Below are 72089 nucleotides of genomic sequence, written 5' to 3'. Positions count from 1 at the left end.
TGCGGAGTGGCGCGGCGCGGACACAATCCCGGAGAAAGTGACGGGCACTTTGAGAAGCACGGACTTGGTCGAAAGGGAATACGGGGAGCTCAACCTCAAGGAGAGGCTCGGTCATGTACGTTCTCTTTCTCGGTCATGCGGATACGTCCAGTTTTCAGCTTTATCTCGTTCTTCTTTGCATTGTGTTTTTCTCGAATGAGGGAAAGGCCCTGACGGTTTCCGTGAGTGAGCCTCTGAGAAAGCATAATCTGTTTCTCTCGTGGCTGGGTTCTCAGTGGATCTTCCTTTCCACTTGAGCTTCTACTTGATTTCGATTCCGCCATCCCATTCTTCTAACTTTTCCGTATTCTCGCGAAGGATAACTTGGTTTTTGATTTCTCATCTTATGTCACGAATATCCTTGAAGCTTATTCGCGTCCCCCTTTGTATCCGCAGTTGGGTCATGTCCGCATCCGGCAACATGTGAACCCCCTCAGCTCAACTTTCTCCGTAATCATCTCTACCCCCCTCCTTAATTCTCTTTATCTTATTTTGTTGGAATTTCGTTTGCTTGAGCTTCCACCTTAGACGCAGGTTTGACGAAATCAGTTTTTCAGAGTTGGCTTTTAACACGCAGGCCCCTGCACCTGTGCCCGATTGGAAGGAAGTTTTCAGAGACCCAACGCTGCCACTGATGATCGACATTGGGTGCGGTGAGCAATCAACTCTCTAGTGTAATTATTGGTTCCTCTAACATATCTAGGATTCGTTCTTGACTCCGCCTTGCGCATGAGAATAAGAGGAAAGATCATAACTCTGGTGGGATTTTCAGGGAGTGGCAGATTCTTAATCTGGCTCGCGAAAAAATGTCCCCAGGAGAAGAACTATCTTGGATTGGAAATACGTCATAAAGTACAAAGCTGTTGCCCTCCTCCTCAAATTAATCTTGCTGATATAATTCGTCAAAATTTTCCTCGTGATTGTAACCAAAAGAATCACAGCCTTCTCATTTCTTTATGTCCTGTGTCGTTTTATGGTTTCAGTTGGTTGAACGAGCTCAATTCTGGGTGAAGGATTTGGACCTCAGCAACATGTTTGGCCTCATCTACCTTCTCAAATATTGAACTTTGCAGTTATTTAATAAGATTCTTATGGTCCTGCTCTTGCTTGTTCTAGCTACTTCCTGTTTGCAAATGCCACCGTCTCCTTTGACCAACTAGTGTCCACTTATCCAGGACCCTTGGTGCTGGTTTCTATCCTGGTAAGTTTTAGCTTTTTTTTACATGTTCTAGCTTCACTCCAGAAGATTAGTCTGCTTAACTTGGATTTCATCACTGCCACATCTCAGTGCCCAGACCCTCACTTCAAGAGACGTCATTGGAAACGAAGGGTGGTTGATAAGAATCTAGTGGATTCCATCTCGCGGAATTTAGTTACCGGTGGACAGGTAGGTAGATGAGGTTAACTTGTTCAAGGACAAATTGTTCGATTTGTGTGGTTAACTTGACATCCTCCTCTGTATGTTGAGATAAATCTTGAATAAAAAAGTTATATAAATGTTCACTTTTCTGCCTAATTAAATTTAAAGTTGTGTTGTTTTCTTGTCCGCAGGTTTTCATTCAATCTGATGTGCTTGATGTGGCCCGGGACATGAGAGCCCAATTCGATTCCCTATCTGATATTTTTGACCCAGTTGACCTTTCAGACCAGAATGTTCCTTGCGATGCCGACGGATGGCTTTTGAACAACCCATTGGGCATAAGAACCGAGAGAGAGATACACGCAGAATTTGAAGGGGGCAGGGTGTTTAGAAGGATGTTTAGAAAAAAGGAAATCTCCAGTTCTATGTAGCCGACATTTTTTTTGTGAAGCAGAGAAACAAAAAAAAGTGAAGCCTTATTCTTCTCGCGCACAGAGAAGCAAAAGCTCTCTAACGACATGGGCCATCGGATTTGCAAGAAATTGAGTCCACATTTCGTTTACATCAGTTGGCTTCCAGCTATTTACTGAGAAAATGAAGCGTTAGCAATGTACCCCATCTTTTTTCAGCATAGTAATTTTTGTCTTCTCTTTCAACGAGAATCACAACAGCATTCGCTCTTCTTAAAAAGATGAGGCTTGTAGTTGATACTGACGATTGAATCCAAATAACTGAAAATCACATAAAATAGAAGAGCTAAAGAGTCCAATTAAACCCTTTCCGGTTGTAGCTGCATTAAAAATTATAGAGAACTTTTGTTATGCTACCTTTTTACTTTCGCTACGAATTGTGTACCAGCAATCATTAATAAAATAAAATGTTCACTGATATGTGATTCATACATCATGCTGTCATACTTTAGTGCCCTGATTTATGTTAACATGCTATCGAATCACAAGTCATCTATATTAATTCATGTTTTAGGAATTTTAAGTTGAATGCATTAATTATACGTATATACACATTTCAACATATTATGGATTTCAAAAATTGAGCAGCATTTTCTTTGAGTTTTGAAATGAAATTTGGAAACTTTTCCTATATTTCAATAAGTGGCTTTCAGAGCCATCAGAGGTTTTTTTTTTTTTTTGGAAAAAGAGGCAAATGATTGTTTTTTTAATTTTTTGATCTAATCAAGCTGAGACGTAGAATGCCTAACCAATTGGGCCATTAAAATGTCAGACTCTAGATGTATCCATGCAGTAATCACCACTTCGAATATCTTCATATGCTTCTCGAGCAGCGCCACACAAGATCCATGAAGATCTTCTCACCATAACATCCACAAGATGACTGAGGAGACCACTCTAGAAGAGAAGGATGGGCATTCAAAGACTACTTGCATGATTGAGATTTGTTTCGTGCTTTCTCCTATTAATACTTAAGGAGAATTTTCATTAAAAGCCTTAAAACTTTTGTATTTGACCCTCTTGGCCCAATAACTTTTAATTTTCATTAAAATCATTAATTGAGTATATCAATCAAATAGATAAATTAATCATGAATTAATTAAGCCCAGTTGTTAGGTAAAATTTTCAAGCTCATGGGTTTCTAAGCTCTACCTCGTACTCTAAAGAATAAAAGAAGTATACCAACTTTTCCATGAAACCTTCATTTTTTTCAGGTACCATATATGTATAATCTTTTGTCCTAATGAAACTTCCAAAAAGATGTAGTGTATGGTCAGTTGATTATGCTAATTGGTCATTCTAGTTTGTATTGATGCATGAATAAATTGTGGAAGTATCAGATATTTGTACTATTTTGGCCAAGGATTTGAGTGCATCGACTTTTATGAGTCAATATCATCTTATGTTCAAGGTATATGGTCCCGTCTTTACCATAAAATCATCTTGTTTTGTCCAACGTAAGAATTTTTTTATCTTCTGAATGGAACTCGTATGTCATAGTCAAAATACAAGTGTCCATTCATAATATGTCATTGCTATTCAAGCCTAAGTACTACTTAGGCAATCATGAAATGAATAAACATAACTAATATTTTGGTATAATACCATTTATAGATTCATACATATCAATTCAGTGAAATATTTCCCTAAAGATCACCCACCATCCATTCTTAAAGTGTCTACACTTACAGAAATTCGATCAGCTATATTTATCATCGGAATAGGAATATTAAGAACACATGTTTAAATACCAGTGATGATTTTTTATTATAATCTCATCATAATTCCCTTAGTCATTACATGTATGCAATGACCTCATAATTATTATCACACGAGAATAATCATGAATAAGTATTTGTTTCAACAAACATGAATGGGAGATAGGAGTGTGCTTCGCTTTTAGGACAAATAAATCCATGTTCAGACTTATTTGAAATGTGATTCAAGTTTTTTCAACATAAGTAACAGAAAAATCAATACAGGTATTCAGAGAAAACCTCAAAATTATGAATATTGATGATATTATATGGAGTATGGAATTGGAGGAGCTACCTTTCATTTATTTGATTGAGACACTTAAAGACTATCAGGTGAAAGTCTATAAAATTATCCACATGATCCTTGGAATTTGAATCACATTCTCTTCTTCTCAAACACCAGTGCCATTTTTCCTTTATATCGTATCATCATTCCTCCTCTCTATTTGAAGGGGCCCAAGAAAATGGGGATAAAGAACAATAAGTGACATCCAAGGATAGAGCTTCATAGTTCCCTACACGTCGGAGTTATTTTCATACTATACTTTAGCAATGATACTTCCCACTATCATGTGAAGTATATACTTAGCTGGTATTCCCAAGATAGTATTTTATTTATTTGATGTGAAATTAAAAGGAATATCATAATTTTGTGCGGTTCCAAGGTTTAATCAACTTTTTTGCGCACGAAATAATTTAAGACTCAAGATAGAAAAAGGTATCATGTTGGAAAGTTATTTAATGTCAGGATATGTTTTGAAAATCGGCAGACATCTTACAATGAAGTCTTCAAATTTTTATTATTTTTAAAACATAATATTGTGTGCATCATTCAGGGCATGTATGTGTATAAGGGAAGAATTTGATTTTTCCCATTATGGATATGTTGACTTCATTTTCCATGGTGTTATTACTTTATGACCATCTCATCTTGCCACATGAAATAATTCTAATAAACAAAAAGCAACGCGAAAAAAAGATCTAGCTAAATAAACCCTACAAAGTTTTCATATTCCTTTTCCAGACTTACCACATCATCATATTACAATTTTCACTCAACCTGTTTTTTCATTGAAGTCATAAAATAGGAATGTCCAGACCTAATCTTAATAATACTTCTCAATTTTAGGGATCATAATTATTCTGATCTTTTATCAGCGTGTAATGTTTTTTAGGCTCACAAATCTTCTCCATTTGTTATGATAATGTTTTCGTTATATCTTTTCCCCACTTTCTATCCCACTTAAAGAATACAATATGAATTTATGTTATGATTATATCATGATGTTTTATTTTTTGGGATTTCAGAACTATGCTACTATTATAAGGGAGGTTAATTTTGAAAATTCCTTAATTCTTATTATCCAGGTATGCATTATTTTTTTGAAAAATAGTCGTCTAAAGGATCTAGGGACGTAGTTTGACTTATATATTGATCTGGAGTAATCATTATTCCTCATCAAAGTATTTCCTAGCCTTTGATAAATGTGGCTGATGATGATTTTTGGGCTTATCTGATATCATTGAGAGAATCCATGTCTATAAATAAATACCAATGAGGATACTGTAAATTTTAACCTAATGAAATTAATACTACAATACCCCCATTAATTATTAACAAATTATCATAAACATGAAGTTAAAATAAATTACATTAAACTAAAATGATTAAACTAAGCACATATGGATTTAAGCAAAATTTTAATATGAGATCTTAAGTAGAATAGGGTATTGAGAAAGCATTTGCTAATATCACATGTAATCAATGTGACTCTCGGATATTTAAGTTTTAAATTCATTTCAATTTGGATAAATGCACAAGCTTGGGGATAACTTTCAATGGGGATGGCTTAGGAGTAAAAGTAAATATTTTAATACTTTGGAGTAGGAGGGGGTGAATGTTTCAGCATTGTAAAATTGGAATTCTAGTCTAAACTTATTTTTAAGCTTTTTGAAACTTTTTTTCCGGAAGGTCTTTTTTTAAGCCTAATTTGAGCTTCAAAACCATGCCAATCCCTATTTTTTTATTTTTTGAGTGTCTTCTCCCAAACTATCCTTTATTTTTTCCTATTTTTTCATCAAGTTCAAAATTAGATATTATTATTTTTTGGATCATAGGGCTATAAGAGGTAATACTCTTAATATCTTTGTTATTTTGTTTCTTGATATCTATATTATGGCTCTTAGAAATTTTTTCCTAGGTATTAATCAGGGATAAATTCTCCTTTACCAAGGTATTCACATATAAAATATGTTAATTATAAGGGTCGCGTGATTATGCAAATTGGAAGAAATCATATGATTGTGACCTATGATTGTTCTTGGATTGGTCAGGAATTAGCCTGATATCCTCTTATATAAGAGTGAGTTTGAGTTTTTATCTATTTGAAACTATTAGTTTTTATTCTGATTCTCCAGTTATTTTTTAAGATACATTTGTTTCTGGGGATTTCCTCTGGACAGTATAGCTGATGCTGCATCATCTAAGCCATCAGTTGGTATATCACAACAAAGTAAGAGAAGAATCACTCTGGCAAAGCAGGTTAGACATTAAGAATCTGGATACTAAATTTATTTTCAGGAAATTTAAAAGAGGTCAATTTAGTGGATTAGAAACTTATCATTCTTATAAGGATTTTGTAAAAAATTCCAATAAAAATTAACACGATTAATGATTAAGGCTATAAGATGTGTTTATTTGTGTCACCAAGATTATGAACACCATAAATATAATGTCCTTGTTCTTTGGGAAAACCTGAAAATTTTTGCAGATTTTTACTCTCATCATATGTGGGGGATATAGGATTGGAGGAGGTATGACTAATCATCATCAGTTCCTCCCAATATATCACCCGTCATCCTCCACATTAGTGGACAGGTGACTGGAGGAAGATATTTTCATCAGCAGTCATCAGTCATCCATCAATGATGTTGGATGACTGATGACAGAAAATAACATAAGAAAATGATAAAAATGATGGACAGATGACGGAAAGTTAAAGCGAGAGAGGATCGGGAGAGGGAGAGAGTGAGGGGGAAAGGGAGCAAGAGAATCAGGATAGGGGATAGGGAGTGAGAAAGAGGAAAAGGGAAGGAGGGTGAGGTGAATGGGGAGAGAGAGAGAGGGAGAGAGAGGAAGGTGATAAGGCTCATGAATTGTATAAATATATAAATGATAAGGCTCTAGTTATTTGATTAATCTCATGAATTGGGTAAATGTATTTACCTTAAAATTATTGTACATGAGTTATCATACTTTAAAAGTATTTACCTTAAAAATGTATTTATCTTATAATGTATTTATTTTTTTAAAATTAATCCTCTTGAATGATACTTTGATTTTATGAAAATTTTGATATTTTTATTGAATATGTTAATATTTTTATGTCAGAATATTTTTATTCTTTGGAATTTGTTGACATAAATTCATAGACATATGAATTGAAGTTTGAATACATTTCTCAGAATTAATTTTTTTGTTTTCAATTGTGGTTTGCCACTAGTCACTATCTGATTTATTTAGATAGTAACTAATCATTCAGATTTGCAAATTATTTGTTATGCTAATCATGGCAAAAAGGTGCCATAAGGGCATGGCAAAATGTGATGCCATTATGTACAAATAATGAGGTAACATTAATTGTTTTAAAATGCATTGGGGACATGACAGCAGGATAAAAAAAGATGATTTCAGAATTAATGTGATGGATCATGTGAACTTTAGTTAGCACGAAGAAAAACATTGATTAAAAGTGCATTAAATGCAGTAGTAAAAGCCAAAAAAGCAAGGGCGTGAGGCAAAACACAAGATACCAATAACAAAATGAGGGAATTCTTTGATGATTCTTAGAATGAATCAAATCAGCATTTAAATGATAAAAAACATGGTGGAATATTTAGCAAATCTAAGGAATTTTTTTAACATGTTATCTATCTGACAAGTGGATTGATGAAGAGAGAGAAAAATCAAACAGTTCAGAATGATCCAACTTCAAAACATAAATCTGAGGAACTAGGAAATTTGGGCTGAAGTTTGAAGGAAACTTCATCTCTCCCTATCTATAAATTCGTAGCTTTGGATCTATAAATAGACCCCCCCTTATTCAAGTAAATAATATATTGGAATTGCTCATACATTTGTAGGCCAAGAGAAAGAAATTAATTTTGAGATCCATCAAGTTTTCTTGGTGTAAATTAAAGTTGGAAGGTAAAAAAGAAGTGGAGGGCTCTCCTACTGCTGCGATCGCTTTAATCTCATTGAAATATAATGATCTTTGGTGCATTCCTTACACTTCTATTGCCCTCTCCTTCTCAACACCCATCCATCTGCATCCTTCCAGCCACACTCGTCCATTAATCTAATTCAGAATACCTGTCATCATTATCCACCGTGTCCCCTTATTCCATTTTTATTACATATGTATATCTTTATTATCTTCTCATCTCAATATATTACCATTTTAAAAGTCATTGATTCACGAACCATCATTTACTATGGAGAAGACCCTCACTCATCACTAGATAATCATATTCTTTACAGAGTCAAGGTTTCATATGTTTATTGATTGACTCAATCGTTATTGACAAGTTAACACCCCAGACTTGAGTTCATCAAGAGGGAAAGAGAGAGAGATCAGGAGAGGAAGAGGGTAGATGGATTCAGAGAATGGGAGAAAAGTGAGAGGGAAAGAGAGCCAAGAGGTCAGGATACATGAGACTGCGGCAGGGACATCGGTAGGCTGAATGACTGAACGGGAGTGAGAGGGAGAGCTTGAGAGAGAGGGAGGGAAGACTCGTATATAAAGTGGGGAAGGTGAAAAAATGAGGGCTTCTTAGGAATCAGAATTTGGCGTGTTTTGTTTTACAACACCCCCGCCCCCTTCTCTCTCTCTCCGTATCAAGAGATTCTAAAAAGAATCCTTCATTTCCATCCTGACCATCGAAAATATTTTCCAAGACGTTTATAACGTACTACTGAAATCGTAGAGGATAACAATGAGCAGAATTTAAGAGATGAACTGGAAAAGTATCGAGTTTTTGCGGGGACGAAATCATCTGGGGAATCGTCGAACAAAAAGCGACGTAGCTTATAAACTTTTCCTGCAGGAAACGAACAAATAGTGTGAATTTTGGTTACGAATATTTCAGGAGTTCGGGAGGCAAAGATGGTGAAAATTTCATCGCATTCAAAATCGACGGAGCTTCGAAGGACTCTCTTCCGTCTAAGAACGCCAACTAGGGACTCAGACCTTAGAGGCGGGTCCATCTTCTTCAATCGTTAGAATCTGAAACCTGGCATCAAACTTTCTAAAAATGCCAACTATTGAAAATCGAATGATCTTGGCGTACAAGCGCCAAAAGCGGGAGAAGAGAGCGAACCATGGAGAGCGACCAAAGGTCGCTTGATGGTTGGGCGGCTTTCATTTTCCATTGGCTGCTCTCCTTCTCCCTTCCCACTCGAATCCGTGAGAGCAAAACCGTAGCGGCCCGCCGCCGTCATCTCAGTCGGCGCGACCGAGTCGTATCCGGGCCGGCTGCGGCCTGGCGATGAGTCCGTCGGCGGCCCAGCCGAGCCGCCGGCTGTCCGTCTGGACGTGCCCGAACTCCCTCTGCGCGTACTCGAGAGATATCCGCAGCCTGCCGCCGCGCCCGCAGTCGGCCTCGATGCCCCCCGGCTCCGAGCCCAGGTTCCTCTCCAGCCAATAGAGATAGCTCACATGGAACAAGGACTTGAGCATGTCGGCCGGCGTCGACTCCTCTTTCAGCACCACCTGGCCAAACCCGAGAACCAGCGCCAGAGAAGCAACTTCAGCGAGCAGAAGAAGAGAAAAAAATCCAATCTTTGCGCTCCCCACTTACGTGGAACGTCCCTCCGGCCTCCACCAGCAGGTAGGACTCGTTCTTGAAGAGGTCGAAGAGGGCGCGCGCGTCCTCCCTGCGGTCCACGAGCTCGCTGAGGCAGGCGCCGAGCCGCAGCCGCCGCACGATCTGCCGCGCGGCGTCCTCGGCCTCCGGCGACAGCACCTTGGGCAGCCGCCGGCTGTTGCTCGCCGGCCGGACGTCGATGAGGAACTCGGGGAACAGCGGCTCCTCGTCGTTGACCTCGCTGATTCCGGGGACTTGGCCGCTCAGCAGATACTCGCCGAAGACCAGACCTGCTCGGGTTCAGAAACAGGGCTTAGCGGGAAGAGGAAGGGAAGCTCAAGCTCAAGCTCAAGCTCGAGGCGACGCCGGGGGAGGAGGGGGAAGCTCACTCGCGCGATAAGGGTTCAGCGTCCGCAGCTGGATGGACTGGTAGGACTTGAGGTTGCAGTACATGTGGACGGCGGTGACGGCGGCGAAGGCGGCGAGGGCCAGCGGCGTGGAGGAGCCGATGGCATTCGCCAACGCAATGCCCAGGCTGATGCCCATGAACTTGCTCACCATCCCCTGCGCCTCCCCTTTGGCGATCACCTGCCAAGCCAGGAACCCAGACCGGAATTAACCCCCCTCCTCCAGCGAGAAGACTACAAGCGGCGCCGCCGCCGTCGCTTACCTCCGCGAAGTTCCTCTCGGCGGCGAACCCCGCGTAGAAGCAGCTCCTCGTCGCCGCCTGATGTCGAAAAGAAAAAGGGTCAGAGGGAATCAATCAGGCGGAAGGAAAGAGAAGGCGTGCCTGGATCAAGGAAGAGGCCGAGCGGCCGGCGCCCGCGACGGCCCCGATGAAGACGAAGAGATGAGGGAAGGCGGGGGTGAGAATCTCCAACCCGTAGGCGGCGTTCTCCAAGAGATCGGCGAACAGCCTCCAGCCCTTGGGACTGACGTCGAAGTGGCGCCCGAACTTGGACAGCAGGATCTTGCTCAGGTACCCGATTCCATCCTTGAGCACCCAGCTGACGGCGGCCGCCGTCGGAATCGCGCCTTTGCCCAGCCCGACGGCGTAGAGCAGAGCCTGCGAACGCGAAAGAGTTAGCTCCGTCTCGTCCGCTCCAATAGAACCAGGAAGACGACGACGACAAAGACGAGACCTGGGTGGAGAGAACGCCGCTGACTTGACTCGCGATGCCCTGGACGCCCCTCCACAGGGAGTACTCGAGGTAGTCGGAGGTGACGCTCGCCGGGTATCCGTCCGGAAGCATCAACCGCACTAAGCTTTCCTTGGCCTGTCGCAGGAGCCATTCCCAGCGGAGAACCAGCCGCTCTACGCCACCGTCCCCGTCCTTGGCCCGGCCATCGTCGAAAGCGATGAAGTCCTCCCCGGAAGGGCCCGGCACCAGCATCCTCCGCTTCCCCCCTCTAATCTCCCACACGGCGAGGCAGCTTTCGCCGCCGCCGGCTTCGCTTCCGGCGAGGGCGACGAGGGGAAAGAGCTCGCGTATCCCCAGCAGGGACAGGCAAAGAAGCGGCAGGACAGAAGCGAGAGACCCGAGTTTGGAATTCAAAGCTTCTTTCCTGGCCTCGGCGTCCCACCACGGCAGCAGGGCCAACCATCCGCCGTCGTTAAACCACCCGTCCCGATCTCCACCGCCGCCGTCTCCGCCGCCGCAGCCCCCGTCTCTTCCTCCGTCGCCAGCGTCGGCGGTTTCGCTGTTTTCTCGTCCTCCGCCCACGGCAGCCCGGGAGAGGCCATCGGCTCTTCTGCTCCCGTGAGATAGCGAGTCACCGGGGAGTATTGGAAGGCGTGAGATGTGGGTTTGTGCTCGTAGAGGACGGGCGTTTGAATTGCAGGGACAGCGAATCAGGGCAGGAAGGAGACGTCGCTGCGAAGGAAAAGGGTGGTCGTAGGCGACGGTATCAGGGCGTATGGCCGCCGCCGCTGCCGAGCCGCCGTGGCGAAGCGAGAACGGCGGCGCCGACATGGCGCCACCGGCGGAAAGGATGAAACGGGGGAGAAGGAGATGAGAGGTTTCAGAATTCTTATCGACGGCTGCGATTACAATAGTAGCCCATTTGCAACAAGCAGCCGAGAACTCGCAATTCACAACTTGGTCACAGGCTCTCTCTCTCAAACCCAGAAAGTAGTAAAACAGGTCACCTTCTCTGCAAGTGTGATGTGCAATTTATTTTCTAAAACATAATGTCTTTAGGGTTTTATTTTAAGCTCCCTGGCCCATATTATTTCTCTCATGGTTCTAGCAGTTTGTCTTACAAGAATTGCAATGTAACCAGGCTGGGGTTGGTGTCGCCATCAGGTTCAATTTATTGGTTGAAAACTATTTATTGGTTAATACTAATATTTATATCCTTAAAAGTACTTCCATTCATGTATACATTTATGTTATAGACCAAAATATCATTATACACGCCAAAATATATTCATATCATTTTATATCATATATTTATTATATATGTACTTATTAATGCGTCGTGAGTCTTATCACTTTTACTTCAAAAGTATTTATACTTCAGTTATTTCTTCTGCCGTTTATTAAATGATTAAGTTTTTAATGTATCATGCACACATAGACACAAAATGTGGCATATAAACATACATATTTTAAGGTCATTTTGGAATCAGTTCATGTGTATTATCTTCAATTTCACAAGAATTCTGCATTTGATGCACTAAATAGAGCAAGTGATAAAAAATGCATTTTAATGTCATTTTTATGCATGATCTACATACTCAAGGATTTCTTAGTAAAAATATATTTAAGACACTTTTAATTTTCAAATGTTCTATTTAGTATATGCTCCATGTTCTTGTAGGGGAAAAATTGAAGAAATAAATAAAATAAAGAAGTATTCGTGAAGAATGAAATAAAAAAAGAATATGCTAAAAAAATTGGTTTGTTGGGCCAGCTAGGAGCCGACCAGGCGCATCAGTACCCAAGACAGCCAAAGGCAGGCGAGCGCGGAGCCCTCAAGCCTGCCCACAGCCGACAAGGGGCAGCGCCTAGCAAGGAAAACAAGCCCGGCCGCCCTGCAGAGAGAACAACCTAAAGAGGCCCATAGGGGATCGAGCGCTTCAAAGAGGAGCTATGGCTTTTATTTCATTAAATCATCCAAGCCAAAAATTTTATAGAGCAGCATTTTTCTATAACTTCCAATATGGTATTTGAATCCCATTAGATATTTTCGTATTGCAGTGGGCCAGCCCATAGAGCAAGAATGTGATCACGGGCCAACTGCCCATGATCTAAAGAAAATGAGAAGAAAGTGAGACCGGGCTTCAAGCCAACCAGGCCCGAAGCCGTGCCATTTTGGGCTTACTTTAAATAGTGGGATATGATCTCATCCGTCCAATCTTCTTAAAATAGATCGGACGGTGAGATCTATCCCACTTAATCTGATATCTTTTATTCTATTTTTCCAGGGCTGTGATTGGTTGTTGGGCACTGACGCGGATCGTGGGACCCACGGCGGGCAAATAAGAAGAAAGGGAATGCTGACGGGGCATGCTGACATGGCAGGCGGGGGTACACTATATTAATTCGGGTCCAAAGATGCGATTTAACTGCAGCCATCGGACCTAGATGAAGGGATTGAACTGCCAAAGGCAATTATGTCCACCCTCGGCCCTGGTCGTCGGCGACGCCAACCAGACAGTGGTTGGTGGCTAGCGGGGGGGACCGCCAGGCCATCCACAGGCTTGGGATGACCCCCATGGCCCTCCCCCTCCATCGGACAGCCAAGGAGGTCCCTCCCAAACCATTAAAACGGATCCGAAGGCCCGAAGTTTAAGCATCTTTCAACCATTAGCCTTCACGATGGCGGGGTTCCCTTCAGGCGACGGCGAGAGCAGAAGGAGAGGCATGGCACCTCTCTGAATGTTCTTGGAGCTTCGGATGATGCCGAAGAAGAGTTTGAGCATCCTCGATTTGTGCCAGGATGGAGGAGACGAGCAAAGGAAACAACACACTAAAGTTAGGCGGCGGTGATCGGTGTCGCTGTCGTTTCTCATTGATCAGAGCCATTCAAGTGATCTTGTGATTTTCTTCGGCTCATTTTTATGTTTTATGACATTCTGAATGCATATTTTATTCACAAACCGAAAATGATCGAGTTTTCTTAGAATTTTTATCACCGTGATTTCTCTTGGACATTTCATCGCACATATCACATGTTCGATGAATATATCTTGATTTATATAAGTTTTACCCCTCTCAACCTTATAAAAATATAAAAATATAAATACATCCCTATTCCATCTTTTGTCGGGCATTATGTCGAACACCCGAGGGGTGTTCGACAGAACTGCCTCTTCTACCCCAATTTTCTTATATAAAACCTGTATAAAATAAAATCACGTATAACTAAATAAACTATATAACTCTCTTATTTTGAACCCTTGATAGGAATTTGGTCGAACACCACTAAGGTGTTCGACTAAGTCAATCTATTAATTTCCTAAATCGACTATAAAAATCTACATAAAATATAAAGAAAATATAAGATACACATTAATAACTAATTAAACATCTATAGAATTCCATAAAAATATATTCTCTCCATCTCTTTACTTACCTATCTATTTACTTAGTTATTTATATTTAGGTAATTAGTTAATTGTCTCCCTATCTATCTTCTTAATATACATATAAGTACTGCTCTAGCTTACCTATCTATACTTAATTAAATAATCTTTCCCTATCTATCTAGCTCCTTCTTCTTCTTGTTGGACTTTACTCTTATTAAACTAGTTACTCTTATTAAATACTTATCTTTTCACTAACTATATTACTTCCATTCTTAAATTTAATATCTAATATCTTAATTCTTTATTATTCTTAGTATCTATAACATGCATACATATAATATCAGATATTCTCTCTTCTCTAGTTATCTTATTAAACTAATATTCCCTCTATTTACTAATTACTTAATTCTTCTTAGATTAATTATCTTTAGTATTATTACTATCTCTTATTAAATAACAACTCAATTATTGAATTCATTCCTAAAGCCCAGTCCATGCGGAGACGGCCTTATTCACACTATATATTTGAGTAAGTTTATACATTTTATCAAATTTATTTGATTTTTGAGAAATTAAATTTACAATGACAAGTTAAAAAGTTTTTACACAATTTGCCTTCATCATACACCTCTTTTATACATCAACTTATCTTTAAATAAAATCGGCCCCATGACGTGAACCATGGTTACATTTGAGATGAAAATATCAAGGATATTTAAGCTTGATAAAAAGTAAAAAGGGAACCTTATAAATTTAATGATCAGGATGATGATGAAGATCACGACTCTGATGATTAGGACTTGTGTGAACAAGTATGTACTATGGCCAATTTCAAACCAAATATTGAAGAACCAGGAATTTCATTTCTTCAATCCTTGTTACATAATTAAATTTATCTAAAGTGAATACTAGTATCTTAAAGCTTTCAAATAGGTAATGATACAATGCTAATTAATACGCTAATGTCATGAAATTTTGTTTTTTTCTGCATTCAAGATAATTATATATACATAGTATCAAGCCTAAAAATATTAAATCTATTTTTAGAAGTGCTATTTTTATTTTTTGTGGATTTATTAGAATTTTAAAGAATTTTCTGACATTGTATTCTAAAAGAAATTGGTATTCTGATTAATACATATTTTATCAACTTTTTTACATTATATTCATGGAGACATTATTTTTCTAGTTCTGATTCTATATTTTTATGTTTTTAATGACTAATATATTAGTATATGGAATTTATGTTAAGGTTTTTGTGATCTTATATTTTGACATATCACATTTCACCATATGATTTGATTTCATGTCATCCGATTATCGTGATTCACAATGATTAACACAGTTAGTCATTGTGAAAAGATGTCATTAAAGCATTGTAAATCATGGTTCCATAATGGCCAATCATTGAATGACACATATTTAATTTTCCAATCAGTAGAGGGATGAATATCAATAGTAAAAATATGGGATTAAAATTGAGATAATCATGATAGCTGAGATTACAGGAATAAAGACATTATTCATGCATTGTGAAAAGTTAAAACTTTTGACACACCTATGTGCTGTCATTTCATTGACATAGAATATGAAATCATGTCTGTGTGATGATGAAAAATGCATTGCCCCATCACACAATTATTGCATGTGATTTCTTTTAATACCAAGAGTGACACATGTTCCCATGTCATTGGAAAAAATCACATAATGCATACATGTGGCTCATGCCGCCATGTCACACCACCCAATTATCGTTTATTCTTACATTTTTTCTTATTGCATGTAGGGACACATGACACTATCAGAACTGTAAAAAGAGGATGACACAAAAAATAAGTCCAATAATTAAAGAGCATAATTTGGAAATATTATCGGCGCAAAACCATAAATGAATAAGGCTGAAGTGACAATGACGCTGTCGATGAAAGATATAATATTTAATCAAATCAATTACCAAGATTTATCCAACTTTGAAGCTCAATATTTGATGATCTATTAAGTTAATTGAGCTGAAAATTTTCCACCATATCCTTGGATCTATAAACAAAGACTCCAATCCCCATAAAAATCATCCTTAAATTTGATTCCAAGATTTGTGGGCTGATTGATAGAGAGTGACTTTTAGAGATTCATCAAGTTTGATCTTGGTGTCGTATGTGTTTGAGGAGAGGCAGCTGAGAAGAGGAGAAACTTACCTTTACTCATAAATTATTTTGGTCTTCGCAAAATGTAAGGACCTAGGGTAAGTGTCCTTGCCTTAATTTTTTTTCTCATTGTCATCATTTTTGGTTTACCACTATAGTCCATATCATAACGTCATGTCCTTACAATTTTTGAATCATCACATACTTATCCATCTATTTATCTATATTTTATCTCAACATTCCTTCCTCATCCTCCTTTTGGCTCTTCCTCACCATCTTGATCACATCACTAAATCTTATCTACTATCCTTTCTATTAATCATATTAAATCTTATAAATATTAACTCGCACATTATTGACCCAAATTTTCCTCATCCATCTACCTTGTATTTATAAGTATATTTTCTCATGTTATCAATAAACATTTAAATAGTAAAAATAATTAATCACTTTTATTTTTTAAGACATTCCTTATCAAAAGTAACCATTTTTTCAAATAATAATAAAATGTATTGATTAAACTCAAAATTAATGATGACGAATTGAAACCTTAACTTTGAGTTTATCAAAAAAAATATCACCATTTCATTTGTTGATGCCATACAACATATACCTTGTGTCCACTACATAAAAAAAAAAGATGATTAAATTGAGTACAATAACTAGTTCCATTACTCTGAATTGAATGTGAAATGAGAAATGGAAACATGGGAGGTCATATGATTACTTGTGAGACTGAGGGATAACATTCATTAGGTCTATCCTAGTCATAAGAATTAAAATTAGAACCAATCTAAATGAATTGTATGATCTATTTAAAGGTGAATTACATGTCCAAATTATTGAGATCTAATTAGCTCACGGGTCAAATATGTCATCAGGCATCATGTCTGTTTAATAAGTGATAGTAAAAAATACCAATAAGGGGTTTGAGTTGATGTTTTGAAAATATCACCTCCTATCTTTTTCTAAGTTAAATTATAAAGTTATTTAATATTAAATGATGTAGAATAGTTGCAAAAAAGTCTGATTCAATTTCTCAAATATCTAAATCTCCGCAATACATTGTATTTGATACTGTACATAATTTTTCAGAGAATAAGATTAAGGAATCACAACTCTAGAGGTTTAAGAAAAAATTTAGATTCAACGATGAAGTGAATTGTAAAGAGATTTCAGATTTAAAACTTTTTACTATAGATAGTATTCAGTGAGACAGATCAAAGAATCACAGCAGTAAAAGTTTCAGAGAAATTTAATATTTAAAATTTATTACAGTATAAATATTGCGAGATAGATGGAAAATAATCACAGCAGTAAAATTTTCAGAGAATGCCAGATCCAAAAAAAATTTAATGTCTATAATATTCAGAGAGACATATTAAAGAATAATACAAGTAAACATTTCAGAAAATTAAGATTGAAAGATGAGCTGAATTGAAGAGAAATTTCAGATTTAAGATTTTGTATTCCGCTGTAGTAAAGTGAAGGGAGATAGATGAAATATTCTCCACTGTAAAATTTTATTACAACCTTGCATTCTAGGCAGTTGAAAGTTGCAGATATTAACATTTTAGTTCAGTAAAGAATACAGAGAAGTTAAATCCTTGAAATTTTAGATGACCCAAGTGAATCAATATTTTCAGATTATATAGTTTCATGTAAATCCTGAGTTATAAAATAAAAATTTTCAATGAATCTCCACAAAAAAGAATGTAAATTTTTTTTCCATACTGATGATTTTCGTAAAATGAAAATGCAAGGGATATATCATGATCAAACTAATGGAGGGATCTTTCAAACTGATTTCAGAACTTGAATGTGATTGTTTGGAGAGAGCACAAACCAGTATTTACATTCAGTACAAGTAATATTGATTGACCAGTGACCCTTAGATCGGTAACGTCTTGAAACAAAGAGAGAGAACTAGAGAACTAAATTGAGAGTAAGATAGGGATATGAAGAATCATAATATGAGAGAGTCAGAATGTAACATTGAAAATAAGTATTCCATTCAGAAAATAAAAGCCCTACAGAGGTCCGCTCGGACGTGAGAGCATCACGAGAGACAAGCTTGGTCCTTCAGGAAAGAAAATCCATTCTGAGATCAGCTTGGACATGAGAGTAGCAGAAAATATTAGCTTTATAGTACAAGAGTGACAGGAAAAACTAGTAGAGATCAGCTTGGACGTCAAAACATTATGAAAGATTAGCTCAGTTGTTCAGGAAGAATATCAGGGGAGATGAGTACCCGTTTAGACAGATTTCCAGATTTAAGAAAGAGCTATATCATTGGAGCAAGACCAAGAATAAATACAAAATGCCACACCATTGAGAGAGAGAGAATGCCGAAGAGTGAGAACACCATATATTTTTTAAAAAACTTATGTTTATATGTTATTATTTCTAAATGGGCCTTATCTCATGAAGAAAAATTCAGTAAAAATGGTTTCTCACTTTGTAAATAACCATTTGAATGATGAATTTAAATGGTTTAGCAACCCTAAAAACCTTTGTATTACCATTCTTAAAATATATCATTTGTGCATGAAGGTATTATCATTTTTAGAGGATTATAATTATGAAGACTGTGGCCAAAATGGATGGAAATAACTTTGGAACTCTATCTAAAAAAAATGGAGAACATAATATTCTTTATGTATGATAAAAACCATTGAAATAACTACCATCTTTACTAAGATATGACATCTTGCTTGCTGGGCCATAGAATTGCTGAATGACCCATCAATCAAATATATATAGTGAATTTTCTGAAGCTAGACATTAAAATTTCTAGTTTTATTTCATTTATATCTAAATTCATGACTATTATTAACTTATTTTAAATTTCAATTAAACACTTTTTTCAGTAATCCCAATTTTCCTTTCCAATGACCTTAGAGTGAGAAAATCGGGGAAAAGGAGGGGCATGGATAGATCCAAAATAATTGGATCTGTCAAAGCTTACGCTATAAGGAATAATTCCAGTCCAATTTTGCACTAGAGAATCATCCTGATATTATTGAATGAATAAAAATTACTTGGGAGCTGAATTATAACCCAAAGGTCTTCTTCTAATAGTCTGAAGCAAATGGATATTCAATATCTACTTCCGTTGTCGCCTACATGATCTTCAATAACCAGTCCTTTCCTCGGAGGCTTTTATACTAGTATCCAATGATTCTGATGTAAAAATATGTGCATGAGGACGGAAAATGTTTAGAAACAATTTATTTAGAGACTAGGGAAATGAGAAATTTTGATTGGAATATAGAATGCAAGTATTTAGAGTTTCTATTGAATGATGTAGGTGTTGTATGGTTCCTAGTCAAGAGAGGGATTATATGAGAGTATTAGAAGAAATAAGAAGGCAAGGCTCTCCCTAGCTTCGTATAGGCATTTAATAACCTCTGGTGCCACTTAAACATATATCTCTAATGTTTTAATGTTGTCACTCATGATGGAACCTAAGAATAATATGAAAAGGGGATTTTTTTATTAAGTAAGGTCCCAACCAACTGATGAGATCATGACACACACACACACACATATATATGTGTGTGTGTGTGTGTGTGTGTTTGTATCTGTGTATATTTCATCTCAGGGGGAAATTGGGTTGTTGCAGTTTACTAATCTACTAACTAACATGCCATAACCATGAAGAAGTAGCCCTCTCAATCTCCTACCTAATTAATGATCCATGATATGGTATCACCAATATTTATGGTCACTTGGTTAAATGACACATCAGGATTGGGCTGTTCAGCTCGTCTAGTGAGAGTAATGAGGTGGTATGGTTCCACCTTATGTTACCCAATTGAATATTCTAGTCATACATAACACCTAAATGTTTCAGAAATTAGATGTGTATAAAAAAAAATCATTGTGTCATTAATTGTCTTAATTATGGCCATAATAAAAAAATTAATCACATTTTAAAAATTAACCTGATTGAATTCTTATTCTTGTTTGAAAGTGTTATTAAAGTGAGAAGTTTTGGAGTTGACTTTGTACTAAATAAGAATTTATTTATTTTCAGAGCTATCAAAATTTTCCAAAACACGCTGTAAGACATATTTCTTCCTTTGCAGTAAATCCTAATAGGGAGAAAGAAAGTCTGTTGGAATAAAAAAATTCAATTAGCTAAGAAAATCTTACCGGGGCTCACACTTCTGGTTACTCATCAAGATGCACATATCCCATACCAAGGGCCTGCCTTGATGGTCTTGTGAACACACACCCACACCACACAATCAGAAGTGACCACTCTATCTCTAGAAAGGATTCTCAAGTCATGAAACACCATCACCAACCCAGATCCAAATTCTATTTGTTAGTAGGATTTTATTTCTGAATTTTTTGATATTATAAATTTAAAAATATTTACACTTGTTCGAGATGAGTTGGAGATTTTTGAAAGTGGATTTTTCTTTCTCAAGAATTTCCGTAGTTCCCGTAGTACCATCGCAAATGCCAAGAGGGGATTGTTCATACCCTTTCACACAGCCATGCCATTGCATGCTGCCTCACCGTTGCTCGAACTGTGGTGCTGCACTATCATACTATCCCATTCTGCCATGATCCTACACTGCCTGGTGTCCCTGCACCATCCTACATCTGGCCCCCGTACACCCGTACAGCCCTGCATCATCTCACTATGCCAGGCCACCTATAATATGATGCATACGGCCTCCGCTCTCGACGCACCACCTCTGCCCATCACCATCTCACTATGAACCGCCATGTTGTATCTGCTTCTAGCCTTGTCGAGGAGCACACCATTTGTTGCCCCCATTAGATGTCTCTCTGACTCTTCACATCACCCTATTGCACATTATTACATCTAATATTTCCTGTGTGTTTCATTGTCATCATGGGACTTTTTAGAACAGGTTGACCAAATAGGCTTGTGTCTTCTAGTAGGTATCACTCAAGATTTGGGTTGAAAGACAGTACTCCCACCTAAAATTAGGAAACCGGTTCCACCATCACTTTTTTGTCCATATTATAAAAGTTCAAGCACTTGTTTTGATTTGTGGGAGTTTTATCCAGCCTAGGTGGCCTTTAGTTATCCAGTCATGCATTAGTCCTAGTCATCCTGTATCATGGCCTCGTGGGTAGTTAACATGGGATTGACTGGGGTCAATTTTATATGGTTTTAGTCCACCTCTTGGTGCTTATTCACTTGCCTTGTAAACTTGGAGGTCAAAGGTCTAACTTAAGTTAATCAAAAAACAATTATTTCTTTATGGTGTTAAAATTGATTATATCCACTTAAAAATTCAAAAAAATTCATCAAAAGATATAATCTAATTTCTAGCCCCAAAACTGAAAGATTTATTAAGTAACTAAATGCATGGGAGTCTATATTTTAAACGGATAGCTTCTGGAAATTTTAATGAATATATATTTATATTTATTGAATTATTTAAAGTATAATAAGACTATAATTTTTAGCGGGATTAACGATGACAATTTTCTTTTTCATGAGCTGGAAATCAGATATTATCATCGAGCACATGAAATAATTATATCATCATATCTTTATCAAGTTCAGGAGAGATAACAATTTCATGTATGTTTGAATTTGTTAAGAGTCAATATTAGGTCTCTATTAAACATCAAAAGGATTGATATGTCCTTTTATGCTCATAATTTTTCTTTAGGGAAATTCAGAGAAGGTTAAAAAAAAAATTTGAAATGTAGAAATTATATATTCACGTGTTAGTGGATATCCAAAGGTACTAAATGGATGAAGTTATGAAACCTGATCATCACAATCCCCTTATCACATTTCCGCTATTTGTAAAGCTAAAGTTTTAGTGTATACATGGAAGTCCTTGGTAGTTATTAATATAAATAGTTTGACACGATTTATAATTTGATTCATAAAATTAAGATGATATGAAATAATAACTAAATAATGTGTATATAATATCAGGCACCACGGGCCAAAGCACCAGGCCCACCCATTGAAAGACGTGCATGAATGAATGGACTAGTTAGGAGTGGCCTAAATAGGGATAAAAATCTGATCCCAATAATAAATTAGTGAGCGGCCAAATATGGAGGAGGACTTTCCATGGGTTTCCTAAAGATTGGATGGCCGTGTGTGCAATTGGGCCTATGTATTTTTATTATTATTGATAATCTGAACATATGTTTTACTTTAAATTTTTGAATAGTTCTCTTCAATTGGACACAGATAAATTTATTTAAATCACATCGCAATAACATGGTATGTGGGAAAAGCCAATGATAAGAGCAATAAATGATGTGGAAGCGTGAACACTCTTTCATATTTAAATAGTTTTCCTCTTGATAAATGAGTGGTGTCAAAAGAGTCATCTGTACCATTGAAACCTGAATTCATTGGATAAAATTTGGTCCATTAACACTAAAACCTCCTCAAAAATGGCTTTGGACCATTCACCCATGATCAATAATTAAAATATTCACATCATTTGATGGAAGACAACATGTTCAAACACCTGATCAAGTAAGTCATTACATGTAATCTATCAATTCCATATTGCAACACTATAATTCACTAAAACTGTTGACAACCATGCACTTAAAAACTTAAAAAATAACATATTTCAACACTCAAGTTAATTCGACATATTGTTTAGTTTTGTTTCAAAAAACTTTTAAAGTATCATTTATAAACATTGAGTCAAGTAAATAAATTCAAAATAAGTTCAACTTTTAATTTAGTATCATGTGAAGCAAAATTAGTCCTTCAGCTTTATGTCCAACAAATATTTGAATAACTGTATAAATATGGAATAATCCATATCCGTGAGAGCTGACATTGGAATTTGACTTATCAAAAGATTAGTTATTTATCCTAAATGTCACCAATTAAATGGTATGTAATATATTTATTACATTATAATTTTAGGTCCACAGTTTTATGATCCAACCATTTGAGAGTTTAAAAGTCATTAGTTCTCATCATAAGAAACATGACATAATTGAATTTAATCCCTAAGTATCTAATTTATACATTAAAAATAACCTAACATAGTATGTACATGTTTACATTGTGCAAAATGATATTCTCTATTTCAAAAAAAAAAACATTATAATTGGTCAATTTAGGACATTGGGAAATGTAGAGTAGCTTTAATACTTATTTAAATTGATGGATCATTAAAAATACATTATTATTTTTTTATGCAGAAACATTACACGTTTTAATGAATGTAATAATTTATATTCATCCAGGTATCGGAACTTGATTATTTATGTTTCTGAATTTATGTCCATGTAAATTTATCTTACATTTCATTATGACATAATCATAAATATGTCAATTTGTGGGATTTGATATGTAAAAAGGAGTTGGTATTTGAAAATTTGAAAATAAGTCTATGAAGCTCTTTTGGAAAAATGGGCACCAGCGCGTACTCTCTATGGTCTTTGTGAACTTTTGGAAAACTAATTGTGGAAACCCTATAAAAATCAGATAATTGATATATATATATGCAATGGATATTGTAGTAATAAAGCTTCTGAGAATATCAGTTTTAAATACTGTACAATTATTCTATACTTCTACGCAAATACATAGGTACTAAGAGTAATCCCCATTTACGATATCCTTTTTTTAAGTGTGAGATGCAGAAATTTACCACAATTGAGAAAAGGATGACCTTTTTTCACAAATAAGAAGTTTCATCACATTTTAATCAGAATATATACTCGTGAGAATCCTTGTTGATAAGTAAAGGGTGAAGGGTTTATGTCACTGTTTAAAATTAGACTAAAACAATAATACATTAATAAAATGAGTATCACTAGGATGAATTTTAGAAGATTTTAAGGCTTTGGGGTATGGAATAGGAGGTGCAGAATCTTCTTGGATTAGGCTCTATTGGGGGAAGCTTTTCTAAAGATTCCTCAGGATCTGCCCTCAAGCTTTTATGTATGTAAATGACTTGTTGCCAAGGCAAATCAACTTACGCAATGATATTTGTCGGTTTCTTTAATCACTAATATAATCTAATATAGAGTGAACACGGAGCGGATAGGGATTAGATCTTAATTGGGGTTTTCTCAGAATGGTGAAAAGGTGAGAAGGTAAGTGGGTGATATTTGAGTAGGTATCTCCTCTTAAAGATTCAACCACAAAGGTTTACAGGAATGAGACGAATGTAGTGGGTATGATTTGACACCTTGCTCCTAATTAAAATGTGCTCTCACCTCTGTCATAGTGATGCCCTCTTCATGATGAAGTCTGTGTGAGCCGATAAATTTTTCCCGGACTTGGCGGCTTACTCTAAATATAAATAAAGATAGAGAAGAGAAGGGATTCACAAACCAATTGATGAAGACACACCCCTTGAAGCCCACATGCACTCTCTTTCACTCGGCTAGCTAATTGCTAGAAGTAAAATTGAATAATACAAGAAGTTGATGCTCCGAGTATACTCTTCTTTCACAGGGCTTTGGAACCTCTTTAGAGAGTTACCATGGTTCTAAGAGTTACCATGGACTTAGTCCCACATGGGATAAGGGAGCGATAAAATCACCTATGAAAGTGGAAAGAGTTTCTTTGATTCCAAAACATGCTATATGTGCACTCTCTACCTCCTTAACATGCACTGCACGTGCACATGCACACACGTGTATATGAGCGCTACTTGTGTGCAATGCATACTCCCCAGTACGCCCACAAGTGTGTGACTGACCAATCAGCCCAACACATCATCCCTGATGAATTTGGGACCTTTTTGCTCCATTTTAAACCTGAAATATCCTAAAACTATATTTTTTATTACAAAAAATTTCCATAAATTTAAATATTAACAACTTTTAACTTGATCATAATTTTAATATTAAAATTTTGATAAAATGTATCCTTAAAAATTCTATTTTACATTAAAAGTCAAATTATATCTGAATCAGTTCAAAAAAATGTTTTAATAGACATTCTTATTTTACCAAAATTTTATGAAACCTCATTATATGCAATATTTGTCACTAAATTTAAGCCTAAAATGTGTGAATTATCATGCATAAACATATGTAAAATTTATATTATTGATAACATGCATTTTTAGTGCATTATATTATTATATTTATGCGTCTTTATGCATTAAATTACTCATATTTGCATGTTATCAAGCTTAAAATGATTAAATCTATTTTTAGAACAAATTTCTGAACTTTCTATATTTTTAGGATTTTTCTAATAGTATATTCTAAAAGAATATAATTTTTTGAGAAAGAATATGATTTTTTCTGGAATTTTTGGATATTAAATTTGGAAAGATATGATTTTTCTGATTCAAAATATATATTTATACGTATTTTTTGGGCTTTTATTTGATTTAATATGAAATTTTAAGTATTTTGGTTTTTTTTATGGCATAGTGTGACGTGGCGTGTGGATGCGCCGCCACGTCAGCATCGAGAAAGATATTTTTTCTTTGTTTTTTGTCTTTTTGTCATGTACATGTGGCATGGAATGCGAAAAGCCATGGAATACGAAAGCCATGGAATGCGAAAAGCCACGGAATACAAAAAGCCATGGAATGTGAAAATCCACGAATACAAAAAGCCATGGAATATGAAAAGCCACAGAATACAAAAAGCCACGGAATATGAAAAGCCACAGAACACCAAGTGCTTTGACTTCAAAACACCAAGTGTTTTGATCTTCCCCTCCTCTTTCTATCCATACCCTCTCATCTATAAATAGAGGCCTGGATCATTGTAAAAATCATCTTGAACTTGCTTCCCACTTTTATGGGCTGATTGAAAGAGAGTGAGTTTTGAGATCCATCAAGAGTGTTCTTGGTGTCTTGGGTGTGTGGGAAGAGACAAAAGAGAAGAGGGGCAGCTTACCAGCACTCGCAAATCGCCGTGATCCTGGCGGAACGTAAGGATCTAAGGTAAGTGTCTTCGCCTTACGTTGCTTCTCACCGAACATCATCGTTATCATAGTTCTAGTTTTCATCATCACCGTTTCATTTATCGCTTCATACGTTCCCATTCTCTCATCTCTCCATCCTTGTCATCGTGCCATTCCATATCCAACCACTATCCTCATTCATACAATTGTTCATTATCGTGTCCGTCACAATCACTTACTCTTTTATTTTAGTTAACTTTACATATAAATTAAGTACTTAATCAATATTACTCGCTCATATCCTTGAATGGTGTTTTTGTCGATCGCTCATTGACCATCACTAGTTTAAGAAAGTAATTCCTTAATCATCGTTCCCTGTGGAGAGGATCCGTACTTGTCACTAACTAAGTATTTTTAAGTACGGTTAAATATATTTTATTGAATAATCTCAATCACCAACGACAAATTTTTACCCTAAAATTGAGATTATCAATTATCAGACCTAAAATCATCAATACATTGATTTCCTTTATGTCCTTTGAAAGCCTTGTATCAGATGGATCAGTAATTCCTTCCATCTTCTCAATTTGGAAATTCCACTCAGATGCACCTGTTTATAATCAGATCCGTTAGACTTAATATTTTAAGTTGATAACACATAATATGAATCATGAAAATTTTGATCAATCAATGAAAATTTTCTAAGATTAATGCTAGACTGGATTGGAAGTCGACCTAAGTCTTGGCTTGTGTTGTGAAAATCATCCATTTTACCTTTGTTCTTGTCACCTCTGAAGATTTCTTAAGATTTTTTTCTCCTTGCCCAGAGTTTTGTCTCTCTGATTTCTACGTTCTAATCTCCATTCTCCTCTAACTCCGTGAAAATCATTCTTGCTTCAGCATCCTCTGCTTGAGAATATCCATTATGGAATTAAATGAGAGATCTTGAGAATTGAAAACCAAATGGTCTTACTTATCTTGCCTATATGCCTTTCCACCTTATATGTTCCCATATCAGTTCCCTGTGCTAGAACCTGATGATGCTGAATCTTCCATTAGAGTTTTTTCCCTCCTTGCCCACATTTTTGCCTCTCTAATGGCATCATTCTAATCTATAGTCTCCTCTAACTCTCTAAGAATCATTCTTTCTTCGGCATCATCTGCTTGACAATATAAATGATTGAATTAGTGGAGAGATCTTGAGAATTAGAAACCAAAGTTCCTTACCTACCTTGCCAATATGCCTTTCCAGCATATCCTCCACATATCAGGTTATATTTTGCTAGTGGTTACACTTATGATCTGCATAGCTCTCTGAAAATTTCTCGATAATACTAGTGGTTTCATCAATTGTTGTATCTATAAATGTACCACCACTAGCACTGTCTACTCTACCTCTCTTGCGATCATTCAACCCATTGTAAAAATGCTTTATTTGCCAATGAGGAAGGCCATGATGAGGCATTTTTCCAGTAAGATATTTGAGCCTTTCCTGTGCTTCACTAAAAGAATATCCACATTTCCTTGGGTAGAATTTCTAATTGCCTTTCCATAAGTATTAGTCCTTTACCCTGTATAGATTTTTTGAAAAAAACATTTCTCCATCTTAGTCTAGACATGGAAGTTTTTACCCACTCGTCTGAAACAATCTTTGGCCTTATATTTCAGAGTAGGTTTAAACATACTCATTGAGGCCTCTGAAGTCACACCTGCAATATTGTAAGAGTCACTTTTCTCTGCAAATTAATAGAGGTACTCATAAGTATCATCATTCAATTTGCCGTGAAATGAAGGCAAACTTTGATGAAGATGAGGATCTATTTTAAAATTCACATTTCTGTCCATAGTCCAATGGACTCTTGGTTGGATCTTAATCTCATATGGCTCATAAAATTCTCTCAATATTATCACCCTATTAGGAATATTATCCACATGCTCAATCACTTCTCCAAGTATCTTTTCAAAATCTCCACCAAATTCCTTAAAAGTCTGAGATATTCCAACAGTTTCTAATGTCACTATGGATTCTGATAACTTCTACCCTACAGAAAATACTAGAATGAAAGAAGAGAGAAGAAACCAACTAAAGAGAAAATTACGGAGATCATCTAGTGCTTCTTGTCACTTGCAGCATCATAAATATTTATGCACTTAAGAATTCCATACAAGACATAGAAAACCAAATGATAAGTAATTCTAAATCACAGAAAAATAAAGCTCAGACATTGAAATTGAATCGATTTCCCGGCAACAATGCCATTTACTTATTCCGAATTGATGGGTTTATATCGTTGTTTTAATTTAGAATTAAAGAATCATATTTTATATAAAGAGGCTCTTTAACAATATATAAAACATATACGGTAAGGAAGGGATTGGTCCGCAAGGAGGCAAAACTTTAAATTTAAAGTTATCTAGAGGTTTAGAATAAAATAAATAAATTTACAGGTAAAATAAATTTTTTTTGGATTATTTTGGATGGCTAAAATGTTCTAAAAATTCTATGGTGAATTTTTAGGATAAATGCAAGGGAACTCACGAAAATTAGATTATTTTCCCTGAATTTATTTGGTATTATAAAAGGGTGAATAAGTTTTTATTGATTTTTCAGAATTCAATTCTCAGAACAAATAATGGTAAAATAAAAATTTATTGCACCTACTAAATTATATAGAATTATTATATTTAACAAATACTATTTTTTATAATTTTTTTTATTTTTAACATCTATAAAACTCCTTATTTTACCTTTTTCTGGTGATCAGCAGCCATGTCGAGGGTGGCAAGAGGCGGAAGATAGTGGTTTATGTAATACGATTTTGTGGATCAAAATGTCCACATTTGGTTGTTATCATGGGTTAAGCTGATTAATATAGCCTTTAGTGTGATTTATCATTTTAAAACAAGAATTGGTATTTTTGCATATTTGTTTGAGATTAAATTTTCTGAAAAATTGTATTTTCTGAGTCCTGATATATATTTTTGAATTAGTTGAGTTAGTAATTACTTTTCCCCTTTTGTTTTGAATTGTTTATTCTTTTATAATGAATAATGAACTGATAAATGAATTTTAAAATCCATTTTCAGATTTATTAGAGGCATTGATTTATAATTTCTATCCATGTTTAGTGTATGCTCGCAATGTTGCTCCTTCCTAGGGTGCATGGATCAGTGACACAAGGGGGTTACATTTCCTTCCTTTTGTATTTGTTTTTTATTCTTCTATTTTTTTTCTCTCTCTCCTTTCCATTAGGCCTCAGGACATCCGGCAGCCAATCATTGTTTGTTGGAGAAACAAGGAAATCATCATGAGTAAATTTAATTGTGGTTCCCGGTTCAACGTGGATGAGAGATAAAGAAAAAATTTAAATGGTGATATCTTGTTTTTTATTCTCTCTCTTTCACTCGTTTGCACTGGTTCACTCTCTCTTCCTCTTGTTCTCGCTCTCATTTGCACTCTTTCTCACTCTTTCTCTCTCTCTTTCGTTGGCTCTAGTTCTCTCTCTTTCTCTCTCTCTCTCTCTCTCTCTCGCACTCATTCTCTCTCTCTCTCTCTCTCTCTCTCTCTCTCTCTCGTTCACTCTCGTTCTCGCTCTATCTCTCTCTCTTCTCTCCCTCTCCCCCTCCCTCTCTCCCTCTCCCTATAGCTTTTCATGCCTCTCTCTCTAAAAATATGAGAAGCACATTAAAACCACATTTCTCTCTCCTAAATTTTTGGTCGGCTGGCATCTCACATTTCGCAGAGGTAACGTGGGCAAGGGGATACCACAAGATATTATTATTTGGTCATACAACTTAGTTATTATATACAGGAGACTATTTTTTATTTTTTATTTATTTTTTGTGTTAAACTCGGAATCCCTTTATCCCATATGGAAAGATAAAGAAATTTTTGTTTCTATTTATTGGAAGGCGTACTGATTAATTAATAAATTTATATACATATATAACGCTCGTAAAATAGCGATAGTAGACATAGCTATTTTAATATTTAATAATATATCGACCTCATTTAATATATACTAATAAAAGTTTCTAAAATCTCCCATGTGGGATAACTGGATTCAGAGTTTACGTTAACTTTGAATCCTGTTATCCCATATGGAAGAAAAAAAAATTTGCACACTATATAATAACGGGCATTGAATATATGTCAAAATCGAATAATGCGATTTAAACTAAGAAGTATAATGTGAAAAGGTTGATTATTTTATCGGTCGATATCGGATATCGGTTTTCTGATATCCGGATATCAAAAACCGGTATCCGGCATCCGGTATCCGTCTCCGACATCCGGATATCAGAAAACCGATATCCGGTATCCGATACCGTATTCGTCCTCACCCCTGATATCCGATACCGATATCCGTCTAACCCCTTCTAGACGGATATTGACCGATATCCGATATCCGACACCGTCTCATTTTTTCTCGGATATCCGATATCAGTTGTTCGATACCGGATGACGGACAGATATCGGTTGGGCGAACCCTAATGTCGTCAACTACGGTCGCCTTTTATCCTCTGAAAAGCTTCTTCTCTTCACAACAGAGCGTGAAAAGCGACGTCGTCAAATGTCAAACGAGGATCACAACAAAGGCCCACAATGTTCTTCGACAGTAATATCATCCCGATGCAGGAGATCCACCATAATCTGGCGATAGTGAAGATGAAATCGACAAGGGTTGGGTAGACAAAATAAAGTTGATGACGAAGTACGATCCACGTGAAGCAGGAAGATGGCATATTTCACATGGACGGAGACTAGATCTTCTTCTTCTTCCAATATTAACAACGTGGATGGACTCTTCTTCTTTTTTTGAGATAAAACAATCACCATGAACAAAAAAATAACGCTGCAACACAAACGAGATCTGAATTCTCCAATACAAAAATGACTTCTCTCCCTTCTCCACGTCGCCTCTTCCCTTCTTATACTGGGGAAGTGGCCGTTGTGGGGGAGGTGGCCCTATTGGCCCCCCCTCTTAAGGGAGAGCCCATTGGGCTTCCCTTGAGAGGACTCTTTAGGAGCTGAGAAACCCAACAAGGTTTTCTTCCCCTAAAGAGGACACTACATCAAATTCAAATAAAGAAAACATTCAGGAGGCCGGTACTCGCGCAGGAGGGGCCTCCCGTCAGTCCAACAACGATGAAAACAGAAAACAGGAAAATTACATCCAGAAGTAATTGACACGTATCGAGACGATGATGTTGCTTCTCAAGCCTGATAGTGGAATTGTGGATTCTTCACGTCCGCTCGGGCTTCACGATGTGGCTGGTGATGGATCGGGGCGTGATCGACTGGATGGTCCTCCATCAACTTATTTTCATTCAAAATCAAGATCCAAGCAGAATAAACTTGTCATATATGTTTCTCATCTCCATTACCATCTTAGATCCATAAATCCATATATCCATGTCTTAATCCTTCATCTGCAATTTGAACTCTATTTTTTTCTTGCAAAATTTTCAACACATAAAAAATTAAGAATTAAATATATTTTCATTGATTTCTGAAAATTATTTCGGCTCTTCTGAAATATTTGATACGAATATGCTGTTCTGAAACTCTATGACCAAGAATTAAAAAACTGAAAAACTCTCGTAATATTCTAAAAATCATAAGATAAGAAAAATATAAGTAATTCTTAGTTTCTATCTTCTTGAAACTTTTTAATCAAGATATAAAATCATCATTTATATACAGTTGCCTCCCTGTGGATGGACCCCTTTCTCATCATACATTTTTTATTATTTGAAGAAAGGGAATTATAAAATTTATTGCATAAGTTTAACAGCCTACAACATGGTTACATTTGTTTCTAATCGACATAAATTTTAGACTTATCAACAGGCTCCCAGAGATAGGCCCTTGGATGGGCTAACCTAGTATAGGTTAGTTCAGAGAGGTTAAGACCCGGTACAGGGGGCCTCATTCTGTTCCAGATTTAGCCAAAATTTGGCTATAGATTTAGCCAAACGTCTAAAAGAGGGTGTACCATATGGATAATTGGACACACTATTGTGCCTCCCACAGATTGGTTGGCAAATGGGCGTGCGTGCAGCTAGCCTGCTGCTCATGGGAACCAGTCAGAACCCAACTACGCCAATGGAAATAATATCCTAGTTCTAGATTCCTACATGATGGAATTTTTTGGTATTTTTTACAGATAAAACAGAGATTAGGTAGCTGTTTAGAGGGAGAAAAGATGGTTTCTTGAGATAGAAATAGAATAAATTATGTAGAAGGTGTTAGGAATATAATTTGAAGCTGAAAATGGCTGATATTTTTTCTCAAAAATTATGGCATTAAAATAGATACACGATGAAGGTTCAGAGAGGTAAATAGATGATTTAATAAAGAGAAATAAGGGAAAATAGGTGTTTAGAATGAGAAATTGGAGGATTAAAGGCGGACAAAGATAGTAAATATTGTGAAAATAGAAATATAATTTTTATCAACCTTAATGTATGCCTCCTGACCTCTCAATGCTTCCTCTCACATTTGAATCCTTATATTTTTTCAAGACCAGGCATTTTCTAGTGTCAATAAGAGAAGAGATTGAACAAAAACTTAAAAAACTTATATTATGCAGGTTTAACAGCCTCGACCCTAACGAATGTCTTGTCCTACTGGCTGCCCAATTTCTAGAGAAAGTCAAGAATGAGTGAAACGAGTAGAAAAGAGAGCATTTATACATCTGGTATAATTATTTAAATACCCCTCCATGGATTTGTATTCTCTTTCCTTGCCATTTTGTTCTCATTTTTCCCATTGGTTGGGCTTTTACTTCTTAATTTCGTTGACCCTCTTATAATCAGAGATTTCAGGCTAAATGTGTGTATCAGAATATCACCCAGGGTCCTCTGATTTTTTATTTGAAAGCACATAATGGTGTTTGGCCTCCTTAGGTTTGTTTTCCAAATAAATTAGCTTCAAAAGTTCTCCAGCCCAATTTAACTGTGCCATTTATTTCCTGAAAATTTCTAAACACTTGGATCTAGAAATTATTGATCATTAAAAAATTTATTTACTACAAATAATTCAAGAAAAGTTAATTAAATGTGTCCATAATGCGTAAAAAATAAAATATGTGATGTATGAATATTCAATTAATTTAGAAGATAACTTCACAAACTTAAGATAAGTGAATATAAAGTCATAAAAAATCATGTAATTACGAATTCATCTATCATATTATCACCTCTCTCTCATCATCATAAAATTTTGAATCAAAACTTTGAGACGAAAGATATCACTATCAGGAGATTGGCATCTGAAAATAATCATATGCTTACTTTGTGCCTACTTTATCAGTCTAATCCAATATTCGTTACTATTTTGAATTCCAAGATCCAAGAATCCAATGAATATGTCTTTAGATAAATCTATATCTGAAAATCACAATATTAAAAAAAAGCTGAATTATTTGAGGTAAAATAATAAATATATTTTTGCTGTGTGTCCTTTCGTATGCATATATTCAATGTATCTAATAATAAAATGATATTTTAAATTGAACATGATTTTAGATTTATTATTAAAAAGTTCATGCTTTGTTCTATATCAAATCATACTAAAAGAAAATGTGGTTTTCGATGTTGTGTCAAACCTTATTATTAAGAAATTTTACCACTTCATTTTATGAAATAGAAACCTTATCATTCTTTTATGATTTTACTAGTTTTATTTGTGATGATATGTTAATAGCATATAATTTGGAAAGCAACGAGATATCTAATTCTTGCATTATAAGTTAATTCTGAAATTCAATATCAACATATTTCAGATTTATCTGTAACTGTGAAAAAACTGATTGAGTTACGTTCATTGGACTAATATTTCTTGAACTGATATTTATTATCTTACTACAGAATTTCAGAGAGGTTAAGAAAGTTGGAAGTGAAATAATTGGTGAGAATAGCCTGGTATTATCTACATGTTCATTGCCATTTTATTTTGTCAATTAAACTTTGAAACTATTTTTATGTTAGACACAAAATATAATCTTTGTAACTGTTACAACTAACCCGCACGGGGATCACTGAAGGGAGATAACTTATAATTATGATTATGAAAGTATTGTCATCGATTTGATCTCATAAATGATGGGAAAAAATTGTTCAGTCGTTTAGCACCCAATTCGTAAGTAAAAAATATGTATACAGGAATATGTTGATGAGTACACGTTGAATCCACATAAAGCAGGGGTTGCCCTTTATATAATAGTTGACTCAGTCAAACTAGGTCAAATTAAATGAAAAGGGAGGCAATATTTTTAATAATATTTATCCAATTAAATATAAGTATTGTAATTGAATAAAGTCAAAACAGATAAAAATGTAATAAAAAATCAATCATAAAGTCAACTGATGCCAGTGCATTGATCAAGTCAACTCATTAATTTTTAAGGGATATTTTTTCTATATTTATATTTTCAGAAAGAGAATTATGTATGGATTATAAGTAGTATTTTTTCATAATTGTATAACTTATTAAAATAAGTATAAAATAAATGGACATTTCAGAGCATTGCATTTGACCAGCCTGTGGACTTTTCAGTGATTTCAGAGTCAAAACCACAATATAATTATACGAAAATTACATTTTCAGAAACTAGAGTGATAATGGACAATCAATATATATTTGGGATTTTATTTGAGAAGTCAATCAAAATAATTATTTTTCCTCATTTAATTGCAAATTTTAGTTCAATATAAATCAAAAGCAACAAATGGCACATATTTCTAACCCAAAACCCCCAAACATTACGCCTTGAATCAAAACCCTCAAATTCAAAGCTTGTTAATAACCTAATCATGATTTTGGAGTATTCCAGCACGTTGGTGAGGATTTTCCCTCTTCATTTGATGGATAGATGGGATGTTTGCATCAGGAATAGCATCACCGAGACAAAAATTCAAATCACTCTATTATTGACCAAAGAAAGACGACTACATGCTCGATTAATTGAGGATTTCTAAGGTATCTCTCTTAAAAGAATGTGAAAAAAAAACTTATCAAACTCATATGAACCCGAGAGATCACAGCTGTCCATTGTTTTGAATAAACTTGGATGTATGAGATTGTTTTGAATAGAACAAGAGAGGCCATGTCCACATGGAATGGGATTCATAGTGGGGTCCAAGTCTTAATCATTAGATCTTCATCCGATGACTCCCACGTTCCCACATGTACATGAATAGCACATCAAAATGGTAATCCCATAAGGAAATATAAATTTCTGGAAAGGTATAAAAGGATGTCTCTTTAGCATAAAATAAATGTCTTGGGCTCTTATGGGCCACATTGTGCCATGTAGACAATTTGTTGGGCCGATGTAGGTGTGATGACTAGGTGGAATGCTTCATTATTGGCATCGCCATGTAAGTTCCCGTCAGAGGCCTTGAAAATTATTTTAATTCAGAAATAAATAGTATAACTTATGAAATTGATGAGATTATATTGATAAAGAGCCAATTCCGACAGACTTATTGAATTGAACGTTCCCATTGGCATGCTTCTAGAAGGAATTGAGCCTATGAATGGAATCCCATTGGCGTGCCAATTATGAGTTGGACACTTTATGTATTTTAATTTATAATGTATTTTAATGAAATTTTATCCTTTGGTTTCTAATTTCATCTTATATAAACTCATCCCACATGAAATAAATAATAAGACAGAAAAATGATGATTTTACAGGAATTCCTAGTTTGACTTTTCAAGTCAAACTAAGACAACTTTGATGCTTCTAATCTTTGTCTTGGTCTTTTGCATCATTGTTCATCCAGAAAGAACTAAGCTGAATGGTATGGTATTAAGAAAGTTCAACATGAATAAAATATATAATTAGCCTTCAAATAAACATTATAACTTAATTGAATGGCATGGTAATGGTAAATATCATAAAATAACAATAACATGCATCATAATCATGAGCATTAGGCATTTTAGTGAAAGATGATATAAATTAATGAACATAATGCATGTTATCAATAAACATGTTCATCGAGATATTAAACAATATGATTTCTACTTCTACTACATTTTCAACTTGTAATGGTAAAAGTACCATTACAAGTTGAAAATGAAACAAAAGAGCCTCTCGGCGCGGTCCAAGATCCCAAGCTAGTGGTCTCCGACGTGCACGCGTAAGCCCACGCGCCCCTCTCTCACGGAAAATTTTTTAAGGAATTTTTTTTCTCTTTTTAGTCCCATGCAGATAAGTCTTAATGGAATTACCATTACAAGTTGAAAATGGAGAAAAAATTCAGATAACAAAGATATGTCAAAATATCAGACACAAAAATTAGTCTTTCATTCTTCACCACCTTTGTAAATAAGTATAAAATTCTCATTAAAACAAGAAGTCCTATCAGGTTTGAGGAAGTAGGGAAGCCTAAGTCTTCTCACCGATGTGGAGGCCTAAGTAGTCAAGGTGAAAGAAATGATAACTCTGCAGATTGGAGGGGCCAATGCAAAAGCTGTAGCATGAAGAGTTGTATTTGCCGTCAGTCCTGTAGACACCTTTGGAGTTGAGGGAATGCGAGATTCTAAAAGTACCATATGGTTAAACTTTGAAACTCTAAAAGAATCCCACTTAACATGTCTGAGGCCTTAGTACCTAAATTATTAACTTTGTTACTTGGTGAGTGGGGATCTCAGAAGAAGACTACTAACGCAGGATGTATGGGACTCTTTTTCCCTGAACCTGGATAAAATAATGTTTTATAATTTTTTATATTATTCCCTTTATAGTAAATCTAATTTCAAGTAATTTAGTTATATGAAATAAATTGGGACTATCAAATTCAGCTCCTTTTGGGATATTAACTATATTAGTAGTTAATCTTAATAGATAGTTAACCCATTGTGTGAAACATAAAAATGAATCCAAGCTTTCAAATCAATCCGCAATCAATCCAAATGAATCCAATATGTTTTTATTTTGCTCCGCAAGAAATCTGACTAAAATTAAGGCACATTTAAATCATAAGATTCTTCATAAGAACTCCCATCTCCCATGGATGAGCAAATCCTATCAAGTTATGCAATGTGAGTGACACAAAATGATTCAAAAGACACATTGTTGAATATTTATTTGTAATTTAAAAAAACTAGATTATATTTTTTGAAATAGCTTGAATTAAGAGTGATGGGTATTTCAGAATTAAATCTAACTCATACTTTTTGGTAAACTGCAGGAAAATAATCCCTCACTTATGAAAATTTCAAATTTTATTTTCTTTGAATAACAATTCGAGGTAAATTTTTATATTCCATTCCTGATTATTATGATAGAATTAAAATACCTGAATAAATAAATTCATATAATTTAATAAACTGGTTTATTATAGATAGTAGACAAAGTGGAAAGTGAAATTCTACTCATATTTATGTAGTATCAACATGATTGAGAGATATAATTCTATCGCAATCTCTTATAGTAAATAATAGATGTAATAAAATAAGGATAAATATTATTTCTGTGGGTACTGGATACTTATGGAAACCAGATACAAACATTGTTTTTAATGTACTTCTCATTAAATAGATAATCACTCCCAAATGCATGCAGGTTGATAATATTGTGAACACCGACGTGTATAAAATATGATATATAATTGAGAACAAAAAAGTTGACGAGGGCAACTTCAGCCAGGTTTATAAATACTATTATCAAATTTTATTTCCAATTATAAGTTAATTGACTTATTATAATGCCAATTAGTCTATTTATTATAAAAAATAACATAAAAATTGAAGAATATGGTAATTAATTATGGAAAAATATGCGGCGAGTACATTACACATCTCCTTTAATAATGATTTATATGAGATATTCAAATAATTCATATAATATGCATAGGATATCAAGAGTCTTTAAACATGTATTTGAAATATATTTATCCAAAGGATACTTGACAATGACATTTGAATACTGACATAAATAGCATTATCTGGTCCCAGTCCTATTATGAGTATGGCTGATCATTTAGCATCGTATGTGGAGACATTAGAGACAGATGGTGGGTACTCTTTAGGGAAAAAACTTTATTGAGTTGATTTGTATGAATTCCTGATTGGTATTTGATAACACCCTAAATGCAGTCTTTATTTCATGTTATTAGCACAATTTTATGCATTTAAAGAGCTTAAAATGGGGTTGTTATCATATATTTACATGAAAATATTGTTTTCAAGTGATTTCTGATTTTTCCCTAATTTTCTGTTAATTCTATGAATTTTAAAGGATTTATTGGAGCTCGAAATAACTATTTTTGAATGAAAATGGCAAGTTTAATATTTACTTTCGTGATTTATCAGTATGGGGATGAATCAATGAATTTTCTAGAATTTTCTAGAACTTTTTACGAATTTTTAGGATTTTTCTGAGATTTATTTGAAGAGGAAATGCATTTATTCTAAGAAAAAAGATATATTTATAAGAGAAAAAAAAGTATTGACATCATTTTCAAACTTTGAAGGGCCTTTTTGCAAAGGTTTGTTGCAAAAGACCCTCAAAACAGCTCTCTGTCGTGACTGCAGGCGTAAAGATGTAATTTAAAATCTTCTAGGGTTTTATTGCAAATGGTTTATTAATTGTTTTAATGTTTTAGAAAAAAACGGAGGAGAGAGAATACGCAAGGGGTATATCTATAATTATTTTTGGGCGGCGTCGGACGACAAATGTTTATTTCGCAAAGGACTTGTATGTAAATTTCAGGGCGATATCTGGAAGCGACGACGTGGCCTCATCACGGCCGTCGAATGAAAATCTGACGGCGGCCAGTGATAGAGGCCACTTTTGGTAAGATTACCGCCCGTGCGACGCATGCGAAGCGCACGCACGGGCGGTGACATGGCAGATTATCATTTGAAGAATTCAACCCCAGACGCACACAAAGGTGCACATCGAAACATATGCAATTTCTGACTTTTGAATGTTTTGTTTTGGTTTTGTTTTCGCCAGGGGGTACGTGGCGCAACAGGAAGAAGCCCGCTTGGAGAAGTTGAAAAGTCACTGGCCATTAGGAGGGCGACACATCAGCGCGTAGTAAAAAAAAAATATATAAATGGATTTAAATCCAATGGCTAATATTGGTTTAAATTCATTTATTCATAACTTTTGTTTCAGAAGTCCGATTGAGATGATTTTTTTATGGATTTGCTCGTATTGATCCCCTCTTTCTATCTGTATGGTTGGATAATGGAGATCAATCCTACATTAATATATATAAATTAATTACCAATTAGGGGTAAAATGGTCATTTATTCCATTTTACCTAGGTATAAAAGCCGAATTTCGAGAGGAGGGGGGTCATTCTTGATGGTTCTCTATTACAGCTGCAAGACAGAGAGGAGCACCAGCCTGGATCAACCTGTTGGGTACATTTCCCTTCATTGTGTTTGAATTTTGGTGCATTTTGAATGAAATTAGTGCAATTTCTTGTTTGTTCTTCTTGATTCTGATATGAACTTCTAAATCGCTTGGCTTGAGCGACATGTACAAGCCCTGATTAGGATTGAGAGGAGAAATTGAGAGATTTAACTAGGCATTCAACTGAATTCCCAAAGAAAAACTCTAAAAAATTAACTTTTAATTCTAGGGTATTAAAACTTTAGTTTCTTTTATCTTTATCACATAGTGTTGTAGTCAGTTCTGAATTATCTAATCCACAAAACAAACAAAACAAGTAAAAAACCTTCTTCTTAAGTCCCTCTAAAGTGAATTCCTTGATCCGCTTCTTTGGATCAATTAATTCAGCTTAGAGTCCCCTAAATTCTTCCACTCTTCTCATCTCCTCTATCTTCCTCTCTCAATATTCTTTCCAATTAGGTTAAATTGCTCCTCATTGAAGATTAAGTGTTCCTAATTATAGAAAATCATCAAATTGAACTCCTTACTAGCCTCCCTTGGACGATACCTTCACTCATCATGTGCATCTTAAGTGAGGTTTTATAAATTTTATTGTATAAGCTAAAATTTACAACGACAAGGGCTAAAGAATGCATAGTTTTTACTCCTATTTTTGGCTTATCAGTATTATACAAAAATGTTAATCATATTGATTCACATCACAGTTGTCTAAGTGGTCCTTGGAGATGAAGCTCCAAAGACCTCTTGTATGCCGACATTGTACTTTGAATATGATCCATGATTTCCCAATGATGCAATTTTTGAAGTTGACGAAAATGATTAAGTTTCCAAGATGGGATCATCCACCCTTGGTTAAGAGGAGATATCTCAAGAAAGATAATGCAATGAGATCTCCAGACAAGATAAAAAAATATCATGGAATATTTCTTTGATTAATACCTAGTGCATCAACACTAACTTAGATGACCAATTAAGGTTCAACAGTTTCCCTAGGAGAATCTGAATGGAAAGAGATTGTACATACACAACAACTGGTGATGGTAAAGGTTCCAGGTGAGAACTTATCTTTTCTATCTTCTAGATCGTGAGGTTTAGCTTGGCACCCCACGGGTTAGAAACTTAACCTATCAATTAGATTAAACGGATCATTGACAATTGATTTATATACTGATTGAAAAGTAAATATGGGATTGTCTCTTCCCACTATAAGATGGGAAAGACCTAGGAAGGAAATACAATGAAGCCATTGTCCAAGTCAGTGGAATATTCCAAAAAGTTTAAAAGTTGGCTTTTAATATAGTAGTACTAACTCAAATGATTACTTAGGGTTTAATTGTTCCTTTTGTCTCTCGGCACGGCACATGCTTGAAGTTCAACCTATTATTTAGGTTAAATTTATTATTTATTATTTAATCTATATGTTGATGTAGATATTTACTATGGTTGTCAGTAATGTTAACTAGGCCACTAAAATCATTTCCTTGATTTATACATGGGCCTTAAGGGTCACATGCAAATGAGATTTTGGACGTCGGAAGATTATACTTCAAATTTTGAGGATTTTATGGGAAAGCCACCTAAACAAGATTCACCTAGCATGACTAATTCAGATTCCCAACCTTCTTCTCAACTCTCCTCTTGGATCCACTCCACTCCTGATGCAATTGGAACAACATCACATTGATGATGGATTGATAACGTGAATCATCAAAAGGAAAGATGATTTCAAATGCCCTAAGTATCACATGGATATGTCTAGCGGCATCATACTTGAGCAGCTCAACGTGCCTTGGTAGAAGATCCCAAAAAACATGGATCCATTTTGTGCCTAGGTGATGCAATCTTCTGATTTGAAAGGTTTGTTAGGATTCTAATAATCTTCTCCCTCTGCCAAAATGGCACATGTTTTATTTCAATCATGCCCCTAAAACTCAAAATTGTATATGCGAAATTGAACTTTAACATCAAATATGGAAATGATAGACCTATAAAAATGATCAAAGAATGGAAAAGTGAAGATGAACCCCATTCCATTATAGTGTAAAATTTTAATTTTAATCTTATTAAATAAAATTTGTAAAAATATGCTCAGTTTGATAAACTAAAATAACAATCACATTAGATTAAATTTGTTATGATATAATGACACCTTCCCTCAAATCATACCATTTTGGTAGTTCATGGATTAGTTATCCGACATAAAAATAATAAAATAAAATAACAATATTAGTAATACATTAATCTCCCAGTCGTTGTTCATCTATCATGGATTGATATGAAACAACTGATAGCAAAGTTTGATGATATAGTGTTTATATAATATTTTAAGTGATGAGAAAATATACTAGAATTATGGAGGAATGGGATATTTTCTGGGATAGAAATGTTTTATTCCAGAAAGTAATTTTAATATATATTATCTGATTATGATCTGCTTAGTATAATTCAATTATTAGAATATTTATACTTGAACTAGGCCAATTTTCATATTTTGGAAGAATAGAGGATAGATATATGTTGGGTAAATTATTAGTAAATATATGTGATGGAATTGTGAGAAATTTATTAGATGTGACCACTAATTTGTGACTATGTTAATGATAATTTTAGAATTTTTTTGAGATATGATGTTGGGTTATTTAAACAATATTATGCCCAAGAAGTTGTTGAGTATAAATATAATCAAAAGCTAAAGTGACAATCAAAATGAATATGTTCGTGATTTTTTAATTAAAAGGACTCAGGTGAAATGAAAATTGAGTTGAAAGATGATTTATCAACTTATGGTCCATTAAAATATTGCCATTATATTTTGTGTAATGCTAAACAATATGCCAACGCGATATAAAATACTCTTTGGTTACAGTAGACTAGAGACAAAGATTCACATGTTTATTGTTTTCATATAGAAATAATTATCCCTGAAACTAGTAATTTTCTACATATAATTTCTTTATTTAATGTGATAAAATATTTTTCAAAGAGTTTTTTAATAAAATAGTTCTCCCACAATTTCACATTTGATTGGAAGTAGTAATAATTTTTTGAGTCGTACTGTGTATGAAGAAGCCTATGTGTATTATGATAGGCCCTCAAGGATTAGAGTAAAAAGTGAGTCCAAGTCAAAAGTAGGGAATCATCCTTATTTTTTTGACCTCTTCTTGACATTTAATTGAATATAAAAAATTAATGTGAAATAAACATTATTATTTTTTTATTTTTTAAGGTTACAAGCATCATGATTGAGCGTGATGAGAAAGATAATCAGGACAGTGGGATAAACAAAGAAAATACAGAATTATAATAAATGCAATTATATGTGTGTATTTATGTTTATTTTATTTGAGAAATAATGTGTCATTGCATGTTGGGAAGATTTCTGGAGCTGAGATGGGTACCAGGTAGCAATGAGGTGGTATCCAAAAGAGCTAAAGTGGGCTCATGTGCAGCGGGCTCTCTTGAAAAAAGAGAGGCTTAGATATAAAAATGGATAGGTGGAATAGTCTGTATCCCTATCTTTATCTCTTGAAGTCCTGTGGCACAACACTGAATTTTTTTTTAGGTGAAGAAGGACGGAAAATGGAGGGCTTTGTTAAAAATTCTGCTTAATGGGCCGAATCATAAATAATGTGAAAGACTATGATATAAATAATTAATTTGAAAAGGGTTGAAAAGAGTTGTGATGTGATGAGAACTTATGATATAAATAATTATATTTAGAGAAAGGAATTTATCATGTGGCTTATATAAAGCTACTAAATATACTTGACTAGATAATACAATGAGAAGTGACACACACATCCATTCTCCCCCTCTCCCACCTTATTTGATATATTTACCTCCTTATTTATCCTTTATTGCTAGAGGTATCCCTCTATTGTGTTTAGCCAAGAGAACTTTAAAGGGGAATCCATCAAATGCATGTTACTGAATTATATGAATGTATTTTAAAATGGATGACCATTTTTATTTTTACATAGAAGCTAAAGCAAAAGATAATTGAAAGGAAGATTCAATAGAAAATTTAAATCTGGTTAAGTGGCATATCCTTTCCTCTTGGATGGAATAAATTTTAAGTGATATATAGTGTTATTTGATAGGTTTTATTCTTTTAATAGATACAAATTATCTTCAACATGCCTTAGTTTCCAAATTTACCCATAACAATTTACATCTTCGACAATCATTGGTCATAGGTCATATCATTACATCTACATACTTCTTGATTTTTCATAAACTTTGGCTTAAATAGGAAAATTTAGATAAATGGATACCTTATATGTTAAATTGACTCTTATGGAAAACCATATATTTAAAAGGCCTTTGAGATTTCAGAAAATTATACATGTGAAGCTGCACCTTGTAATGATAAATAGGGGAAAACGAAATAGACTTATTTATGAGTTCATGCATTTTGACTTTTGTCTTGAAATATCAAAGGTAATTTTGATGTTCTCACTTCCATCTGCCTAATGATATCTTATGAAGCATGAAATATGTATATTGAAATCCCTAGACAGCTCTGACGCCCTAGTATGATATTAAGAACAATGATATGCATCAGAAATTTATCACTAAACTATTTTAATGTTTAGGAGCTAACAGGGAGACCACGATAGAACTGTATTTTTTAAGTTGTATGTATATTCAATAAATTATTTTAATAAAAGATATATAAATTTAGTAACAAGGTTAGGATTTTTAAAAAATATATTTAAATAAATAAATTTTAGATTCCAAATTTATATCCAAGTTTATTTATAATAGATTTCATATGGATATAAATGGTATTTCTCAGGGGCACATTATTTTGATCAAGTTCATATGAATCTAAAGAACAAAATTTTAGTTGTAGAGATACAGTATATTCTTTACATCACATTCATATAACAGAATATTTGAAAAATAATAAGACATTACATAATGTTAAAAATATCTGAAGTAAAATGGAAACTGATAGGAACAAATTCCTTCTTAAAAACATCTAAATATCAAATGGCATTTGTATATACCCATAATATCTTTAGGTATGCCATGCATAACTTATGCGATGAATTATTTTCATGACATGTGAAGAAATAATTTGAAATGATCTAAGTAAGAGAATTAATTTAATTCTTAAGATTTGGAATGCATCATACCAGTAATAATACTATAGATGGTGCAAGATATTGACTATAAAATGTATCCCGGAATATAGCATACAATTGATGCAACATGCCCCATATTGACATTTTCAAAAGAACTTGTGTCTAAAGTCCATCAAATTGTTTTTGACCAATGAATAGACACATGCTTAAAGTGTACATATTCCTCTATTTTTTCCATGATCAATGCATTCATTAACCGAGAAAAAAACAGGTGTATAGAATAGAGAGAGAGATATACATACTTGTAGATAGATGATAGAGAAAAGAAAATAGACACAGGAATAGATAGGGGGTGATAACTCACATTATGAAAAGGTTAATATGATGATATTTGAAGTTATGTGAATTGAATTGGTGATATATGAGCGTTATCCAGACCAATATGATTAAATCCATTTTTACGATGATGTTTTGAATTTTGTAAAATTTTTAATATTGTTAGGGATTTTTTGAAGGACAATTGTTTTTTGGAAGAAATTAATTTTTGGGTCAAAAATGGTTTTTATAAATTTTTTGACATTAAATTCATTAAAAAATATGATTTTTATTAGTCAATGTATATATATTTATATTTTTTGGCTTTTTATTTCATTATAGATGAATTAGTGATGAATTTTGGGTTTTATTTTTGTCTCGCAATGTGTTGCGATTCAGTCGTCAAAAAGCGAATAATAGATGATTATTGCTAATGACTATGACAATCAGTGATTCAATCTCCCTAATGATTGGTGTCAGTCAATCATAAAATGGAACCGTTATGGCATCCTGATTAGTGATGCCATAATGGCATCAATTACTAAAGAGATTATTTTATTATCATTTTACTACAGATGATGTTGTGGCACAATCAAATAACCAGAGACTTTTAATAGTCTCACTGGTCAACAAATTCAGAGCGCATGGATATGACCAGTGGGTCTTACATTAAATCATTATTTAATAGTGAGGATTAAGCTTTAAGGGTATTTTAAACACAATGCTTTGATGTGTGGTTTGATGAATGTTCAAAGTGATGCATGCCTCAATATGGGTTGTGATCAAAGCACAATAGGCCCTCAGTCAAGTAGTTGACTGATTGTATGTGAAGATAAAATAAGAGCCTTAGATATATTAAAAGGTTACTTAGTTTGACCATACACTGAACAAGTCAAAACGTGTATTTAGGACTTATAATTTTATGACATGAAGATAAACATAGGTTTTACTATTGTTCAGGTATTTGTGTGAATTTGTCTTCATTTGATTTGTTGAATAACTTGTTCAAAATCTTACTTAGTACCTTCAAGTATTTAAAGCTGAATTTATTGATGATTTAATGAAAATTAATTACATCAAGATACAATTATCCAGTGGTGATATCTTTATTTAATGTTGTAATAAATATATTTAAAATTTTAATATTATTTTAAATTTTAAATCCTTGGCATAACGGTTAGTTTTTGCTCTTAACTCTTGAAAGATATTTTGAATTGATGGCAAAATTGTAAATATAAAAAAATAAAATTAAAATGAATATTATTTTATATTGCTTAATCATAGTCAATGAATATGACTGTTGGACTTTTGAAAGATTACCATTATGCCCTTTCAGATTTCCAAGTCCATAAATGCAGTTTTGAGCCCTAATTTCAAACCCCCTTCTCCTTGCCCTTTGAAAATTGCAGTCCAAAAGCTAGAGAGATCTCTCAAGTCATGGAGCAATTTTCAAGCAGTTTTTGAGCATTTTTTGAAAAATCGTTTGTTTTTAACATCAATACAAGTCCACAGAACTTGGAATCCTGGTTTTTGGTGCAGGGTGTTTCAATAATCAAACAAAAGAAGGCTAGGATCTGAACTTCTAACATCCTTGACCCTGTGATAAGTTTATAATTTTTATCATATTTGTTATACGGATTTTGACCTTTTGTTCAACATATGAATTCTTTGTAACATCCATACAAAACCAAAGAAATATGAATCACATCATTTGGTTGAGTTTGGAAAGAGTTATAGGGGTTTGAAGTTGGACACAAAGGAATCGAGTGGTGGAATCATTGCATTTGGTGCATGATTGAAAAATATATTGGAATTTTAAGCATCAAAGGTCAAACGCGAATCGATAATTTTATCCAAAGAAAAATGTGGAGGAGAAAAGGACTGAAGAATGAACGAACAAAAACAAGGAGGTATTACTGAAGGGAAGTCATAGTTATATTTATGAATCTTTATCTCTGAATTAATAAAATTTGACATAAAAGTTTTCATGTTGAAATACTTAAAATTGATCATTGTCTTGAATAATATTTTGAGTATCCATGAATACTAAGTGCTGTTGAGGAGAATACATTTTTTAGAAATATACTGTTATTGCTAGATCTTTAAGATCACTCATGTTATGGCTTTGGGGGCTAAGTTGAAGTAGATTAAGCAACGTCATTCCGTGGAAGCCTTTGAGGGTTGAGGACGACAAAGCTTTATCCCTATTTCCTTGGTATCCTTTTTTCTTGGTATCCTTGTTCACCCTCTTTCCAAATGATTTTCTTGGGGGAAATTCCCACAACATGGTTAGGGTACATCATCACCTCGGGACGGATACCCCCCAACAACATTAAGGATTAGCCTAAGCTGTCTTAAAAAAATAACTCTGTCTCCCATTCCCCCTACCTCATTTCTTTAGTAGAAAAATCCTAGGCTAATTAAAATAGAAATAAAATATAAATAGAGAATCTAATTCACCCTCCTCTTAGGTTCTTCCTTGGCCACCTAAACTAACAAATAGTCTCATTAGTCAACAAAGGCGGTGCGACCAACGTATCACGAGACGCATGGTGCCATGTGTACATATGGCACACAAGTTTCCTTTCATTGGTTTTTAATAAAAGCATGGTAATGTGATTCCCGCTAATGCACCACCAAGTCACACGCATATTGCTGTTATTAAGTGAATATTGTTATATATAATAATACTATACCATTATTCACATTTTTTATCTTTTTCTAATGGGGACAAGTGGCAGGACATGAGCCATCAATCAAGGATGATGTGAGCAAATCGGATCCAATCATGGTATTTTATGCAATGATAAAGAAAAAGCTTAAAAAAGACATAATGGTGCTAACGAGGACAAGGATAGATAAATCTTTGGATTAAGTCAATTGTTAGGAATTTCCAACTTTAGGTATTGATATCAATGATCTAGAAGGACAATTGAGGTAAAATTTTGTGGGAAGCTCCATCTTTCTCTTCTCTATTCAACCATACGGTCGGATCTATAAATTGAGACACGATTGTTAAATTTTTTTTTTTAAACTCACTTCCTCCTGAAAAGGTATATTGAAAGGAAGAGAGGTTTTGAAGGTCCACCAATGTTGTTCTTAGTGTCTTTAGTGCTTGGAGAAAAACAGCAAAGAAGTGGAGACGCAGATCTGCATCATGAAAATGGCTTGATCCTGGTAGAAAAGAGGGATCTAAGGTTAGTTTCTTTCCTTACATTGAGCCATCTTCAACACATTCACTTAGATGCATCATATCTATTTCAACATTAGCATCCACCATCATTTGTCACCATCCGTCATCATCTACCACCTATATCACGCATCATCTATGTAGTCACAATCATGCTCTATGGTTTCCCCTCCATTTATTTAATAAACCCAAACTAATATCTTCATCCATCTCATTCATCACTCATCTTCTTGTTACGCCTTCACCCATCTCACTCTAATCATGTCACCCTTAGTACTTTTCCCATTAATGGTGACTTCATCATTCAACACCTAACATGTCTCATCGCATCTCACTATTTCCTTCTCAATGTTACCTCTTATGCTATATGTATACCCTCACATCCTCTCTGAATCACCATTGAGAGATAGTGAAATCCCTTAGATTTCTTCTCACTGGAGGTGACTTATCACATCCACTATGTAGTACATTTATGTATTTGTTTTTTATAAATTTTATTGATTAAAGTCAAATCAACAATAACATCTTTTTACCCTAAATTTACATTTATTAGGGATCCTACAGAGATACAAAAAGAAGATAGGTAGATCAACACAGAGAGAGATCCCCTAATTTGGCAAAGGAATTCAATTGCTAGATGGTTGGAGAGAGAGAGAGAACAAAAAAAGAGAGGGAGTTTCTTACACGTAAGTTAGATAATGTTAGGTTAATGATTCATAATATCAAGTAGTGAGCTAAAATAAAATATAATACATATTATAAAAAGCAATAAAATTCATACGTTGAATGTAAAAATATAATTTCAGCATTTGATATCTAATTTTTGCATTTATGCGAGCCATGTGCATTCGGATACAAGGGTAGATACCAATACGTGAAACCACTAATGTAACAATCGATATATGATATCAGGCATTATTTCTTGTACATTTGATTTCCCCATATGATTTCTGATTCCTCATCTCATTCTTATATGTAAGAATAGCATTATGTATTATCATTATTAAGAAAGTTACTTTTGCACAATATTTCATATGTTATTTTTTATTTTTGTTTAAATGTTGTCCTTGCTTATTGGTTTTTAATGATTGGCTGTCGTCACTCATTAATGGTAATTGTTGGTCATGACAGAAATAAATAAACCAAAAATATCTTTAAAAAATAAAAAATTAAATATAAAACAAAAAAATAAAAATAAAAATATTTTTTGACTTGGAAAAATTTCTTATTTATGTATATGATGTTGTGACTCAAAAATTATTTTATTTCAGAATATATTGTTAGACAAAACCCTAAAATTACTTTAAATTACATAAAATTCAAAACATCATTCTAAAAATGTTTTATGCATTTTAGGCTTGATGACACACACACATAACCAATTTAATGCGAATAAATATGCAAATATTGTCATACTAACCTATTATTCTGTGCTATCAATTCATTAGCTATCTTGAGAGCTCAAGAGGCTACATGCTTCGACTATTTTTTGAGTCTGATCCAGTCATTTTCTTGTAAGAAAGTTGGTTTAGAGGGAATATTCCTAGTATCCTTATTTTTTTATGATTGGTAGTAGAATGTGGGATCTCATCATTGTATTTATTGTATTAGTTGATATCCTCTTCAAGTAAAATATATACACTTACTAGTTAGTGATGGGTTCTAATGGTCTTGATCCAGATGGACGCAAGGATTCTATGCATTAGAAGATTTATAATAGAATCATAACGACATCAACAAAACCATGAAATACACTTTTTCACAGAACTCATCTGCATTTCTTGGATCCCAGAGTGAACGAGTCGAGCTGCTCATGTGTGCAGCCTCTATGTGGTCCATGGTATGTCAAATCTCATCTTTCGCCTTGACGAGCTCCATTCACCCTCCATTGTCATCATTATGTCGTCCTAATCGTATCGAGAGTGAAATGGAGGTGCAGGGAGAATGGTGAAGAAAGTGAAGGCCCCTGAACAATCTGGCTTAGGTGAATCTCATTAGGGCCTTCTCATATTTTTACTAAATGGGTATCTTTCATGACAACCCCCAAACATAAGTATATATTTTGACATCCAAAAGATCATTTGCGTATGCCCCTCTAGGCCTATGTATCAGTCTAGTTAATGACCCCAATGGCCCAATAACCTTTATTAGCCTTCCAAAATACTTAACTATATCATCACATAGATTAATTAATGTCTAATTGATTTAACCCAATCGATAAGTTGAGTCTTCTACCCGTGGGGTGATAAGCTACACCTCGCACTCTAGAACATACAAAGGAGTGTGTATTGACTCACTCATGGAACCTGTTAGTCATTTGTTATCGTGTACGTATAGTCCCCCATCCACTTAATGCTCCTAGGATGAATTAGGGTATGGTCAACTATCAAACCTTGATCGGTCATGTGAGTTAGTACTGATGCGTTTGGAAATCATCGGAGAACTCTTCTCTGATATTTCACTACCTTGGCCAAGGACTTCATTGCATCATCTTCCTTGAGTTGTCACCTCCCATATTGAGGGTGGATGATCCCATCTGGACCACACAATCGTCTTCATGAACTTCTTGATGCACACGAACTAAGACCATTTATAATCCTATGATTAGGGACATGTAGGTCATATTCAAAGTACTCCTTTGTATCTAAGGGTAAGCAAGAGTTAGTATTTTATAAATGGACAAAATTATAAGGGTAAATATGCTAGTCCCAATTAACCTCAAACACAACCATCCGAGGAACCTTAAGTTGATGAAAGTCTACGTCAAGGTCAAGAGGTTATCCAATAAAGTGTACTAGCTAAATAAGGCTACAATTCTATTTGATTAATGAATATTCTTATCAAGTAAAGATATAGGTTAAAGGGTAAATTACCTTGATGCATCTTCCTAAGCCATGAACTATATAAACTATGTTTACTGGTTTCAAGCGATGAAGGAGGAGCTTGAATAAATAGAACGTGGTCAAGTCGGAGAAATCTTGGACTTACTATTAGGGAAGAAACTAATTACATATAAGTTGGTCTAGAAGAGTATGCTTAATCCTAATGGGACAAAGAGCAATAAAAGAAAATACTTATTTTAAGAGTGTTGACATAAAGGCAAGGCATTGACTATTATAATTCCTTTTTTCATGTATCACCAAAGGAATTGTTTTGAATAGTAATGACCTTCCTAACTTAGTTCAAGTTAGAGCTACATCAGGTGGATGTGAAGATGGATTTCATGAATGGTAAGTTAAACAAGGAAGTGTACATTCATCAAAATTAAGGTTTTAAGATCAATGGAAAAAATATATGATTTTCAAGATGAAATAGATCTATATATGGGCTAAATCAAGTTTTTAGATAATGCTACTTGAAATTTTAATTGAATCATCACAACTTTGTGTTTCATGGAGAACATTGCTTACCAATGAAGATGGATTTTACTAGCGCTCTATGTTGATGACATATCGCTTGCCACTTCAAGTTTTGGTTTCATGGAGAAGACTAAAAATTTCATATCCAGAGAGACAAGGGCGAAGCCCACTTTTTACTCAAATTGGAATACATTGAAATATATCTCTAGGCACTCTCGGATGACCCCAAAGGTCCTATATATCAAGTGTGTTCCAGCGATTCTTAATTGAAAATTTTCTCCCTAGAAAAGCCTCTATCTTTAAGGGAAAAAAAATAGAAAACTAAAGATCCTCATTCTCATGAGGAAAGACTTGTAATGAATAAAAAATCATATATTAAAATTTTTTTGGTCTAGCATTCATACCCTAGTGTGTACATAATCTGACCTTATTTTCGTCTATAAGAAGCCAAGAAGATATCATAGTGATCCTAAACTCATAAAATGACAAGCATCAAGAAAGGTTCTACGCTATCTAAAATGAATGAAAGATTTAATGCTTACATTTGAGTAAATAGATCAGCTCAAAGACAATAGATTCTCTGACTCAATATTTATCATATTTTTGGGTAAGAAGAATACCTTCATCTGGTTATAATTTTTATTTGTTTAGGGATATCACTAGATTCAGATATTCTCTTATTTATGGGTTTAACCAATTTCCCTCAACCATTGTCATGAGAATTCTCACTCAAGATACAGAAGTATTCGTGTAATACCAGTTTGTATATCTTATCAGTTTTAATAGGAATTGTGATTTAAAAAAACATTGGAAAAAAATTAAATCATTCTCATGACAATATGAGTTCATACAAAATCTTTCATTTTGATATTTATGTGTTAATTATTTAGTGCATAGTTGGGACATGCCTCAAAGGTGTATAATTGATATGACTGATATTTACAATATATATTGTGATCTTACAATGCATACACTAAATATCCTTAACTGTGATTATGACACCCACTATAGTGTCATGTCAATCAGGTCAAGTGGGAGATCATTGGATCTTGACCTTGTTTACTAGTGCCAAATAAGTGTTTTATCATATCTTTCACAGTAGACGATCACACATTTAAGTTAAAGGCTTTTACGGGAGCGTTATGGTTTCTCCCCTATAAAATAAAAAACGTCCAAGGGCTCACAGCATCCAGTTCTCAACCTGTCTTCCGGGTCCCTAAGTCGTAAAGAGATTCACTAGGTTGTTGGAGCGGTTTCACCGTGACCGGAGAGGATCCAAGGAGCAAGGTGACAATATCACTTTGATGATTCTTTACACGTTTTCACTTCCCAGAAAATGCAAAATAGCCCATTCGACAATGGAAGCAACATTCCCACTGAGAGTAAATCCGGAACAATTTAGGCCCGCTCGGACACAACCTTGTGATCGTGTATGCTCTTCAAATATAGTTGACTTATCGTCAACCGTTTTCATGCGAAACAGGCTTCCAAGGCAATGCTGGGCTCACAATGAATAATATACACTATTTTTTAAGCTTTTTTCAAATGGGACAACGGTTTTTTATAAAAAAAAATGCCAGATCAGACTCCCTCCCCATATCCGATATCGGAACTAGGAGACACTGGCCGTAGATTGCCGACAAAGTTTGAATCTTAACTTTTGGCATCAATAACGTGATATAGAATAATATTTACGCAGAGCCAGAGCGAGAGCGAGAGAAAGAGAGACAGAGAGAGAGAGATTTACGCAGAGCCAGAGCGAGCGAGCGAGAGAGAGAGAGAGAGAGAGAGAGAGAGAGAGAGAGAGAGAGAGAGAGAGAGAGAGAGAGACAGAGACAGAGACAGAGACAGAGAGAGAGAGAGAGAGAGAGAGAGAGAGAGAGATTTACGCAGAGCCAGAGCGAGAGCGAGAGAAAGAGAGACAGAGAGACAGAGAGAGAGAGAGAGATTTACGCAGAGCCAGAGCGAGAGAGAGAGAGAGAGAGAGAGAGAGAGAGAGAGAGAGAGAGAGAGAGAGAGAGATTTACGCAGAGCCAGAGCGAGCGAGAGAGAGAGAGAGAGAAATTTACACAGAGCCAGAGCGAGCGAGAGAGAGAGCGAGAGACAGAGAGAGAGAGATTTACGCAGAGCGGGAGCGAGCGAGAGAGAGACAGAGAGAGAGACAGAGATTTACGCAGAGCCAGAGCGAGAGGAGAGAGAGAGACAGAGAGAGAGAGAGAGAGATTTACGCAGAGCCAGAGGGAGCGAGAGAGAGAGAGAGAGAACGGTGCACAGAGACAGAGCGAGCGAGAGAGAGAGCGAGAGACAGAGAGAGAGAGATTTACGCAGAGCCAGAGCGAGCGAGAGAGAGACAGAGAGAGAGACAGAGATTTACGCAGAGCCAGAGCGAGAGGGAGAGAGAGAGAGAGAGAGAGAGAGAGAGAGAGAGAGAGAGAGAGAGAGAGAGAGAGAGAGAGAGAGATTTACGCAGAGACAGAGCGAGCGAGCAAGAGAGAGAGAGATTTACGCAGAGCCAGAGCGAGCGAGAGAGAGAGAGAGACAGAGAGAGAGAGAGAGAGAGAGAGAGAGACAGAGACAGAGAGGGACACAGAGACAGAGATAGCGAGAGAGGGAGACAGAGAGCGAGAGAGGGAGAGGGAGCGAGAGAGAGAGAGAGACAGAGAGAGCGAGAGACGGAGACAGAGAGAGAGAGACAGAGAGAGAGAGAGACAGACAGACAGAGACAGAGAGAGAGAGAGACGAGAGAGAGGGACTTGAAGGTGCGGCGCTCAAATAAGAAGTGCAGACACGGCGCCGGAAGCTTGCGCCGCTAGCCTAACGTGTTTAATCGGCAAGTCCAGGTGCAGAGTAGCAACTCAGGGAGGCCACGCCACTGTGACGAAGTTCCGGGTGAACCATCCCCCTCGTCTCACCTCCGAGCTGATGGCAGCAGGGGAATGGATATGGATGATGGATCGATCCCCTCTTTGTCCCCATCCCCGAGAGCGACATCCGAACGGGTGGAGAGAGAGGTAAAGATAAATGAAGATCTCATTTTTTGTTTAGTATTCAACAAAGTCAGCCTGTCGAGCCGTCGGATTTTCTGGCAAACGACAGGTCGGGTGGACACGTAAGAAAGAGAAGGATCTTCTTCCTTGCGGCACCCACCAATAGACTTTTCCGAAATCTCATCGGCGAAAAATCTCATCGGTCCGGCGGCTTTCCTCGACGCGGCGGCGGAGGGCGACGGAATTCTTCCTTGCCGCCGCCGGCGAATCGGAGTCGACTTCTGGGCGGGCATCTCTTCTTCTCTTTGCCCTTGGACAATTCTCGCAATGCTATCTATCTGTTGTGGTTATGCAACGACGATGTCGGGAGATGCGATGGGATCAGGGCTTGAGAGAGAGCCTGATCGGCAGCCCGTCCATGGGAACGGCGAAAGGGGAAAACTGGACACCGCTTTGCGGATCCGCTGGCGACCATCTGCAGCGGCAGCGGACGCGGGTCAGTCAGCAAGGGGCAGAGGTTGCGATTGGCACTCTCTTCGCTTACCTGTATTTGGTGGTGAGATGGTGTAAGAGAACGAACACCTGCAGCTTGGCAAGCTCGTTCCCCGGGCAGGAATGGGCTCCCATCCCAAACGGTAGGAACGTATTGGGCTTGGGCGTTGCTTGAAACGTGGGACGCAGAGCAGCAGAAGAGATCATTCCCTGTCTCTTCTCAGGGTTCGGGGATTGGAAGAGGGGGATGGGTTTGATGCCACTGCGCACCTCGAATCTGGAGGGATCGAACTTCTCCGGCTCCGGAAACAGGTCCGGGTTGTGGTGGATGTTCCGGAATAGAGGCATCACCTTCCACCCTTTCGGAATGCGGTAGCCTGGAACGACAGGATTAGAAACACTGGACGTGAGAACTGAGAATGAAGAAGACAGGGAGATGGGACGAGAGAGCGTCGCTTCAGCGCACCTTCGTACTCGACATCTTCTACGGCCTCCCGGAAGGTAAAAGAAAGGATTGACGCCGAGCGTAGCGTTTCTTGGAAGACCCTGGTAGTGAGCTCCATCTTCTTGATGTCTGCCCACGTTAAGCTCTCTTCCCCTTGCTCTCTCTTGCTTCTCCTTATTGCTTCTTGCTCCTCCTGCAACCAATTAAGAGTTCATGATTTTCGATTCCCCATTCGACGGAGCAAAGGAATGGCGAAGATTCGAGAATGGACAGGGCGGTGTTGAATCTTACGGTGACGGCTTCGCGGAGCTTGGGATCGTCAGCGAGATACTTGAGGACCCAGGTCATGACACTAGCGGTGGTGTCGCGGGCCGCGAAGATGACGCCGATGACGTTGTCTGTGATCTGCACGTCGGAGAGGGCCTGAGAGGGGTCCATGAGGGAGCCCAGCAGGTCGTTCCCCTCCACGCCGCGCTGCCGTCTGGAGGCAATGATCTCCGACAGAGTTCGCTGTAACCGGCGCCGGGCTCGCATGGCGCCGTGGAAGAGAGTGCCGGGGAGGTTAATAGGCATAGAATTGTAGCCCCTCTCGAGCTGATGGTAGCACTGCTTGAGCTCCTCGCTCACGGACATCTCCTCCCTCGCGAAGATGGAGACCAGGGCCACCTCGAACGCGTACTGCGTGTTGAATCGCGACGATGAGCAGAGAGCGCGGATAAGCTGAGAGAGTAGGAAAGGGAAGCTCACAGATTTCATCTCGGCGAACGTGTTGATGAGGCGCCCGTTCCAGGAGCGGAGAGCGGCGAGGGCGCTGGCTTCCACGCCGGGGACGCGGTGGCGGATGGCCTCGGGGGAGACGGCGCGCAGAACCAGGCGGCGGAGGAGGCTGTGGTAGGGGCCTTGATGGAAGAAGATGGCCTGGCCGCCGAGCATGCGCTCTTTGCTGGCCGGGAAGGTGGGCTTGAACAGGTCGGCCCGTGAGGATAGCACGAACTTGGCGCCTTCCGCGCTCGAGATCATCACGCCGGGGCAGCCCAGGATATGGGTCTTGAACACCGGCCCGTACCTGTCGACATACGGCAAAAATGAGAATAGCCGACAAGTTTCCCCACAGAGAGATGGATAGATGGAGAGAAAGAGGCGTGTACTTCTTTTGCTTCTGAGCGAAGAAGTCGATGGGGTTCTCGGAGAAGAGCTGGAAGGTCTCGCCGAAGTACGGCAAGCCCATGGTACCCGGCGGCAGGGGGAGCCGGCGGCGCCGCGGCCCCGACGAGAAGGGCAGCCCCAGTGCCTGCACAAATTTGGAGCCCAGCACTGAGAGCAAGGCCAGCAGAGCCGGCCAGAGCAACATCGACACCACCGGTCCGAGCGCCGGGACAGAGCCATGGTCTACGTATGCCGCGTCCACGGAGCCGGCGGTTCGGTTCATCGCTGCGCCCACGGAGTGGAGATGGCTCCTGAATTGCGCAAGAGCCGGCTCTGCCAGAGCACAAGGTGCGTTTCTAAACTATTTATAGACTGCGGGCTCGCCGAAGATTCACAGTCCAGCACGAATCCGCCCATCTCAGACTCTGTGTCCCTATCTCTCTTTCGTCATTCATCGATCCTGAGCTGTGGGCAAGGATTAAATTATACTTGTGATTTGTGAAGTTTTCTGGGTTCGACAAAGGGGGGTTTAACATGGAGACATAGGAAAAAGGAAGGGGGCCCGGCGACGAGAGATGAGGGGTGTGGTGTGCGGCGATTGGGCAACGTGTCATAGCATGCAGGGGATAACTCTGTTGACTCAGCGTGTACCACCGCGCAGGGGAGGGGGGAAGTCCCGCAAGCACTGGACTATTACTTCAACAAAAGCTTATGTTCAACCCAGGGCTCTCCGTCGGCGGGAGGCTACGTGGATCGCCCATATTCAATCACGCTTAGTCGCCGCGCTCGCGGCTATGTCGGTTTGCCCGATCCCGTCCCGAGGGGTCGCCGCCGGTGCAAGCTGGCCGATTCCGCTCATCATTTGCCAAATCTCTCTCTCTCTCTCTCTCTCTCTCTCTCTCTCTCTCTCTCTCTCTCTCTCTCTCTCTCTCTCATAAGCATGTGAAAAGAAGGCATACCGACATCATCTCCGTCATTCATCGCCAGATAGAGGTATAGATGCAGGGAAGTTGACATTGATGGAAAGGCATATGATATGCAATCGCATCCCTAGTGGGGAAAGGGAAGGGACGGCGAGGAGGCTTAGTCTCCGGAGCCCAACACGTCATTGACAAAAGCTCCTCGCGTCTTCTTCTGCCGTGGGGGATGGAACTCTTTCTGATCCCTCCTTGTCCCCATCAAAACTCGCTTCCCGAGCCGTTTTTTCTTCCTTTCGTCTCCATTAGGCGCCACATGAGATGTTCGTTCCGGTCTCCTCCCGTAGAATTAGCCAAAGATTATTTATTAATGTTGAGAAACATGAGAGTTAGAATAGAACAAGGCACTAGGATCGCCCGACTTTGGCGACTGGTTCAGATACGTGTCCGAGCGCGTACTCTCGCGCCGCAAAGACGTGAACGAGAGGGCATGAGGTGGGAAACGAGTTCTCTGTACTTGTTCGAGGGCGGAGAATCTCCTCAGCTCGCGAAAATCTCTGAGATATACTGTTTGTATTTTCGCTGGCTCCGCTGCGGCGGCTGGTGACGTGCGCCGAGACGCCGACCATCTAGAACAAATCGCGATCAGCGGATAAACCAAGCCCAAAAGCTGTCTCTCTCGCTCTCCCCTATCCTCTGTTCGGTGTGAGAGACGACGGACGAAGGCAACCGGGAAGGTACAGAAAATAGGAAAAACTTTGTGGAGACGTCGACCCCTGATCTCTTCAGCTAACGACTGATAGTTAAATTAGATAGATAGATAGATATCACGAACGATTAGCATGCCCCCTGAAACTGAACGGAAACCTCGGCGATGTGTCGCGGTGCAAGATGGCCACGTCAAAAGTCTACTTTCCCTCGACAGGTAGCTAGCTGGTTGATGGCAACCACGCGATAAACCGAGATTTCAGCATTGTCGTGTCTATGCTGTCGACGTCGACGGAAAGTGTTTGCACCTCGGCCAAATCACCCGAGATATGAGCTGAAATTCCGTGCAGAAGCCATCGAGTTCATATTTGACGAAGCGGCGAAAGTGTTCAGAATCTTAAATAGGAATTGACTATACGGGTTTCGCAGAAGCTTCAAAGTCCCTGAGTCCCTAACTGCAAGTTCTCGCGGAAGAGTAAGACTTATCGCTCATTCTATGTAAAAGTGGCCCTTCCCACGTCGTGCCCGATCCCTTACCCATTGTTTGGAAAAACTAAAGCGTTTCGATCCCGAGTGCCAGTATCGCCGCGAGCACGACAGGAAGTTCTTTAGGATTCAATACCCTCCCACCCCCCCGAACTTCTATCACCTCTCCCTTCCTCTCTCTCTCTATCTGTATCGCTGTCTCTTTCTACGCCTCTCTTTCTCTCTCCCTCTCTCTCTCTCCATCCCTCTCTCCCTCTCTCTCTCTGCATCTCTCTCTCCCTCTCTCTCTCCATCTCTCTCTCCCTCTCCCCCCTCTCTCTCTCCCTCTCTCTCTCTCTCTCTGCATCTCTCTCTCTCCTCTCTCTCTCTCTCTCCCTCCCTCTCTCTTTCTCTCTCGCGATCGATCGATCGATCGTTTGCTAGAAGAGTCGCAACATAAGCAAGAAAAATTCCTTCTGAACCACTGGATGAGACGCAGTGGAATGCACTGTGTACATCTTGTCGCAAAAATCATGGAAAATATCGGCATCTCCAGTTTTTGTTCACAGTTGACAAAGGAGTCGGAGTGTGGACTGGGTAGAAATCAATTCCCAAAACTTTATCGAGCCTATTGTAGAAACTGAAAGACGATGAAAATTGACTGGCATAGTGGCGTAAGATAGTTTTATGTCCACAGGCGGCGTACCGGTGCACCCCCTAAAAGAATAAATAAATGAAGCGCCGAAAATTGGTTAAAATTGCCAACTTTACTGGAGGAAGAGCATGGTGTGTGCAAATCGTCCAATTCCAAACCAGACAAGCCAATAATTGATGCGTGCGCATGCGTTGGATTAAACTAAATAGGATAAAGATTCATTATTATTTTCAAATCTCCGGCTGCATCGACAAGAACGTCATGTTTGTCGCGGGCCAAATGTCTGCCTCGCCCTCGCAGGATATGATTTTCAATACAGATGAAGAGATAGGATATTAAAGAAAAACGAAAGATAGGATCGTCAATAGTTGCTATCAATGATCATGGTTACGTCGACTCGCGTGCACATACACGCAGTCCTCGGCGGTGACTGGAGAGACCACACCACGCATGTTTATCTTATGACGACTTCATTTCTGCCTTAATCGCCGGTAGAGAACTTTCAAGGGAAGAAGAAGGGGATAGCTGCAGCGATGGCAGCGACGCTACGTTCTAGACCCATGTGGCTTTCTTAAAAAATCAGTTGCTGGAGAGGATCTTACGTCGAAGAGCTCATGTGGGGAGCGTGTGGCCCCGGACTTAGCAATCACTCTTCATCATTTCATCAAAAATGACTGCACGGATAGTGGATTCCCTGATAGGAAGAGAACATTGGGCACCGACTGACTGGTCCAGTCATGAAATGCACATCCTACAAGGGTAAAGTTACGAGCTATTAATGTAATGAACTTCCGTCTGCTAGCACGCGAGTCGGCCATTGATTAAAGTATGTCAAGAGGGACTCTCTGGTATCTACATCAGCTGTTCGGTGGGAGATATCAAGAGAGGACGGAGGAAAAATATATTAATAGAGAGCCAGATAAACTGGATTTCGCTTAAGCGGAAATAGTTGAAAGACCCATAAATACAACTTGATGATCAAAAGTCAAGCCAGAAGGTTTGTCAGCCAAAAGTCTGCTCGTTCTTCAATAAACATCTCGTAATAGTGTGCCCTTTACGTGTGCACTTAGCAACGGCAAATCATACCAAAAAGTGATCTTCGGAACCTGACACTCACAGAAATAGAATGGGATAATCTTCACTATATGCTTATCTAGTGTCAAACTTCCGAAGAATAATGCGTATTATCATTCAACGGTAGGCAGAAATTGAGATACCATCTTTTAAATCTATCTATTAACTCTTATTATTCCCCAATAAATAGCGGTCATATAAAAACATGGTTAAAAAATCAAATCGGTCAAATATTGATTGACTTCCTCAACTGAATTGACCATACCCCAAATTTGTTATTGCATATAGCCGCCATGTACTTTTCTTCCATCATACAATTTGCAAAAATAGATTGAAGCATTGATTTCCGGGCAATTGCTAAAAAGTTGTCGTTAAATGTAAAATCAAAGGAGAAAGTGGGTCGTTTTCTAAAAAGTTTAGTTTTAACTCCACAAACTAGATCTGATTGTATTTTAGACCACCCATTACTTTCAACAAGATGTTAAAATATATGCGTCTTCAAAGGATTAACACCTAGAAAAATAAACCATAAAAAGTACTTTCACGATTTGATAAGCCTAGATCATAATATTCAATATAATCCATCTGCTATAGGATCTGAATTTCTTCATACCTTTTCAGCGGCCCAAGATTCATCAAATATAAGCCATTATTCCATTGAAGCTGTCTGCACAATCCTTGAAACCCCAAGGTACTTTGAACACCATAAAGCTAATAAATTTAAGACAGTATATTTTTAGGATGTATCTGTGTTATTGGTTTCTTTGTTGACAATGGAGTGTAATTTCTTTTAGCCACTTTAAAGTGATGTTACAATCACCAGCCTATAACAGTGACATTAAAGACCCATGCCCATGTTCATATTTATACTTACTGTCTATTTTATTCCATTCATCATTTCAATAATTTTGTAAAGTTCCACAACTTTGGAGAGAGATATTGTAGTTTTATTATATTGAATTAAAGAACCCTTCAAATCACTCTTTAATATAATTCCCTACTCATTAATTTTCAAGTCTTATGTTATTACTTCCAAATTTTTTGGATGATACCTTAGTGTTGATACGGTCATCACTTATTATCCTACAATTGTGGAAAATCAGTTAATGAGTCTGTGATAATATCAAAAATATTAAAAACCTTAGTTTTGTTTCCAAAATGATGTGAATAACGTGAGGCAATCATATTCAACACCTGAAAGATAATATGGTCAGATGAATTTCATATATATCTATTGTGTAAAAGTTAGGTGGAATCAAAGATGAAAAATAATTTTTCTAATGATTATACAGTGGTACTTAAGTTGGGACATTCATAACAAGTTATGGAATAAATCGCAGGATGATTTGTTGGGTGAATTATACAAATTAATTTTCAATATTATTTGTTGTTGTGGTAGACTCTAAATTCTAAAAAATTGTGTTTTTTCAAAAAAATTAACTACCATATTTCTGACTAAACTGATCAACAAAGAAAAATAATGATAGACACTAGATATTTCATATTTTTAAGGTATAGTTTATAATCCAAGAAGGGTGTGCATTTGTTCCTTATACTTCATATGAATATTAATCAAATTAAAATCTTGCAGGATAACAGATAGGTATTTTAACTCCACTATCCATAGTGATGAGACTATGTTAATTACAATAACACTTAAATTAATCATAAGAAAGCCATTGTGAAAAAAAATAAAAAATAACAACTATAAAATACCAGTTTAGAAAGTGCATGTTTCACAAGACATGAAGATATAACATTATGTACGTTTTGAGAATTTAATTTTTATACCTTCATTGGTTTGACTTCTTTCATATATGAATTCATCCATGTCTATGATTGACAAAATTGAACACTAAAGCTTGGAATTTATGAAAGGAGGAGAATAGCAAGAGAGAGGGAAAAAAAGTGGAGATAATGGAGAAAGAATAGGAATGTGGGTAGAATAATTCTGTGATGGGAGAGATGAACCTAATGGGCTAATCTAACACTCCCCCTCAAGCTGGAGTATACAAGTCAAACATGCCCAAATTGGTGTATGTTGCATCTAAGGAGATCCCCCATACTCTTTTGAAGACGTATGTGAGCTGATGAGATGACACAAAGTGTAGAGTAGAGATAACATCTGACTTGTAGAATAGAGATTATATATTGGATGTAATGGCAGTCAATTTTAATGTGTGTTGTCCACTCATGAAATGTCAGATTCTTGGAAAGAAAGATAGTGTCTTAATTATCATAGTGCATAGACACTAGAGTAGAAGATGCAATGAAAGTCCTTTGAGAAGTGAATTAAGCAACACCTTCTCTCCCTCTGTCTCATCCATGGTGCAATACTCAAACTCAACACTAGAGAAATCTATCTCCTACTTCCAAGAGAGTAATGTGACAAGGTTTCCACCATATGTGCAATCGCAAGTGGTGGACTTACATATGTGCATCACGCATTTGATTAGGCTTCATTTTGAAGATGCTCATATTGTCAACAGTGCCAAAGTAGCCTAGTCTCCTAAAGCATATCAAGAGTATAAGGGAACTTTTAATTTTGACAAACTTTGGGATTTTCAAGTATAGGGGAGCACCATATATCTTATAGTGGGGCATTGTTGGTATATTTTGGTTGGTTGAATGTCATCATCATCATCATCATTTTTTATCACAAGAATATCATCCTCATAATTATCTAGGATGAAAGTGCATGTTACAGTTGTCTTTGTAAGCACTACGAGATTTCCAAGGCATGGTGAGAATCCATACTGCATTTGAAGCCCAAGGAACTCGATGAACCAAGCACGTTGACTTAGCTCTAAATCATATATGGCATACTAAAAAAGAGATAATGTCGATGACTCTCCCTGAGAAATCTACCTATGTTTTTTCTCCATGAAGATTTTCTCCTCAAGGTCAACACAGAGAAAGGCCCTCGAAACATCTCACTGATTTAGAGACCACGGCGGATTCATAATTTGAGATAGGATCACACAATGGAGTTTATTTGGACCATTTGAAAGAATGTCTTAATGTAGTCAATGTCATAAGCATGCATGAACCCACGTGAAAACAAAGGAGCTGTGCGTTGTATAATGGAGCCATATGGTTTATACTTGGGGAGTGAACACCCACTTGTATGTGATGATGTAGGCATCACATGGAAGAAATACAATTGTCCAAGATCCTCAATACACCAATGCATCTACCTTCGAGTCCATAGCCACCTTCCACATAGAGTGCATGCACATCCTCAGCATATGATTGTAGAATTGACTCAGAGGCCACATAAAGAGAAAATGTATCTAAGGAAGGAGAACAGGGAACAAATGATACAAAGTGAGAAATGGAATTTTTTGGGGAATGTGCACATACCTTTGTGGTACTAGAGGGGGCTTTTCAACAAATGACCAAGGTGAATCTGATCCCAGGGCAAAGAATTGATGGCGACAGAGCTTGCGGTGCATGATGTGCAACAAACAAGGGAGAAACTAGATATGTAGAAAACGTATGAAAGGGGTCCACAATGACTTCCAAAGGAAGAAAACCAAGTGGCGATAATTGATAACACCCTACATTCATTGTTTAATTCAAGTAATCAGCACATTTTTTCCATTTAACGAGTTTAAAATAGGATTTTGTCATATATTTACTTGTTAATTACTATTCCAAGTGAATCCTGATTTTCCCTAACTTTCTGCTAATTCATGAATGTTATGGAATTTATTTAAGCTTGGAATAACTCTATTTATATGAAAATGACAGGTTTAAAAACTTGATTTAATGTTAATTAATGCGGAGATGAAGTAACGAATTTTCTAGATTTTTCTTGAATTTTGGGAATTTATTTGAGGAAGAAATTAATTTTAACTAGAAATTAATTGCAGTCATAAATATCCAATTAAAAATATTTTTTAGAGTTTTATCGAATTGATCTAGATATTTCTATGCTTTTTCAGGTGAGAGAGTGGCGGGGCATTTTTCTTATTAATTTGGAGCGGCGTCAATTTGCGCGCACAAATAAAAGCAGGGGCTTTTACGCAAAAAGTCAAGAAATTGAGTTAGCAATGCCACGTGGCAAAATCTCGACTGTTGGAAGGGAATCCGATGGCTTTAATGCTATTGGCAGAGGTATCTCTTGAGGGAAATAAGTGCACCTCCTGTGCTGTGCATACAAAGATGCACTTACGGGAGGTGAGATTGCGAAGTCTGAGTGGGTGTCGCTAGTGAAAACGCAGCGGTAAGTGCAAATCGAAATATATTTGTTTATTCTCTCAATTCCATGAGGGGGGTATGTGGTGCACCAAGATAGGAGCAGTGAAAAGTTTGTGCAATTCGCCAACCAATCAGAAATTCACACAAATTTTTGGAAAATCTAAATTTATATTAAATAAATCACATATTGATCCAACGTCTAATATTGGTCAATATTCATTTATTAATTACTCTTAATCCTGAAGTGAGATTGAGCTCAAAATTTATGAGTTTGTTCATCTCGAGCTCCTCTTTCTATCTGTTTGTTGGATCATTCACATAAAGTCAACAACAATGGATAAAAACTAAATAATTTTTGGGGGTAAAATGGTAATTTTTACCATTTAACCTAAGTATAAAAACAAAAATTTGAGTTGAGGAGGTCATTTTGGATGAGGCTCTTTCACAGCTTCAAGTCAGAGAGGAGAACTAGCCTGGATCAACTGCATTTGGTATTTTTTACTTCATTGTATTATTGAACTTTACTGTATTTGAAAATTATTTGTTAGTGAAATTTTTTATTGTTCGTGTTGATCTTAGTCTGAAATTCTAAATCTCTTGGCTTGAGCGGAATGTAAAAGCCCTTACTAGGATTAAAAGGAGTGATTATGGAATTGAGCTAACTCTTCCGCATGCAAATTAAGAACAAAAAAATTACAAAATAATAAAAGTGAGATTAATTTCCATGTAAGAATAGGTTAAGTTCATAAAAAAGGTAGTGAGTAATTTTTGGTATCTAGTTCCACCAAAAATAAATATCATGAAAGTTTATTCACAACTACTCTACTTGACTCCTTTGATCCCTTTTATTGGATCAAATAAGTTAATTTAGAGATCCTTAATTCTTCTATTCTTCTCATCTCCTCTACCCTCCTTTATAAATTCGTCAAATAAGGGTAAGTTTATCTTCATTGAAGATTAAATTAACTCATAATTAGGGTCAGATCAATCAAGTGATCAATAATTGAATTACCTTACTAGCTTCCCTTGGACGATCCCTATATTTATCATTACATCTTAAGTTAGGGTTTATAAATTTTATTGCATAAGCTGAAATCAACAATGATAAGGGATTAAAATTGGATAGGTCACCCCTTATTTTTGGTTTACCAATAATGCGTAGACTGAGGAGTCAATGGTGGAGAAAAAAATGGAGACTCCTCATTATAAATAATCTAGGTTTGTAGGGAGACGTAGAAACAAGTATTAGGAAAATAGACTCGATATCCCTTTTACATCTATAAGTAGCCAACAAAGATTCTCTTGAGGTAGAGTTGTCTTGGATGAAAAAGACTTGAGGAGGTAACAAAAACGAGAAAAAACGGTTGAAAGATGATGAAGTGGAATTTCCCCCACCAAGTCAGGTAGAAGGAAGCTGACTTTGGAGATGTATCTTTTTCAAGGAGGGGTCAGACCCCAAATAATGAGGAGCATTTATCTCAATGAGTTGTGCATGAGTAATGTAAAGAAGTTAGTAATGTTTTTCTTCAACAACACCATTTTTCTAGGATGTGTGAGGATGGGTGATATTATGAAGAATTCCGTGATCAATATAATATGTGAAAGGAATCTCAGACCAGATCCAAAGCATTGTCAGTGAGAATGATATGTGTAGTAGAGTATTAAGTGATTACCTCAACAATAAATAAGTATTTATGGTGTGAACTTGGGAATGATCTTAGAGAAGATAGACCCTGCTCACCCAAGTGTAGTCATCAACAAAAACAATGTACTTTGTATTAGCAATGGCTTGAGACTAATGGAAAACAAGAGGGTACCAAGACATCAAAATGACTGAGGTAAAAGGGTGTTGAGGATGGAATCTTTTCTTTACTCAACTTTGAAGAACAATTGAGCTTGCCTAATTGACACGTCAATCACACAGACTCATCAAAAGAAATCTAATGGAAGGTGTTTTCAAGTTTTAAAAAATAAGGATGTCTTAAACAACAGAACCATAAAAGTGATAAAGTGGATGTAGAGGAAACCCAAACCCAAACCTCAAAGGCTACCTCCTGTGCGGTGTGCGGTACGGTGTGCGAAAATCCTGTGTGATTTACCGCACAACCGCACCGCACTTTCACCCAACCTCACGAGCGGGATTCGCTCGCACGGTTTGGACCTTGTCTAGTTATAATTCCAAAAAAATATGTTTTTCATCTTAGAATAATCATATATTCAAGAAAAATGTTGGAATTTTCAGAAAAATTATATTTCAGCTCAAATTTATATTTTATTTTGGAATATGATGTCACAAAAATCCCTTAAGTATTGAAAAGATTAGAAAATTCAAAGCATCATTCTAAAAATGGATTTGATTATTTTAGGCTTGATAACATGCATATATAACAAATTTAATCCAAATAGAGACAAAATATCATCATATTACCCTATTACGGATATGTATTATCGTGTACCTAATGTGGAAAGAGTCAAAAGTGATGCCCACTTGCCCAAAAAAGGAGCTGTGGTACCACTTAACTGGTGTAGTGCTTCATATTCGATGGAGGTAAATGTCATATCAAAAGCTAGAGATGGAACACTTAGTGGTGTTATAGAAGCAGGAGGCAAGAAGGCTCGTTGTGCAATGTTAAGCTTCTTGAGTAGTTTCTATCATTTGTTAGACAAACGATTCTGTTTGATGTAGTAGATGCATGGAGGAAAGGAATTTTTATGTTTCCCTCCTAATAGATGTCCACTATCTGATCTCAAGGCAGGGGGCCCATGCGGCGATCGATGAGTCAAGAAAGCCATCACAAGTGGCTAGAATTGGCATGCAGGGTGCCTATAATAACTTGAAGATCAACTAAAAATGAGATATTTAGGTACCCAAGTATCAGAGAGAAGTATGGCATGAATCCGAGAGGTTATTGATGAATGACGTCCACTCTCATAGACACTGACAAAGAACTCGTAGTGATAGCCCTCAAAGGTGCAAAGATCGATGGTGAGTGGCTGATATATTGCTAACTCCTGAATTAGAGCTTAAAGATGTCCAAAGTGGTCCCAACATGAGGAATTACCCTGCTTGCATATAAAGAGTGACTCAAAGATCTCCATTGTGTGGTTAATACAAGAGAGAAGTTTGATGGTAGTTTGCTTGATGATATGAAGCATCTAACTACAGAGAGCTAAGTTGAGTTGAGACAAAGAGGCGAATGTGAGTGCAGTAAGTACTGGAGGATCATCTAAAAATGGTGGCGTAGATTGTGGGACATCAAGAAGTGCTCTACTCTAGAGGCCGATGAAGCATAATTATGCCCATTGATGACCTATGCAGCAAAATGCTCATTTCAGTAATTAATATACATCAAAATTAGTGTTTCAATGCTCATTTTGTTGTCTATATTTACAACTACATAAATATTTGATTTTATGGCATTTAATAAAATATAATATAAATAATAAGATCTCAGCTCATTTTAAATGTACAAGAGAACAGTTCTTGTACATACAGTTTGTCTAAAAGTCTGCCCACCCCTGCGTATGTGTGTGTGACCATGTGTGGACCTATGTGAGTGATAAGCCTAAAAATGGTGTGATTAAATGCAAGTTTAATCATGTCGTTTGGATTTAAGCTTATGCAATAAATTTATAAATTTCCCCTTTTTAAAATATAGAAAGTATAGAATGAGAAAGGGGTCAATTCACGGGGAGGCAACTGTCCTTTTAATCTGAATCTATTTTATGGTTCTAAGAGCTAGAAATTGTACAAACAAATGGAATGACTAATCAATAGAGATTGGATGTTAAATGAGAGAAGGGGATCAAGCAATCTGAACCTTCTCCTAAAGATTCAGATCACCCAAATGAATGATAAGAATGACTGTAGTATTCGGGCTTGATCCTCTTGAAAGGATCAGTACTTAAGTGAAGAAATGGATGGAAAGAAATCCTACCCCTTTTTTATATTGATTCTCCCTTGAGGGAATCAAGATTTTGAATGAAAACTAAATATAAGTGTTAAAAAAGATGCAGTAGCTAACATATTCAATCTAATTTGTTTTTTATTTTAGATTGCACTCTTGAACTAAGGCATTCCATTTGTTCTCCTCAATAACTCCTCCTAGAGCATGAATACTTCACCCGTGCTTGGTGTTTTGGCAAGCAAAGAAGAAGATCTAGAGGGGAAAAAGAAACTCGCCAAATGAGTTTGTGCAGAAAAAAATGAATCCAAAAGCTTGGTGTGATGGGGGACCATCAAGCTTCGAAGACCTGATCTCAACCACTTCATCGAACGAGGGCTGGCACGCAAGATCTAGCCTTCAAAGTACTCAGCCTCGTTGACGGCCTACAAGGTTTGACGTTATCCTTTGCTTATTTCTTTCCTTGCTTAGGAGGCCTTGTATGTCGACTACGTATGTGTTCACATTTGTTTGTTTCCACATGTTTGGGCCGCTACACGGACCTACACGTTTGTGTCTATGTGAGCCCCTGTATGGACATGTTAGTGGGTCTCTCTCCCATTATGGGGGCCCAACGGCCCTATTTATTTATTTATAAGGGGGAAGGCCCATATTTACCCCTATAAGAGGGAGGGGCACCCATAGGAAGAGAGAAGAAGATTTGCTTGAAAAAATGTGAATTTTGTTGGTTTTTTCCATCAATTAAGGTGTTTTTTTGTAGTTATTTTAGGTTTTTGCAATAATTATCAAAATGCCACTACGCCTTTGAAGTAAAAAACCTAGAGATGCCGCCACCACCGGCCATCCCCCCCGGCAACTGCCGTTCCTAGGGTCACCTACGCCGCTGTCGCAGCCGACTGCCCCACCACCGCCGCCTCCTGGCAGCCAGTGGTGGCCGCAACGACCAGCCACAACCACCGTAGCCAACCATGGCTGCCGCAACCAACAGGCATGATTGTTGCAGCCAACCGTGACCGCTGCGACCAGCCACGATCGCCACAGCCAACGCCCCCGGCTGTTGTAGTCAGCCGCGATCGCAGTCGCCACCATCCGCAACAGCTACAGCCATCAACTGTTGCAGTCGCTGGGGCAGCCGGCCGTAGCACGACCTGTCATCTAGCTATCGGCCAGCCACGCATGCCACAGTGCCACCGCGCCTGGCCTTTGCGCCTTGAAGTCGTGTCCACCACTACGCCTCGCCATCGCACCCGCCATTGCACCCATTGTCGCCGTTGGGCAGCTTACTCAGTAGCACCCTATTGTCGCTGAAACAAACATCAGGGACATAAAAAATCTGGTATGCACTACGTCTTACTTTTGCACATTAAGTTATTTCTTTCAGTATCTCTAGAGTGTGCCTCTATCGCCGGGGTTAGGTTAGTGATAAATAGGAATAACATATAGTGGGATAGGTTTCTATTAGTAAGATCTTGGTTGGCATGTCGAACGGTGCATGCCCGAGTGGTAATATCCATACTCACACCGTCGGCCCACAACCGTCATCTGGGTCATTGGGAGCCTAGTGACATTTACAGGTCACGCTTACCATAGCCTAGTTGTCGTTGGTGTCCGTCGATGCCAAATATATACTTCTAATTGATTTTATTGTCGCATTATCATTTGCATTACATCAGCATTATTCGTATCTACTAAATGACATGACATGCCTACACGTTCCTCCCTATGGTGTAACACGAGCCATCCAATCCCGACGTCCATCGTGTTACATCATGTTGTGTCCTTCTTGGTCAACTAGGGTAGGGGCAAGCTCGAAGTAGTTTTCCCCCTTCCCAATATTATTTTACAAATCCCTCCAGTTGGTCGAAAGAGCATGAAAGTACCAAAACTACCCTAAAAATTTTACGTCACTCTGACGGCCAAATCTCGATGTATCAAAATTACAATTTTAATGAATCATGGCCATCCAAATTCTTCATTTTCTTTCTCCTCCCGTTGTCGCTAACTCATTTTGCCTTCCACATTAAGAAAGGAATCGCTCTGAAAATATGGTGTTGGAAAATGTGAAAAAATGTGAAAAAAGTCCAGAAAAACCAGGAAACAACATTAGTAATAATAATTAAGTTGCCTTTGCCTTCTAAAATTAATTTCTTCATGAATTTACGTTAAACAAAGCTGTAAAAATTATAGAAAAAGTTTAAAAATCATAAATTCACACAAAAACAATTTTAATCAGTTTAAAGCATGATAACATGCAAATATGGACATTTGGATGCAGATATATATGATATTGCATGATATTTCTATAATATTTTATATGTTATCAGTGAGTCAGCCCTCGATCACAGACTCTAGGGTCTAAGGAAACCCCATACATTAATTTTTGTTTAGACCAACTGCAAGTAAAATGGATCTTTATGTCATAAATGATATAAATATAACATGACCCTTAAAGCAATTTTAGATCTTGTGTTGCTATTACACATTGTGCATACTAGTAAATGCCTAGCTTGAGCACCAATCCTCCTGTTTTATTGGGTGCCAACTAAGAGCTCACTTTCTTAGTCCAAAATTTTCCCGCAAAATTTTTTCTCAACTTTTTGCTCGTCCTCACACTCTAACTTGGGTATGGGAATATTCCTCATAAAAATATAAACCTTCCAATCCACAAAATGTTAAACAAGCTCCTTTGATCATACTCTTAAATTCCAAAATCAGAATCCAACTCAAGGATCCAGAATCCAAAACCCTAAATGTCTGATAGCATGTCATGAAGGGCAGAAGAGGGACAACCAATTGAAGGACTGGCGAAAAAGACGCCTAAGACTTAGATAACTCATGAAAAACTCAAATTCAGGGTTAAAATTAGGTTGTTTTCTATTTTCAGTTGAATCAATAAACTTTAATAAACCGAGAATCACTTAATATGTTTAGATAGTGGATGATTATGGGTCATCTCCACATGCAACAGATCTTAGAGATTTAACTGTACTAGACAGTGATTCAGATAAGATAAGAAGGAATATGTACAGGGATGGAGATAGTGATCTGACTAGGCAGTGAGCTGAGAGAGGTGGTACAACGAAATTTAATGAGGATGTGGTAGTTAATGTGAATGGAAACAAGTAATATAGATGAACACTTAGGATGAAGATGAAAGATGCAGAATATAAGGGGAGGTGAGGAAATTAGTGATTGAGGGTTGAAGAATTTTATGGAGATTAGAGCAAGGGAGATGATAGGGATAAGGTAGAGGATGTGTGATGATAGTGAATGAATGATGATAGATTGGAATGGAGGTGGTGAAATGCCAAATATCTAAATAATGGATGGGTAGAAGAATCATCAATTTAAGAAAAAATAGAAAGCCAAGATCAATATGTTCTCCCAGGTTCAGTGCAATTTCCTAATGTAGATAAGCATCTCCAGTTCTTGGTTGACCTTCTCCAAGTACTCATGACATCTGACGGACCTTCAAGAACTCACTTTCTTTAAATCTGCCTCTCTCGGAGGAAGTGATTTCAAATATTTGTTTTAAAATCTCTGGGGTAAATTTATAGATCCAATCATACAGATAAATATAACAAGCAAAAGAAAAACATATCTCAAAATTTCAGCTCGATCGGCCTATTGGATCGTCAGATAGTATGCCCTAAATTTAGATGATTATTAGACATTGATTTAAGTCAACATATTTCCCTCAACTCACCTCATCGCCACCATCA

At 36.9% G+C, this 72089-nt stretch overlaps 3 protein-coding genes across 5 annotated transcripts in view; 1 reads left to right on the top strand and 2 right to left on the bottom strand.

Moving 5' to 3' along the window:
* Nucleotides 1-2055, top strand: part of LOC144708463 (tRNA (guanine-N-7) methyltransferase) — a 2293-nt gene extending 238 nt beyond the window's left edge. Inside the window, exons 1-8 of the mRNA XM_078581807.1 lie at nt 1-115; nt 436-489; nt 617-692; nt 812-891; nt 1023-1072; nt 1156-1240; nt 1328-1426; nt 1591-2055. The exon at nt 1-115 is cut by the window's left edge and continues 238 nt beyond it. Of these exons, the coding sequence (XP_078437933.1) occupies nt 1-115; nt 436-489; nt 617-692; nt 812-891; nt 1023-1072; nt 1156-1240; nt 1328-1426; nt 1591-1830 (799 nt within the window). The 3' untranslated portion in view covers nt 1831-2055. The remainder of the gene's footprint in view (nt 116-435; nt 490-616; nt 693-811; nt 892-1022; nt 1073-1155; nt 1241-1327; nt 1427-1590) is intronic.
* Nucleotides 2056-8930: 6875 nt separating this feature from the next.
* Nucleotides 8931-13419, bottom strand: RUS1 (root UVB sensitive-like protein (Protein of unknown function, DUF647)). Its single transcript, XM_078581563.1, has 8 exons — nt 13302-13419; nt 13119-13248; nt 10634-11645; nt 10282-10557; nt 10162-10218; nt 9881-10079; nt 9486-9781; nt 8931-9397 (listed from the first exon to the last, which is right to left on the bottom strand). The coding sequence occupies exons 1-8, from the start codon at nt 13417-13419 to the stop codon at nt 9128-9130; spliced, it is 2358 nt and encodes a 785-aa protein (XP_078437689.1). The 3' UTR covers nt 8931-9127.
* Nucleotides 13420-54382: 40963 nt separating this feature from the next.
* On the bottom strand, nt 54383-57306 carry LOC144708327 (abscisic acid 8'-hydroxylase 3-like). Of its 3 annotated transcripts, XM_078581570.1 has the most exons (7): nt 56443-57306; nt 56042-56360; nt 55586-55972; nt 55316-55487; nt 55120-55226; nt 54902-55019; nt 54383-54832 (listed from the first exon to the last, which is right to left on the bottom strand). In XM_078581570.1, the coding sequence occupies exons 1-7, from the start codon at nt 56721-56723 to the stop codon at nt 54705-54707; spliced, it is 1512 nt and encodes a 503-aa protein (XP_078437696.1). In that variant the 5' UTR covers nt 56724-57306; the 3' UTR covers nt 54383-54704. The 3 variants fall into 3 exon arrangements, with proteins under 3 accessions (XP_078437696.1, XP_078437697.1, XP_078437695.1); XM_078581571.1 differs by lacking the exon at nt 54902-55019 and having other exon boundaries at nt 56443-57305; XM_078581569.1 differs by having other exon boundaries at nt 54902-55226; nt 56443-57297.
* Nucleotides 57307-72089: the final 14783 nt, after the last annotated feature.

Source organism: Wolffia australiana, chromosome 10 (assembly GCF_029677425.1).
Source record: "Wolffia australiana isolate 7733 chromosome 10, ASM2967742v1".
NCBI lineage: Eukaryota > Viridiplantae > Streptophyta > Magnoliopsida > Alismatales > Araceae > Wolffia > Wolffia australiana.
This window is presented reverse-complemented; position numbering and strand designations above follow the sequence as displayed.

What these genes read in the sequence shown, in the direction of transcription:
- RUS1 (XM_078581563.1), bottom strand. Translation starts at nt 13,419, where the DNA reads ATGCTCAAACTCTTCTTCGGCATCATCCGAAGCTCCAAGAACATTCAG. An exon ending in CGCCATCGTGAAGGCTAATG is followed by an intron (nt 13,249 to 13,301) that starts GTTGAAAGATGC and finishes ATGGTTTGGGAG; the next exon opens with GGACCTCCTTGGCTGTCCGA. An exon ending in CGGCCTCTTCCTTGATCCAG is followed by an intron (nt 10,219 to 10,281) that starts GCACGCCTTCTC and finishes TTTCGACATCAG; the next exon opens with GCGGCGACGAGGAGCTGCTT.
- LOC144708327 (XM_078581569.1), bottom strand. Translation starts at nt 56,723, where the DNA reads ATGAACCGAACCGCCGGCTCCGTGGACGCGGCATACGTAGACCATGGC. An exon ending in AGAAGATGTCGAGTACGAAG is followed by an intron (nt 55,227 to 55,315) that starts GTGCGCTGAAGC and finishes CTGTCGTTCCAG; the next exon opens with GCTACCGCATTCCGAAAGGG. An exon ending in CATCTCACCACCAAATACAG is followed by an intron (nt 54,833 to 54,901) that starts GTAAGCGAAGAG and finishes CTGCCGCTGCAG; the next exon opens with ATGGTCGCCAGCGGATCCGC.